The following is a 72,089-nucleotide window of genomic DNA, read 5'->3' as shown; positions in this document are numbered from 1 at the left end:
CAAGATACTGAATATTACATTTCAGAGTTTCATAAAAGCGGATTCGGCTGAATTGACACGCCCCTTCATTTTATAGCAGAAACATCACGTGTTCTATGAATATAACTCATAGATGTATTTATGATTTATCCGAAATAACTTCTGTATATGATATCGAGATCTCTACAAAAATCAGTGTCTTAAAATCTCATAATATGAATACTACCACGAAAAGTATGCCGAGAGTTATTAGCTACCTCGGATTATCGAGTATGTCTGTGATCGACTGGATAAATTACGCATGTTCTATTTTATCTTTCATAGTTAATACTGTTGCCTTGTGCGTATTTCTTAAGTCGAAATATTTCCGTTCAAATCTGTTTTATCAGTTAGTGTTTTGTATAACCGGATTCAATGAGTTGTATGCATTCCAATTTACCTTACATTACACTCTTACAATAACGATGACAGATAAACTCAAATACGGATGTCCTATAATGTCGATGGTTGCCTCCATTTGTTTTGGGGCTACATCCACACAGCTAGCTGTTGTTGCTGTTGACAGATTTCAAGCTTCATTTCCGAAACCAACAACTGTTTTACAAAGACGGCGTGTGTTATTAGGATACTTTGCATTTGTCATTGATGTTTGTATTATCGTATTCTATGTCACAGTTGCGGCGTTATATGGTGAACCGGATGTAGCGGATTGCCAAGAGAATGTGAAATTATATGGAAATATGTCCTATTCTGTAACAGTAGCGGAAGGTCTTTGGACATTGTGTTGTGTGATGCTAGTAGAGATACCTTTCTGTCTTGCAACAATCTATAGAATAAAACAAACAGCAGTTAAAGTGCAGCCAGTAAATAATGATGGTATTGTATCAACCAACATTCCCACACTTTCACTTCAAAAGAAAATGAAGAAAAAGATGAAAGCGTGCACGATTATGTGCTTCCTTGTTGTCATTCACGTAACTACACATATCTCATTACTGTGTTTGTTAACTGTACTAACTTACAAATCAGACCAGTATAAAACGTTATATCAACTGTCCTGGACAGTCACGTTAGTTCAGTCTATTTTGGACCCGGTCTTACTGCTTCGTATGATTCCATCCTGACTGCAGTTCGGTTAGTGATGGTCTTCATACTATTTCATGCAATCTACAATTCGGTTGGCAATTAATGGCATACTGTTCGATCCAGCATACAGTTCAACTGGTGATTATTTTCATACGATTTCATCAAATCTACAGTTCGATATGTGATTATCTTCAAATGGTTCTATTCAGTCTACAGATCGGTTGGTAATTTGTTTTATATAATTCCATTCACACAGGGGGAAATATAGAATCAAAATGTATCCTACCCTGTAAACACAGAAAACTTAATCTGTTCAATGCTTGTTCCTCTGTAGCAAAAACGATATTGTTTATAAACTCACAAGAAAACTTTCAAGTAAATAGTAACAATAAAAATTAATTGAAATGAAAATATAATTTCCATATAATGTTATCATTTTCCTCCTCAAATAGCAAACGACGAGTACAGCAGGCTATAGGTGCTTTGTGCAAAATTGATTTAAAATGTTGCTATGCGAATAAATTCCTGAAGTTAAAACTTTTTTTTTTCTTTTTAACTTGCTGTCTACCTTTCTGGAGCATGCCAATTATGCGTGTAAGTATGCATCTAGATCAGAGACGTTCAGGAAGTAATACCAAAGGAATCGATTTATATGCATTAACGATTAATATTTTTGAAATTAAGTTACTATGCAAATTCAAACGGACCTTATCCCGATGTAAATATTGGATGTGACTAGCTCTAGAAGACCACAAATACATGCAGAAATCGAGACAACATTCCTAAAATTGTACAAAAATACTAAAAATCTTTTTGCTGATAACCTCCTTTGTAAAAATATTAATCTTTTTCTAACATTTTTTTTAAAATCTTAACTTTTGAATCTGCACAGACTCAACTTGTAAATTGTTAAATAAACGAAAAGACAATATTTCTTTTTTGAAAGATCAAGTGACAAGATTACATACAAAGATTTGGTTTGGAGGTTTGGCTGTACAAATATGATAGCACATACTAATATTTATGGAGATGTTGTTTATCAATTTAATACTGTAATTAGATCTTTGAATATTGTTTTCTCTGTATAAATGTTGTTTTGTTATAAATAGATTAAACCCGAACTATGTGTTATTGCTATATACACATAAACATGCAAAGTCCTATATTCTGTCGATACCTATATTTGACATTGCACAGGATCATGTTTTCTCCGACGTCTTTACACTAAATCCGTGCATTGGATGTTTGATGTGTGTCTGATTTATATGTTAGTCTTAAAAACATGATTTGTTTATTGGTTGCTATTGGCTTTGTACGAGCTTACATTAGCTAGAGATATAGGGGAAGGGTTGAGATCTCACAAAACATGTTTAACCCCAACGCATTTTTGCGCCTTTCCCAAGTCAGGAGCCTCTGGCCTTTGTTAGTCTTGTATGTTTTTTAATTTTTGTTCATTTATATGTTTTGGAGTTTAGTGTGACGTCCATTTTCACTGAACTAGTACACTATTTTATTTAGGGGCCAGCTGCGTTGAAGACCCATTGGTGGCCTTCGGATGCTTTCTGCTCTTTGGTCGGGTTGTTGTCTCTTTGACATATTCCCCATTTCCATTCTCAATTTTATTTCAGTAACTACGAGAACTCTCATATCTGTACTTCGTTTCTCCAGTGTTTATTTTATTAGTTGTTTTAGTGCTTTGTGTCGTTCTGATGAGTTAAGCACTTTTCAGTTGTCTTTTATAGTTTGTTCTTATGTTATTATGTCAAAACTCTGTCCCAGGTTAGGGGAGGGTTGGGCGCACGCAAATATTTGTAACCCAGCCACATTATGTGTGTGCCTGTTCGTCTCTTGTCAGGAGCCTGTAATTCAGTGGTTGTCGTTTGCTGGCGTATATCATATTTGTTTTTCGTTTATTGATGAGATCAGTTATCATGCTGTTCGTTTTCTTGTTTGAAAGGTTTCATATTTGTCATTTCGGGGCCTGTTAAAGCTGTATGGCGGTATGGATTTTGTTCATTGTCGAAGGCTGTACAGTTTTTTATAGCTACTAACTTCTACGTCATTGTCTCATTGGCAATCATACCACATCTTCTTTTTTATATAGCAGGGTGGCTCATCCGTTTTAAGTTCTTTCGAGTTTTCTGCATTCTAAATTGATTTACTTGATTTAAATATTGATAAAAGTTAAATCACAAAAATACTGAACTCCGAGGAAAATGCAAAACGGAAAGTCACTAATTAAATGGCAAAATCAAAAGCACAAACTTGATAAACCACTGTTTCCTTCTTATTAACTTATAAAAAGTAAAATAACAAAAATACCGAACTCCAAGGAAAATTCAAATCGGAAAGACCTTATAAAATGTCAAAATCAAAAGCTCAAATACATCAAACGAATGGAAAACCTCTGTCATATTCCTGACTTGGTACAGGCATTTCCTTATGTAGAAAGTGATGGATTAAACCTGGTTTTATAGCTAGCTAAACCTCTCACTTGTATGACAGTCGCATAAAACTCCATCATATTTAAAACAAACAGACATAATAGGTAAATAAAGGCAACAGTAGTATACCGCTATTCGAAATTCATAAACCGATTGAGAAAAAAACAAATCAGGGTTACAAACTAAAACTGAGGGAAACACATCAAATATAAGAGGAGAACAACGACACAACAGAAAATGTCAAAAATGTCAAAAATAGGGGTACAGCAGTCAACATTGTGTTATAATTTTAATCACTATAAAAACAAACAAATATGTCAACAAAGAAAAACAAAATGGTATATAGACATAGCACATAAGCAAAAATGAAAGACAAGAATACAAAAATTACCACAGCACAACAACACATTGGCGGGATGCATAAGTACCGAGCCACGCCAAAAGGATATTACCAAAATAGGCTAAACAATAGAGGTTAATAATTTACAAAGACAAATGAAAGAACACTATAACACGTAATTAAGATGATAAACAATGTCAGTACCTAGAATCTATCCTTCAAGACCATCATATATTAATTGTGAAGTTGATACAGAATATTTATCAACAAGGTCTTGGTATTTTTCGTACCTGTTACTGAAAACCATTTGGTAAAATAATACTGAATGACTACATCAAGCAGTAAATCAAAACTTTAATGATCAATTCGTCTTCTTTTACATCTAATTTTGATTTTTTTTAGGAGCGGATATTTTTTCAATCATTTAAACACGAATACTCATTTACGATTCTAAACCAGATATGGTGTATTCTTTTGAGAAAAAAGATCAGCAATTAGTGCATAGACAGGTGGTAATATATCTATTAACATTAACGGCACCAATTTTACTGCACCAGATGCGCATTTCGACAGTCAATGTCTCTTCAGTGGTGCTCGAGGCCAAAATATCTAAGGAAATAGTCTTTTAGTTTGGAATGGGGAATACTTGTGTAAAGGGTAGGAAATATATCTCGCCAGTTTGGAAATTATTTTATATGGCAGCTTAGGACAGTCAGTCATCGACAAATAATCAAATAATTGATTAAATGAAACAGTAACAAAACCCATAAAAACGAAATGCAAACGGTCGTTAATATTCATGCAATTGATATGTATTCTACCAAAATTTAGAAAGTAATGATTTTGGTTTTAAATAAACAGATGATTTCGTGGATTTAAAAAGAACAATGATGCAAATTTTAGAAATTTTAGTACATGATGATATATATTTCTATTAAAAAAAATTAGTTGACATGAAAAAATTGTATCTTTGATGTTTGCATGGTAACAAGCTGGAGAAATCCTAATTTCAACATAGGTGAATATTCATTTCTATTTATGTATTCCTTTGCAAGGAAAGATGAGTAATGTCGCATTCCATTCATATAACAACATGAGAAAACTGTATTATTAATTATTTAATGTATAATTAAAAATTCAACTTTCATTTCTTTGAGATGAAAATCAATTTGGCGTGACTTGTATCTATGCATAGCAGGAGACACTTACTCTGACGACGCAAACGATCGCTCTCCTTTTTGAGTACATTTGGTTGCCTCAGTTTTTGTTGCAACCTTGATTTGTATTCTCTCAATGAATTAATGAGATTTGACTATCGGTACTACTGTTGTCCCTAATCTTAATTATCGTAAAAAAAGTTTTGAATTCGTGTTTTATTGTAACTTCATTATGCAGAATATCTTACTTTTAAATCAGCGCTATAAGAAAGCCGTCGATCAATAAACTAAAGGAGTAAACTGTATCATACAATCATGTAAAAAATCAAATTTAACTGATCGATGATTATAAAATAACTTACCGGGTTTTTGGTGGGGTTTGTGTTGCTCATTCTTTAGTTTTTTTGTGTTTTCTATATCGTTGTTTGTCTTTTGTTTGGTCCTTTTCTTCTTTTTTTTTTGCCATGGCGTTTGCAGTTTATTTTCGACTTATGTGTTTTAATGTCCCTTTCGTATCTTTCGACTCTTTTATCCAAGAATTCAAATATAGAAACATATTCAACGACTGACCGATCAACATATTAATTTGAATTCAGCTGGATAGGTACACCTTACAATGATTATATTGTCCAAATATATAGCTCTTTTAACTGTTTCGGTTTTTATTTAAGAACTGAATGCTTCTTTTTATGGTATTATTGGGGCATAAAAGCGTTGACAGAAGCACATTTTGTATGACGCACGGAAGCGCTTTATTCTAAAAATGTGAGCACGATCAACGCTTTTACAACCCTATAAAATTATAAAAGAAGCATTCAATTCTTATAATTACATTTTTATGCTACGACCATGTAATTATAATAATCACGGATAGCACGTGCATTCATAGCTGTTGTATTCAATACAAAAATAAAATTTGATATTGAAGTGCCTCAATCAAATTTGCTGATTCTAATGAAACATACATGCAATGTAATTATACATCCTTGTTGTTCAATTATTCGGCTTTCAGGTTTCCTGATAAAGGTAAATCCAGAAAAGCGTTTCCGGCGCATGAAATAGATAAAGTGTTGATTTCATTTTTTACAGAACTGGGTCGATGCCGCTACTGGTGGACTATCTGACCCTGAGGATATCATTACCTCCCTTATTCCCGTCGTGTTGCTCATGTAAGAACAAATCTGGTAATAAGTCTTATTCGGGAGGTCACATTCGGGAAAAGAAGGCTGGATTGTGGTTACGACAATTGGAAGATGTCCGTCGTCATCTGTGAAACAGATATTCCATAACGGTCAACCTACTCGTGATTGCGTCCATAAAATTTTCGAAGGGATGATTTCATCTTAACCACTTGAAACTCTTGGTTTAATAGCTTTCATGTGAGCAGCAACCCTCTATCAAGAAAATCATGATAGGACATACAAATCCTGGAATATCTATCAACTGGGAGATATATACTCCGTATGCAGGTGCTGCTAGAATGTTACTACATAGAAATGGAAAGTTCACAATTGGGGAAGCTTAAACCATCTATTTTGTCGTAAATTTTTGTTTTCAACAGACCCTCATTGTCAATTTCTAGATGTAAGTCAAGACATGAGGCATACTTAACTGAATTTGTTGTAAACTATTTTTCAAGTTCGATGGGATAGATGCGTTCAACATAGTCACCAAACTTTGAATTATTTAGTGAGAGGACATCATCTATATAGTGGAAAGTAAAAGGATAATGCTAGCTTCCTTCCAAATCCCTAAGAAGCTTTTGTATGAAGTCAGTCTCATATGAATAAAGAAACAAGTCGGCAAGAAGAGGAGCACAGTTGATTTCCGTTGGATTGTTTGTTGAAAAACACGTCCTCCAAACGTAACAAATAAGTTGTAAATCAAGAAATTAAGCATCTTGATAATGTCAGTTTCAGTGATTTGTTTGTTTGAATCAGAATCATTTTTTCACAAAGTACGATTTATCCCTCCCTAGGACAAGATACTTGTATCTACGTTGGGCATTCTTTTTTATGAAACAAAGTAAGACCAACTCTTTTAATTTGTCTTTTAGTTTGGAATGGAGAATACTTGTGTAAAGGGTAGAAAAGTCAAATGTGTTAATAGTACTGCAAGATGATAAGTCTTAGATTGTGTGTACTCTAACAGATATTTTGATTATTTTTTTAGTATCGAAATTTGATTCAAACCGCCTCTAGAATATGTAGTTTCACAACTACTTTGAACCCCGGCTTTAACTGCTGATAAAAATTATGTTAATAATTTAGAAAGAGCTTTTGTGGAGCACTTGGAATACCCAGCAAGATAACGTTGTTTGTATGGAAACTTATGTAAGTGAGGTATCCGATACAGTGAAGGAAGATCCAGTTCTTCATCTTTGTTTGAAATTCTTAAGGAAATAATAACAGACCTATAATTATCCAGGATTTACCTCCTGGGCATGTGTCATAAGGGGTATAATTATGTTGAGTTTCCAAGTGAATTGGTAATACCTAATTTACTTATCTAGCAGTTTATGTAATGTGATTTACACACAAAAAGATGTTGTTTGGGGCTTTATCTGCAGGGACAACATTTATACTGACATGATTTATAACAAATCTGTTTTAAATTGTCCGTTTATAAATTTATAAATTAATAAGAAACTAAGGTTTTCAACTTCCTCTGGCAAAGTTGACCTTAGATTGATTTGGCTATAATTTATAGGTCCTTTTTGGTCATATAACTCTTCAACTGTTACGGGTCTTAGATATCATTGATATGGTCATAATTATAAATTAACTGTTTACTAAACTGTTAATTTTTCAAAATACTAAGGATTTTCTTAGCTTTATTTGGCAAAACCTTTCCAAATTTTGGGTCCCCGATTCTCTTCAACTTTGTTCTTTGTTTACCCTTTTCACTTCTTTGATTTGAGCGGCACTGGTGAGTTTTTGGTAAACGAAACGCGCATCTGGCGTAGAAAGTTCTAATCCTAGACTCTATTAGTTTACTTATACACTCTTTGCTTTCAAAAAATCGGCTTTGAGCGTTCCTGATGGAAGGTACTTTTGTTTTAATTTTTTTGGATTGGTTCTTCTCGTTATCAAATTGACATGTTTTGTGGAAATAAAGAAGAATATACATAGTAACTATATTTTTTATGCCCATTCTCAATTTGTTTTGGTGTAACGTCACCTACAGTCTTGACAATACCCATTGCTGTACGATGCCAGAGTAGTGAAATTATCGAATTAGTTTCATATGTGAAATTATCGAATTTGTTTCTTAAAAAAATTATGTGAAATTATCGAATTTGTTTCATAAAAAAAATATGTGAAATTATCGAATTTTTTTTTATGGGAAATTATCGAATTTGTTTCATATGTGAAATAAAGAAACAGTACCAATTTTACGCACCAGATGCGCATTTCGACAATTGATGTCTCTTCAATGATGATCCAGGCCGAAATATTTGAAAATCCAAAACCTAATAAAAACGTTGGTATAGCTGATTAACATATCCGTGGTCATCTGATATGTTTCATTCCCGAAGTTCTTGTATGAAGTCAGCCTCATATGAATATAAGAACATGTCAACTAAAGAAGCACACATATTTCCCTATTGAATGCCGATTGTCTGTTGAAAAACACGTCCTCAAAATGTATCAAATATATTGTCAATGAAAAGATCAAACTTTTCATGTTATCCGTTTCATTGAATTTTTTGTTTGAGAAGAGAGGTTTTTTTTACGAAGTTTTATTTATCTAGCACCTGGAATATTCTTAATGCAGTCAATTTTTGTAAATATACTGTTTACTAAATGTTAAATCATTAATAAGGTCAGGTTACAATGACAGTCCAAGCGGATCACATCAGTATATCTACGGTTGATGCCATCTTTGCCTGGGAAAGGAAAAACTTAGTGTTTCAAGTACTTCAAAATGTTATGAACAGAAATTAATACAAATTGATCATTTCAGTTATATTTCATTATCACACAGAGTGCTGACTACTTGGTTGATGATATCCAGCAGTGTTATCGACCCAGTAGGTGTTACGGTATTTGCTATTGAAAGCAATATCATTACTGCTGATATAAAAATTAATAGCTGTCTAAACTACTGTAATGGAAAGAGGCAGAAGATTCTTAGGAGTCCTTCAAAACTTTTACAAAAATAAAACAAACAAATAAAATTTTGACACAGAGATATGTCTCGCCTCATAGTAATGCAACTTTAAAGAAAATACCATTGATCAATCACTAGTAGCTCTTATTAAACCGACTTTTTTGGACGGAGATGTTCCTTTGGCACCGTCTTACGGTGTTTATATATCACAACTCGTTCGCTATGCACGTGTCTGTTGTGACGTTTTGGATTTCAATGAACGTAATCTATGTTTTACTAGTAAATTATTGAGTCAGGGATTTCGTTACCATAAATTACTTAAAACCTTTACGAAATTCTTCCATAGATATAAAAATTTGGTTTGGAAGTTTGGTTGTACCTGTAAAAAAATATTATTTTTATATACTTATTCATGGCTCTGCAATCTGTATATACCTGTATATTGGCATTGCACAAGGTCGTATTTTTCTCTGAGAGTTAATGACGTCTTTACACTAAATCCATTAGATTTTGGATGTGCACTGATTGATATTTTAGTCTTAGATGCATAATTTTTTGTATTAGTTGTTATTGGCTTTGGACTAGCTGTCAGTAACTGCGAGTACTCTCATATCTGTACTTAGTGTCTTTTTGTTGTGGGGATGTATAAGTACCCTGCCACGTCCACTCTGTGTTTTTGTTAGATGTCTTTCTGCTTTGTATCCATCTGATGAGTTAAGCCATTTTCAACTGATTTTTATAGTTTGTTCTTATGTTGTACTGTTACACGACTGTCCCATGTTAGGGGGGTTCGTTGGTGCCTTCAAACTAGTTTAACCCCGCCACATTCTATATGTGCCTGTCCCAAGTCAGAAGCCTGTAATTGAGGGGTTGTCGTTTTTTCTGTTTCTCGTATTTGTTTTTCGTTTATTGTTGTGAATAGTTTGTTCTTATGTTGTGCCGTTACACCACTGTCCCAGGTTAGGGGGGTTGGCGCCAATAAACTAGTTTAACCCCGTCACATTCTGTATGTGCCTGTCCCAAGTCATTAGCCTGTAATTCAGTGGTTGTCGTTTGTTGCTGTATATCATATTGGTATTTCGTTCATTATTTTGTACATAAATCAGGCCGTAAGTTTCCTCATTTGAATTGTTTTACATATGTTATTTAGGGGCCTTTTATAGCTGGCAATGCGGTTTGAGTTTTACTCATTGTTGAAAGCCGTACACTGACCTATAGTTGTTAATTTCTGTGTCATTTGGTCTCTTGTGAAAAGTTGTCTCATTGGCAATCATACAACATCTTTTTATTTCTATATTTTTATATATAAAGCAGAAAACTTAACATTGAAAATTGATAATTAATCAAAGTTACTGTACCATGACTTTGGGGCACAGCATCGAGATAGTGTCAAACTGATATGTTCTGATAGTAATGCAACTGTAAAGAAAAGTTCATTGATCTTTCACAAGAAGTTCCTATCAAACTAAGTAAAGCAGAAAACTTAAAAATTGTTGACGCCATCGCCGTCATCGTCGTCACCGAAGGAAAAGCAACATCTTGGTCTCGCCTTCCGCCACTTTCGTTGCAAGTGGGACAAAAACGAAAGTCGATTTCAGCAATCTTGGCTATGTCATAATAAAAATATATAGTCAGATTTTATTGATGAAGGGAAGCTGGAATTCAGGTCAGAACAACTGACATTTGGTAGGAATCCTTCCTTTAGCATTAAGATCTACATCAAATACACATAGCTACAAGAAATTAATTAAAACCTTAAGAGTTTCCAGGCTAGTGATCACTGTACGTGAACTACTTAGGCCACTCGGCCATCGATACCCCATGGACATCTGATTATTCTTATCTTAAATTTTGGATGCTGGAACATACTTTTGAGTTGAGGGGAAGTTTCCAGGAAAAGCAAAACTATTTTATAAAATAATTTGTGAAATGCAAAAGTTTTAAACTATACTAACTAGTCCATGAGGAGTATTTAATGCCAGTGCATAGCTTTTTTTTATGTTTTTTAACCTGCTTTAGAAAATTATTAACTAAAAATAGAAAGGGGCTACATAAGGCAATATCAACTTCTTCCTAAGAATTGTCCAAGACAAACATTATCAGGGGCCTTGGTGGTCGACAAACATTATCAAGGGCCTTGGTGGTCGACAAACATTATCAGGGGCCTTGGTAGTCGAGTGATCTGAGAAGTTCATCTTCAGCCAAAACTATCCTGTCAACACTGAGATTGTGAGTTCAGACCCCACTTGTGGCAGGTGCCTTCCACTTCTATCTTAATCGACAAGGACAGTTCATGGTTCTCTCTGGGCACTCCTGCTTCCTCCAATAATACAAACCAGCCCCCACAATATAGACAAGAGTGCTTAAAGTGGTGTTAAACACAAACAATCATTTAATCAATCAAATATTATCAACATGGAAGACAAAACTAAGAGGAAAATATATATGAGTAGAATATCTGATCTCTTGGAAACTAGGTTGATGCTTCATAACATATCAGTATTTATCTTGAATTTTATTGGTCAATTATACAACAAAATAACTTAATACAAAATAAAAATATTTAAATCTTCAGAGAAATGCACATTCAACAATTTTATTTCAATCAATGTAAACAGAATGATTTCTTAACAAATTTTTCGCAATATAAAATCTTACATATAATATAAAAGATTTCAACCTTAAAAATGGTTTTAACTCAATTCTTATTAATCAGATACATTTTAAATGCAATTTATGATTATGTCTGAACTGTAACTTTGTTACCTAACAAACCAACTCATATAGAGTAGACAAGCAGTGCCTTCTTATTATTTCCAATCTTTCTGTAAAATCAAAGATTATACAAAATAAACTTTAGTACAGTGAAGAACCAAGAAGGTAGACATGGAAATTTTGTCTCAACCAAGGCTGTGTCCAATGTTTTAATGATAGTGAAACAAAATAGAATTTTGATAAGAGTCATTAAATACTGCCTTCCATGTCTATGTTTTCTTTCCAAGAAGAAGGGAACTGGACAAAGGAAAAGAGACCAAGGGGTGTGTCCTCTCAGGGCTTGATGTCACAATTTTTTGTAACTAATTACGTTATATTTCTTTTATCAAGATGTTACAGTATACGATCTTAAATTAATAAAAGTCAAAATATCTAGAAAACCAAATTAGACATCCAGAGGTCACCAGAGGGATACAAAAGTCATAATATTACTGTTGTTTCATTATGATTAATTGTGTGCTAATTTTTCCTATTAAAAAATACAAATTTTCTATAGAGTTCTGCTGCTAAGAATTTTATTCAAATCAAGTATTCAAGAATCTATAAAATTTGTTCCAATGACAATATATGAATCCCAATTACTTTGACCTAGAATCCTTGGTTTGTGGGGGATCATGTAGTAATTCTGGTAAAATAATTCTTATATATAAAGGATAACATCAATATTTCTTCAAAAATCATACAATGCAAATAAATATATACCTGTACTTGATTATTTTCAGAAAAAAGACAAAACCTTGTTTTACTCTATGTGAAAAACTTGAGTAACTTCTTCGTCATTTGGTCTCTGGTGAAGAGTTGTCTTATTTGGCAATCATACCACATCTTACTTCAATTTGAAATAAAAGGGAAAAATTCAGCAATTTCCAGGATGTGATTAGCAATAGTCAATTACCTCTAGATGTATGTTTTGGTCTACTAGTATTTTTCGGTTGCTATATCATTGATTCTTTAATCATACCCAAATATTTTATTTTTTGTTGAATTTATTCATGACAGTTTCATCTATATCTAGTACATATATATAAAATATATTTCAGTAAAACGGCTCCAATATTTTAAAACATAAAACATAAAATGGTACAATTTATTCAGAACAAAAAAAAAACATATCTGACAATTGATTGTTTTTTCAGTCTTTAAAAAAAATTTCTATGAAAAATAGAAAAAGATAAATTATAAGCATAATTATTATAATTGATTTTGTTGCTAAAGCATGACACATCTTTCATGCTTTCAAAATGAAAAAGGAATGAAGCAATAACAATTACATATACCAAAATCTATATTAGCCTTTTCCCCATGAATCAATACAAACCCATTTTATCAGGATGAACACTGTAATTCAAACTATGTCGATGTAAAAAATTACAACACTATCACAGTTTTATCTATTAAATTAAAGGACATTAAAGGTAAAATTTCATATTTGCAAAAAGTTCAGACATAAATAATCTTAAAAATATATTTTATTAAAAAATAAGTATCACAGAAATGCTTCTTTAGCTGAATGTCTGCATACATTTCTTGTCGGCAGCAGTTGGTCCACTTCCTTATGTTAAAGCTCAAGTTGCAGTGATTAACTGGGAACAGTTGAACATAGACTTATTTGATTTGAGTTTAATTGAGAACATATGATATTTATAATAATTGGTTCGTTTCTTTTACAAAGTTACATTGGCGATCATTTCTGATAAATAAATCATAGAAAACCATGGTTAACCATGATTTTTATTTTACTTTCTGAAGAAACAAAATTTGGGATGTCACTGCGACTTTTAAATTAGCGAATATTAAGCCATGCTTCAAGTACTTCAAGAAAGAAAAAACACAAGTACCCATAAATATATTTCTTATTGTTTGTTTGTCTCTGCAAGACTTATCATCATTTAAATATGACCCATTGGCATTGAATTACTAAACCTTGGTTCACATAAAATATTCAAATAAAGTTCAATTCCCAAAACAACAGTAGGAACAGTTCTTCCTAAGCATTTGCTGGATCTTTACTTGTATCCACAATATTTCATCAGATTTTGGTTCCTGTACGGCTATTAACATAAGTATAACCAATTACTTGTCTCTGTCAAGAACAATGCACACTAGTGTCTGTGTCAGAGGGACAAACCAAGTCATGTGATCGTCATGCAGTGTCATCTATCAAACAATCATCGTGCTGGAGGGATTGCTGTCTCAAACATGTCTGCCACAATTGACTGGGCTGGTACAAAGTATTTCTGTGCAGATTTCAGTGTAATGAGTATTGGTTCTTGGAATCGAGTGTCATACATATCTACCTCACATGGGAATGGATTAATGTATACTGGTTTCATTGGTAAGTTTATGCTAGGTGCAAATCCTGACAGGGATCCAGGTGGAGGTTGATAACCTCTGTTTGTTGTTGAAGGATATCGGTAATCTAAAAAAAGAAAATTAATTTTCACAAACAATTTATTGTAGAAAAGAATCTGTTTTATCTACCATAGATTTCTTTTCGTGATTGACTTGAGATGAACGTCTAACTTTGTAAATACTAAATCCACTATAAAGAAACATCTTTATTCAACTCAGTAGATTATCCTCTTTAAGGTTCTGACAAAGTCAACTATCAATATATAGTTTAAAACTACATTAAATGGATATAGACAAAGTTAACTATCAGCTCTTTACTCTGTTCACTTTGACTGAACTGTTTAACATTTAGTCTATTTTTAGAAAACAATTTTAGTCTCTCTTTACTTTATAAGTTTAGGCCTTCAAATACAGTTTAAGGATGTTCGCTACTCTGTTTCAAAATAACAAGCTTTTTAAAAGACTGTTATAAATTGATAGCATTTGGCAGGAAATAACTCTCTCTAGACTTTTCATATATTTAACATTAGCACCCTTTTTCTTTAAAAAAATATAAAAAAATAACAAAGATTTTATAGCATTTTCAAATATGGCTTTTTAAACTATATGTAATAAAATTATGAAAAGAAAAGTAGGGGTTAGGGGGGAAATTTTTTTAATGGCAGTACATGGATAAAAACAGAGGATTCCTAATATCTGGCAAAAATTCAGAAACAAGAGGAGCGACATCCTTAAGACTGTATTTTGTATGTTCCTACTTACCTATACAAAACATTGATTCCCTATGTCGTCTTTACTTAACTACATATGTTAAATATATAAACTAGATCAAATTGACCTATGTATTGATCAGTTCCTCTACGTCGTCTTTACTTAACTACATATGTTAAATATATAAACTTGATCAAATTGACCTATGTATTGATCAGTTCCTCTACGTCGTCTTTACTTAACTACATATGTTAAATAAATAAACTAGATCAAATTGACCTATGTATTGATCAGTTCCACATTGTTGTCTTTACTTAACTACATATGTTAAATATATAAACTAGATCAAATTGACCTATGTATTGATCAGTTCCTCTATGTGGTCTTTACTTAACTACATATGTTAAATAAATAAACTAGATCAAATTGACCTATGTATTGATCAGTTCCACATTGTTGTCTTTACTTAACTACATATCTTAAATAAATAAACTAGATCAAATTGACCTATGTATTGATCAGTTCCACAGTGTTGTCTTTACTTAACTACATATGTTAAATAAATAAACTAGATCAAATTGACCTATGTATTAATCAGTTCCTCTATGTTGTCTTTACTTAACTACATATGTTAAATAAATAAACTAGATCAAATTGACCTATGTATTAATCAGTTCCTCTATGTTGTCTTTACTTAACTACATATGTTAAATAAATAAACTAGATCAAATTGACCTATGTATTAATCAGTTCCTCTATGTCGTCTTTACTTAACTACATATGTTAAATATATAAACTAGATCAAATTGACCTATGTATTGATCAGTTCCTCTACGTCGTCTTTACTTAACTACATATGTTAAATAAATAAACTAGATCAAATTGACCTATGTATTGATCAGTTCCACAATGTTGTCTTTACTTAACTACATATGTTAAATAAATAAACTAGATCAAATTGACCTATGTATTAATCAGTTCCTCTATGTTGTCTTTACTTAACTACATATGTTAAATAAATAAACTAGATCAAATTGACCTATGTATTGATCAGTTCCACAGTGTTGTCTTTACTTAACTACATATGTTAAATAAATAAACTAGATCAAATTGACCTATGTATTAATCAGTTCCTCTATGTGGTCTTTACTTAACTACATATGTTAAATAAATAAACTAGATCAAATTGACCTATGTATTGATCAGTTCCACAATGTTGTCTTTACTTAACTACATATGTTTTAAAAATAAATAAACTAGATCAAATTGACCTATGTATTGATCAGTTCCACAATGTTGTCTTCATTGATGGCTATGGGTATGCAAATTAGTTTCTCTGTGTGGTCTGCACTAACTTGTATGTGTTTCTCTATTGGTAGATAAAACTTACCTATATTTAAATTAGTTTCTCTGTGTGGTCTGCACTGACTTGTATGTGTTTCTCTATTGGTAGATAAAACTTACCTATATGCAAATTAGTTTCTCTGTGTGATCTGCACTGACTTGTATGTGTTTCTCTATTGGTAGATAAAACTTACCTATATTTAAATTAGTTTCTCTGTGTGGTCTGCACTGACTTGTATGTGTTTCTCTATTGGTAGATAAAACTTACCTATATTTAAATTAGTTTCTCTGTGTGGTCTGCACTGACTTGTATGTGTTTCTCTATTGGTAGATAAAACTTACCTATATTTAAATTAGTTTCTCTGTGTGGTCTGCACTGACTTGTATGTGTTTCTCTATTGGTAGATAAAACTTACCTATATGCAAATTAGTTTCTCTGTGTGGTCTGCACTGACTTGTATGTGTCTCACCCAGTCTAACTAAAGCTGGTTTGCTGCAATAATTAAATATCAATAAAACATATTATTCAATTAGACACTTTGAAATTTAATTCATTTCCATTAAAATCTTGTTCATTCAGTTTTAAAGAAGTTGTCCTGGTGTAATTTTTAGTGCTTTTTTTTCAATAAAGGAATAATTGGGGTTGCTGTCCTCTGGTCAAGATTTTATCAAGGTTTTATGTATAAACAAACATGCATGTCCAACATTGAAGACCTAAATTTGACCTCCTGATTACCATTTTTGTTGGGCTGCTGTCTCATTGAGGTATACCACAAATTTCCCTTAAATCACAAATACAAATACAAGCCAAATACCATTACTAAAGTATTACAAAATCTGTTCATAATTGAATCATTATATCATTTTGGTGAAAATATTGTAACTAAGGAGGAAAACATGCATTCAATCAAAACAAACTGAATGTTTCTTGTTATCAAAATTGTGCTAGATTTCTTTATCAATATATATTTGACATTAGTACTAGTGCTATGACCTGGTTGGGTTTCTTTTAAGTGTAAGATTTTTTACACTTCTAAAAAACAGAAAATAAGAGAAAAGATTACAGTACATACTGAGGTAATTTAGGTAGCACCAGTACTGTATTTTTAGCCTGTACAACATTTTCTTGAGCTCCAGGGGGCCTCTTTCCTCCTTTTCTGAGTCCATCTAAAGCCTTATCCATCATCATTTCCACAAAGTAGTTAATACAATCTATATAGGTAGCACTATCTACTATGGACTGATCTGGGGGCTGATCAAATGTTACTGAAATAGAATAAGATTATGTGTTAAGATATACAGTATAAAATATCCAATGTGAACCCAATGTGTAGCCAGTTTATAAACAAAACAATTCCTTATTTTGTTTGGTTCAAAACTTTGAATTGAGGTTCATAATGCATTAATTTTACTACAATGGGATAAGAGAGGTTTTTGATGAATATAGGTGACCTTTATAGCAGGTTTGACTGTAATGACAATATTGCTTTTAAATCCCAAAAAAATTTCATTTTACTATAAAACAGGTATAATTGAACTTTTATGAAATGCAGTTTATAAAGACTCCATTTTATTAGATTGAAAGTGGTATTTAATGATATATAATTACATCACATGTATGTTTCATTAGAATTGATAATCTTGTTTGGCTGACAACAATCACGAGGCAGTCCAATATCATATTTTATTTCCATAAAAAATTCAACAGCTATAACTGCACATGTTATCCATGAAATTTTAAAATAATGCATCGAAAAACAAACGAAAAGTTTGACATAACTCTTAATTTCATAGTTGTAGCATAAAAAAATGTAATTATAGGAATTGAATTCTTCTTTTTAAAATTTTATAGGGTTGTTAAAGTGTTCATTGTGCACACAATTTTAATATGATATGAATTGTTAATAATGAAGTAATTGACCTACCAGTTATGCTTGCCCTGTCTGGTATTGTAGTGACAGTATCTGTACTACCCTGTAACACAAACAATTTAGTATCAGTACATATAACAATTAAGTAAGTCATTTGCATGAACAAATCCTACAAATTTAATTTGTTATTTGACTTTTGGGTAGGCATCATGAAATGGGTAATGGTTCATCTCATACTGATTATCCAAGGAATAAAATTGACTCCAAAGTCACAGAGAAATGCACTGCATTCATTGAATTATCAAAGACCAGAACTAATAAACATACTATTCCAGAATTATCAGAATCTGAACATTGATTTGATCGAAGGACTGTGTACATTTATATTGTCCATCATTAGTAACTTCATCCACTTGTTATATAACTGACCATATATGTATAAACTATTAAAAGTACTTTTGCAGTATGTAAAATAAGGGCTTTTCCATTAACATGTATGTGGGAGGGTAGGAAGGGACTTTCAAAATATCCCTACAACCAAGAACCATTTTTTAGATAATTTTGCATAACGGTAATAGACGCATACTGAAAAAAGATCCATGACCCACTTTCAATAATTAAACTTCCCTTCCTACCCTCCCACATACATTTTTATGGAATAGCCCTAAGCATACCTTTCTTAGAATACCCTTACTACCACGATTTAACTTTCCGTGAATATTTTGTCCTTTCTTCATTCTCTCTATTGTATCTTCCAAGTGAAGTTTGTACGATGTCATCCACCTAAAATATCAATTATCTTACATTAGGAAAAAGTTTATAACAGAAAAACTTGAGGAAACAGCAATGACTATGGGTCAGATACTGGATTTCAGATTAACCTAGGAAATAATTTTTTTGTTAAAATCATGGTTAAGTTGTATAAATACTTTTATCAGTTTATAGACTACACTGATTTTTAAACTTCATATTTTTTTTTATAAAGTTTCTATATAGATTTTCTTATCATGACTTTTTGGTATAAAACAAATGTGAATTCACTTCTAATTTGAATGCTCTCACCTGTCTAGCCAAGAATGTACCATTTTCCGTAAGTCTGCTTTCCGATCAGCCTCTTCCACATTCCAGATATCCCAGGAATCTAATTCCTTGATAAAATATTTGTGTTGATCCTGTAAGCCACAAGAATTTAACATGTCCATTGTTGTTGCCCTGGAAACAAAAAAATGAATGTAACAATTTCTGACAATGGAACAAAATATGTTGGCCTCCAGATATCTTTTATTTTTTGGTGTTGGCTCATTGATGTTTACCTTAATCACCTTTTTTTATTTAATAGAAAAACAAAGGATATGGGGTATCCATCCATGACGCAAAATCTGAACATGCACAGCAAAAAACACATAAAAAGCAAAGGAACAGTGCTTTTATTGGTTTTTGATGACTTTATCAGTGACAGGTGGACAGACTAAAGAATCAGGAGGAAAATAAAGGATTCTTTTTTGAAAAAAAGCAAATCTATTTAGATAAAACATGTATGAAGGCAAATGATTTTCATATTTCATATATCAATGCTCCTATATCAAAATATCATACAACCCTATGTATAGACTTCTGCTATAAAATTCTAATTTTAAAAGCAGCATAGAAATGGCTAAACTCCTATAAAATTCCCATATACAAATTTTAATTTGAAACAAAAAGCTCCCACCACTATTTAACAGTTAATTCAAGATTGTGGCAAATGATGCAGTAAGTCCCTATAGTAAATCTTTAGTAAAAAGTTATCTTTCTCATTTTAACTTTGAAAATGGAATTATTCTACTTCTATGCTTGTTCTGAAATGTGGTTTTAAAAATGTGGTATTGAGGTAAAAAAAATATGGATCCATAAAATAATAAGTATTTCATGTCAATTTCTTTATTGTTTTCTGTATAAGCCCTCATCCCATCTTTCACTGTCAAACTTTGCTTCTCTCTGAGGCTTGATATGGTATAAACACTTTAACCAATATGGAATAATCTATAAATATCACAATACCTGACTTCTTTATCCCCATCCAGGAATTGCACCATCATTTCCGTGATAAAATCCTTATCCCTGATACCAAGTTTACTGAGAGCCTGTAAAGCTGCCACTATAAATGACTTCTGATCGTCTACGAGACAAGTTGGTGGATCCTTAGGACTATTTAACACTGAGATAATTGTCTTACTAACAGAATGTGCCGTAGGATCAGAAATATTCTCCTGTGTGTATAACATGGATAGAGAATCGGTGATCTTTGTTTTAAATACATACTCTGCCACTCGTAACAGTCTACTTAACATTGTCATGAAGGTGTCAGCATTCCAAGGTTTAGGGAAAGTCTGTAAAGTAAAGTACATCTTTTAAAACCTAAATCGATCTTTTATTATATCCAACTTAATACATAACATAATAATTTAATTTTAGATGTAACACATCTTCTGATTGGCTGAAAGTTTTTTGTCTATCAGCTTATAGACATATTTTTGATTTACTCCTTAAACATGGAATTTAGAATTAAATCATAAGGAATGACTGTAATATTTTTACTGTATATGCTAATTAATTAAAAGTAGCATGGACTTGTGCTTTCTGTTCCTATTATGTAATTGGCATAACATTAAAAAATGAAAGAACCTTAGTGAGCGCGCTCACATACCCCACGTCCCCACATTGTCATTAGAGAAATAAAATAAGTGTAAGAAAAAAAAATTGAATCATGATTTCCTGTCAATATGCACATCTACATAGTATGTCCTTATTATCTGAAAAGGTTTCATGAAATTCTGTTGTGTGGTTTGAGAGGAGTTGCGATGACAAGAAACAGGACTGACGGCCTGACGGACAGACAGACGGACGGACAGACGGGTCAAAAACATTATACCCTCCGCAACTCGTTGCGTGGGGTATAATAATTATTGCAATGAAATAATATAAACATATGAAACTTACATTTTCATTACAATTAGGGAAGTATTTATCAAACCAATCAGAGCCCTGGAATTGAGTGACATAATTTGGTAGTGGTGTTTCTGGTCTGGGTGGTGTTGGTGTGCGTTGTCGTGGAGCTGTTGGTTTGACCATCGGTGTTGGAGATTTAGCCCTTTCAACCTTTGGTTGTGGTGGTGGTAGCGTCAATGGTTTAAGTGGTTTAACTTCCCTTCTTGACGGTGGTTTAACTACTGGTTTAGGATCTTTTGGTGGTGATGGAGGTTTAGCAAAGGATGATTCTTTAGATCTGATAGCCTCTGCCATTTCTGTTGGAGATCTTGGTGTAAGTGTGACAGTAGAGGCATCATCGTCATCGTCCTGTAAATTAAAAGATAACAAACATTATGGTTGTGCACAATAATATTGTTTCTAACTTCTAAATCTATGTATTCATCTTTATTTATTTTGTTATTTTGTACTTTCTTTCACTTTAATAGATAATGACTTCAAATAACCTGTGGCCAATGGCGTACAGGGCAGTAAGTAAAGTAGGTAAGTCAAAAAACCTGGTCACTGCTATCTACTATCTCTGAAATCATTCTGTAAAGCTCAACTTTAAACCAAATTCACTTTATTTCCAACTAGCACATCTGTAGGAGTATTGAATATAAAAATAAGAAGATGTGGTATGAATGCCAATGAGACAAATCTCCACAAGAGACCAAATGACACAGACATTAACAACTATGGGTCACTGTACAGCCTTCAACAATGAGCAAAACCCATACTGCATAGTTAGCTATAAAGGACCCGAAAAGACAAATGTAAAACAATTCAAACGAGAAAACTAACTGGCTGATTTATGTACAAATTATTGAACGAATTAATGTATGAAAAGGAAAGAAATTAACTCAGATCCTGCTGCACAAAAGTTAAGTTTATATGAAAATCTTTTACAAACTGTATCCGGAAAGTACTAAAAATAATACCTGTTGAGATGGTGGTTTAGACATAATGTCCTTGAACTTCGACATCAATCCAGATGATTGACGACTGCCAGTGGTAGGTGTGGCTAGTTCTTTGTCTTTATCAAACTCATGAACTGTGTCCTTCTTACTAAATGTCACTTCACGTTTGGCGGGAGACTTCGGTGAAATGATCGGACTGTCTGATTTAATACTTTCTTTCTCTCCCCAGTCATCTATAACAAATTCTAAATGATTGTCTTCTGTTTCTTCCTCTTCTACAGGTTGTTCTTCTACTTCCTGTCGGACAAATAGAGAATAGAATATGTATATTATTGAATAGAGAATAGAATATGTATATTATTGAATAGAATATGTATATTATTGAATAGAGAATAGAATATGTATATTATTGAATAGAGAAAAGAATATGTATATTATTGAATAGAGAATAGAATATGTATATTATTGAATAGAGAATAGAATATGTATATTATTGAATAGAGAAAAGAATATGTATATTATTGAATAGAGAATAGAATATGTATATTATTGAATAGAGAAAAGAATATGTATATTATTGAATAGAGAATAGAATATGTATATTATTGAATAGAGAAAAGAATATGTATATTATTGAATAGAGAAAAGAATATGTATATTATTGAATAGAGAATAGAATATGTATATTATTGAATAGAGAAAAGAATATGTATATTATTGAATAGAGGATAGAATATGTATATTATTGAATAGAGAAAAGAATATGTATATTATTGAATAGAGAATAGAATATGTATATTATTGAATAGAATATGTATATTATTGAATAGAGAATAGAATATGTATATTATTGAATAGAATATGTATATTATTGAATAGAGAATAGAATATGTATATTATTGAATAGAATATGTATATTATTGAATAGAGAATAGAATATGTATATTATTGAATAGAGAAAAGAATATGTATATTATTGAATAGAGAATAGAATATGTATATTATTGAATAGAGAAAAGAATGTGTATATTATTGAATAGAGAAAAGAATATGTATATTATTGAATAGAGAATAGAATATGTATATTATTGAATAGAGAAAAGAATATGTATATTATTGAATAGAGAACAGAATATGTATATTATTGAATAGAGGATAGAATATGTATATTATTGAATAGAGAAAAGAATATGTATATTATTGAATAGAGAATAGAATATGTATACTATTGAGGCTAAGTGTGAAAAACATAAAATTAACAGTTTATTTAGAAAAAAATAGGAGTTTTGGATGCTAGCCAACCACAAAACACCTGAAATAACTGGATTTTCCGTAGAAATAGTCTAACAAACACGAGATTTTTAAGTATCGATAGATGAAATGTTCTGCTGGACATTTGGATTAAATAAAGACTTATAAGATATATATCTTGTGGAGGATTAATAAGAAGACAATTTAAACTGAATTTTGTAAAATGATACCAAGGTCATCAGTCTAATATAATGTAAATTCAGAAATTATTGCCTGCATTTATGATTGCGATTTTTGAAGGATGGACAAAAATGTGAGATTAATAATTGTAATTTAAGGAAAATCTGCATCAGATATCAGAATGAGAGTTCTTTAAGTATTGCTATCTCAACTAGCCACATTATTTGTATTAATCTAAACCTCACAATAATCTGATAATTTCTTAATTTACAGTAATTCAAACAAAATTTTTCTACTTTATGAACACAGTACCTCTTCCTCAGGTTCAGGAACAACCATCTTGCCGTCCTCAAATGTGGGGAGTTTCCATGTATCCTTGGGAGGTGGGGGAGGTGGTGGAGGCCATAGTATTTTGGTTAATACAGAGTTAGGTACCAGACCACTCTTTGCAGCACTACTTGTAGCACTCTCATAGGCAGCATGCAGTGGCTCTGGTGGCGTGCCCTGTGATTTTCTGAATGTACTGGATCTTGACAATGGTGGGAAGAAACCTGATGGTTCTCTTTCTGGTTTCCACGGTTCATCTTCTACAAAATGATGTTCATATGATGAAGATGATGAAAGATGAAAGAAGTTCTTCCTTATAACACTATACAATCTTAGAATAAGAAATTCAATTAGTGCTACTCACATAACAGTAAAGAGAACATATAATACAATCTTATGATCTTATGGCCACACAATACCTGGTCATTAATATTAAGGAGATTCTGTGACTGAAGTATGTATCAGATTTGTGTCTAAAAATGAAATTTTCTGTGTTTGGTGTATGGCAGATATCTATTGAAAACATTTTACTTTTGTAATTTTAATACTTTAAATTCAGAAACTGTTGATATGCTAATTAATTAATGCGAAGTGAAACACATTGTTCAGGGACGCAATACAAATTTTACAATTATTACCTTTCAAAGTCACTTGAGTTCAACACCAGTATTTGTTGAGGTTTATGTTGCTCAATCTTTAGTTTTCTGTGTAGTGTTTGGTTTTATTGGTATTTTGTTGTTTCTTTTGGACATGGAGTTGTCTGTTTTATTGTCAACTTACTAGTTTTTTATTGACACTTTGGTATCTTTTCCCAAATTCATAAAGGAATATTCATTAAATTTTAGTGTTAAAAAAGTGTTTAACACAGTAATCTGTGGGATAAATTATATCTTCTACAGTACTGCTGAAAACAAAACTCTACAAGGGTGTTTTTTTCTTAGAAATTAAATGAAAGAGCTAACTTCATCCACTTCAACTAAATCTAAGAAATATTACTAATTTTGAGTCATTTTCCTTTAAGTCACTTTAACCACTTGTATCTCAGAAATTGTGAGAGCTTGGTTAAATTTAATTTGAAAAGATAGGTAAAAAATCTAAAAAAAAAATCTTCAACAAAAACTACCTAAAATGAACATAATTAAACAAAAATAAGTAAATTCTGTATTCTATTGTTATCCTGGTTTTGAACAATTTTTCTCATTAAATTTATTTGTATTCAAGGAAATTTACACCTTATCTAATTGTGAAAATTTCAGCATTATTGGTCCATTATATAACAACATTTATTACACAGAAACCAAATTGACAATTAATAAAACTGTACCGTACCACGTTACTGCAATTATTTTGCAGATATAACAATGTATCTGCGTTACTGAATATATAAATAATATAAATCGAAACAATACCCATACAATATAGTCATGAAAGAGGTAGGACTAAAGAGACATAAGCCTCCCTAAGAAGTAAAATAATAAGATAGAAATAGGATCTATCTAAAAGCCAGGAATACATACATATATACGTGTGTACATACACAAATATGTGTTATTACTTACTGATCTGTTTAGCAGCTATAGAAATTAAATATTTTTGTTATTATGATAATAAGTTTAAAAATCTTCATTAAATATATTAAAATGAAAGATTTTGTAAATCACTACTTATTTACTGAAAACCAAATTTTATGCAAATATTTTTTTAATGTCTTAAGCCCTTTAGCCAACTTTTAGCCAACTTAACATAGATTAATTTTGAGATTTGCTGATTTAAGTTGATGAACTTTAATAAGTGAACATCAGAACTTGACTCATTCACAACAATATCTAAAGTTATTTTCTTCATTTTCAAAGCTGAATAAATAACTGACTCATGATAATTAGCAGGTTTACAATATAAGTTGTAACATTCTTCAGAATAGTCAGCATGTAAGCTTATTGTTAAGTGTTAGACTGAAGATGGTATTCATATTTCTATGTATGTATTTATAATAAAGATCATACATAAACAAAACTTCTTTCCTGGTCTGATCAGATTAAAAAGGTTTCTGGTTTCCACAGGTTAATTCACTTAGGGCTATTCCATTAAAATGTATGTGGGAGGGTAGGGAGGGAAGTTTAATTATTGAATGTGGGTCATGGGTCTTTTTTCAGTATGCGTCTATTACCATTATGCAAAATTATCTAAAAAATGGTTCTTGGTTGTAGGGATATTTTGAAAGTCCCTTCCTACCCTCCCACATACATTTTAATGGAATAGCCCTTAAGATGAAGTATCACAATGCAGATATAGGCTTAAAAAGGGTTCAGTTTGGACAGATAACAAATATCCAGAAACTCTATCAAATTCCATATTCTACAATTTCATGCTTTCATCATTAGCTTCAAGCAAAGTCACTAAAAATTTGAATATCAATAAGTCTTTAAATTTAAGGTTTCCCCTCTACCCACAAGTTCCTTGAAAACTAATACCCAAACTGGTACCCAAAAAGTATTTATGAATTCAGATTATTAAATTGATTTTGATGAGAATCAAGAAAGCAAAGATAATTTCTATGATATCATAAAGCTTAAAAGTTTTAGAATTTTTATCCGATGCATTTGTAGGATAGAAATAGAATTAGAATTAATATATAACTAATGTAGTAATGTAATATTATTAAAATATCACCGTAAACATTTACCTTCGTCTATTTCACCTCTCCTCATGTAATCACTAGCAGTATCACTGGGAAATGGGTCATCTGGTGGAATCTGTAAATTACAAAACAAATATATAATATGCTGTTCTTAATACAATTATAAAAAAAAAATCATCAGAATGCATTCCAATCAAAATAGTTGGAAATCAATAATAAAGTTGAAGAGAACTAAATGCCAATTCTTCCTACAAGTTGTGAAAAATCTGGCTATGGTCATTTGTGCCAATAGTACAAAAACCTTAGTGTCTGCAAGGATTTAACTAAGCTACTTTTTAAAGTGATATATTGATCATCACAGAATTTAAAGGCTTTTCAACTTTGTAATTGATTTCCACTGTTTTGATTGGAGTGCATTCTGATGAAAAAAATATTTAAACTTTAAGATATAAAAACCTGAGAAATATAACAATATATATTTAAAACCCAAGCCATGTGTATAATTGGGAAACTATCTTAATTTCTTTCCCAAAAAATATACATCCAAAACCTTTAAATATTTGTAATAGAAATAATGTCAATAAAAAAAGAAATAAACCACCTCTTGCTTATTTGAAATGGCCACCTGCAGAGAACAGCTAAATGAAGAAAATTTAATCAGATCAACTTACTGTTAACCTAGGTTTGTCATAAAACATCTTCATGTAGTTCTTAAATGCTCTATCTTGTTCTTCCTGTGTCATCAGCTTTGGTTTCTTGGCAGCAAATTCACCTTCCCTTATTTTCTGTAGTTCATAATCTCTCTTTGATAACACAGCAAAAGCTGCTTCTTTTATTTTCTTTTCTCTAGTTACCTCTTCCTCCTCCTCTGGAGTGAGTTTGTCCTCAAAATGATCATATCTACAGTGGAAATAATCAATATGCTGAACTGATTGGCCAAAAATTTTGATTCAAGAAACATTTTGTAAATTCTGAATTACAAGAAGACTACACACATCGTACAACTATTAATTCTGAATATCTGTTGACAGAAAGTTCGTTTCTGACAAATGACAACTCATCATTGCCAAGCTGATGACAAAATTTCAAGTAATTCTGTTCAGTAGTACATGTAATTGAGAATAAAGTGACGAAAATTTTTAAGTTCATTCAACATATTTAAAACCTCAAAATATCAAGACAGGAAGTAGGTGTCCAACAGTTCCAAAAAGTGGTCTTAGGTTACAACTCATCATTGTCAAGCTTCTGATTAAATATAAAGTTATTCTGTACAGCTGTACTTAAGAAAAGTATTACAGAATTATTTGTTAGACAAATGGATGGACAAACAGATGGACAGACCAGGTAAATGCAAAATAGCCCCCACTATATAGTTGGGGTATAATAAAATAATTCAACTTAAATGATGCTCCATGAAGAGGTATTCAGGCTTGTCATACTTAGCATTAAGCAACTTGAAATTTTGACTATTTCTTTCAATAATATAACCAATGGCTAATCTTTTAAGGGCCCTTTTATTAATTAAAGTACTTATATCATATCCCAAGCTTTAGGAATGTCTGGGTTTGAGCATTCCTGATGAAGGCAAATTTATAAAAACATTTGAGACACATCAAATTTATTTAAGGAATGACTGTAATATTTTTTCTGTCTATGAAGAAATAACATCAAAAATGTGGTGCACACTGAATAACCCTTGTAGCGTGTTATTTTAAAGTGTGCACCACATTTTTTTATGTTATTTCAAATAGACAGAAAAAATATTAAAGTTTTTTCTTATAATTTAATTCTAAATTCCATTTTAAACCGTAGTAAACCATGATGACGTCACGGTCACATGACAAAACTATATGTCTATGAGCTGATAAATAAAACAACATCAGTCAATCGGAAGACGCGTTACATCCAAAATTAAATTATAAAGTTTTATATTCATTTTATTAGAATATACTTACTTGAATGATGAATGTGATTTCTTTATTCTAGTAAAGTCTCTCTTTGACAGTGTCTTTAGTTTCAATGCATCAAAGGGTAAAGGCTGTTCTTTCTTTGGTTGGACAAACTTCATAGAAACCATCTTCAATCTGTATCCTTTTGGAAGGTCTTAAAGGAAGCAATATTTCTGTGTTTTAACATTGCTAAATATTTTTATATTCTATGTATAAGTCCTTTTGTTAGAGAAAAATCCTTACTTGTTACTCCATGAAGCAATTGTTCATCATCTGATTAAATTTGACCTTCTGAATAAATGGGCATTATGTTGGTTTTTTCCCCATACAGACATAAGTGCATTTGAACAATTTCTTGAATACATATTGAAATTAACCAATAGTAAGAAAAGTTAAAAAAAAAAAGAGAGAAAAGAGAACTAAAATGAGGCCAAAGCAATATGACATATGTCAGACATATGCTTGTTATAACGAATATTGCAAACACTTTCAGCCAATCAGAAGACATTTTACATCCAAAATTAAATTATTGAGTGACACACCTAATCCTAACAAGAGTGCACAAGCTGAAATGTCTCGCCTTCTTTACTAACCATTGATTTTATGTTGATAGTCCTAAATATAACGCTTTACTACAAATAACACATAAACTTAACATGATCCAAGAAAATGAGGTCAAGGTCAGATAAACCAAACGAGAAATACATGTACACCTTACAATCATTCAATAAACCAAACATAGTTGACCTATTGCTTATAGTTTCTAAGAAACAGTCTTAACCAAGAAAACTTAACATTGACCAATGAACCATGAAAATGAGGTCAAGGTCAGATGAACCTTGCCAGACAGACATGTACACCTTACAATCAATTTATGCATTAAATATAGTTGACCTATTGCTTATAGTATCTAAGAAACAAACTTAACCATGAAAACTTAACATTGACCAATGAACCATGAAAATGAGGTCAAGGTCAGATGATACTTGCCAGACAGACATATACACCTTACAATCCTTCCATACAACAAATATAGTTGATCTATTGCTTATAGTTGAAGAAAAACAGACCAAAACACAAAAACTTAACACTGAGAAATGAATCGTGAAAATGAGGTCAAGGTCAAATAAAACCTACGAGACTGACATGTACATCATAAAATATTTCCATACACCAAATATAGTTGACCTATTGCATATAGTATTAGAAAAAAAGACCAAAACTCAAAAACTTAACTTTGACCACTGAACCATGAAAATGAGGTCAAGGTCAGATGACACCTACCAGTTGGACATGTACACCTTACAATCATTCCATATACCAAATATAGTAGACCTACTGCTAATAGTATCTGCTATATGGACTTGACCACAAAAACTTAACATTGTTCACTGATCCATGAAATGAGGTCGAGGTCAAATGAAAATTGTCTGACGGGCATGAGAACCTTGCAAGGTACGCACATACTAAATATAGTTATCCTATTACTCATAATAAGAAAGAAATTAACATTACAAAAAAAGTAGACTTTTTTTTCAAGTAGTCACTGAACCATGAAAATGAGGTCAAGGACAATGGACATATGACAGACGGAAACTTCGTAACATAAGGCATCTATATACAAAGTATGAAGCATCCAAGTCTTCTAGCATCTAAAATATAAAGCTTTTAAGAAGTTAGCTAACGCCCCCGCCGGATCACTATCCCTATGTCGAGCTTTCTGCGACAAAAGTCGCAGGCTCGACAAAAACTTTACTAGACCACTGGAGCATGAAAAATAGGTCAAATCAGGTGACACTGACTGTGAATATAACTAAGCAATAAATTCAAAAGTTAAATAATAGAAAAATTATAAGCCATCCAGCACAAGAAACTTCTTTACGTTAATCTTTGAGACAATCCAATGTTTACCTTCACATCATTAAAGGGGCACTAGCTGTCAAATTCATGTTCACCGATTTGACTCAAATTCTCATATTTGATTAATATCAATGTAAAACATTTATCCAAATCATTAAAAGTCTAAAATAAACAATTTACAGAGCATGGGCTCAATAATATGTAGCTTTGTTTCCTGTGTATTTTAGTCTAGACGCCATCTAATTAACTATCGGGTTGACCTCCGAAAACCACCAATGGCCATATAAGGTATATAAACATAAATATAGATATAAATAGATTAAGCTAACTCGTGCAATTGGATTTTTCTAGGTCTATTCAATTTCATATTATAGATTAAAAATATATGTTAATCATCGTTTTTACCTGTATAAGCATGATTTTTTGTCGATCGAATCAGTCAATCAAATGATTTACCTTTGTTTCACTTTCAATGTTGACATTCTTTTCCTTTAAATGACTGATCACACACGATTCATGCGTTATCCATCTCTAGCCAAGGGGTTAAATTGAAGTTCACATGAATACGGATTCAATGAGGTCGAATTATTCACTTGCAAGTGAATAACTAATCTTCAATGTTTCTTAGCTCATTTTGTCAAAATTGAACCATACTTGCTGCTAAAAGCGAATTATTATCTCACTATTTCACTTTCATTAATGATTGAACAAAAAAAATCCTATTTTAGATTTTTGTTGAGCCTTCGACTTTAGTCGAAAAAGTGAGACATAGCGATCCTACATTCCGTTGGCGTCTTCCACAAATATTCACTCTGTGGTTAAAGTTTTTGAAATTTTAATAACTTTCTTAAACTATCCTGGATTTCTACCAAACTTGGACAGAAGCTTGTTTATGATCATAAGATAGTATCCAGAAGTAAATTTTGTAAAAAAAAATTCCATTTTTTCCGTATTTTACTTATAAATGGACTTAGTTTTTCTGCCGGGAAATATTACATTCACTCTGTGGTTAAAGTTTTTACAATTTTAATAACTTTCTTAAACTATCCTGGGTTTGTTCCAAACTTGGACAGAAGCTTGTTTATGATCATAAGATAGTATATAGAAGTAAATTTTGTAAAAAAATAAATCCATTTTTTCCTTATTTTACTTTTAAATGGACTTAGATTTTCTGCCAGGAAACAACACATTCACTCTGTGGTTAAAGTTTTTAAAATTTTAATAAGTTTCTTATACTATTTTGGATTTGTACCAAACTTGGACAGAAGCTGAGCTTGTTTATGATCAAAAGCTAGTCTAGAAGGAAATTTTGTAAAAAAATAAATCCATTTTTTCCGTATTTCACTTTTAAATGGACTTAGATTTTCTGCCAGGAAACAACATATTCACTCTGTGGTTAAAGTTTTAAAAATTTTAATAACTTTCTTATACTATTTTGGATTTGTACCAAACTTGGACAGAAGCTTGTTTATGATCAAATGCTAGTATCTAGAAGGAAATTTTGTTTTCTTCCAGTTAACATTACATTCAGTCTGCAGTTAAAGTTTTTAAACATTTATTTGATTCATAAACTATCCTGGATTTTTACCAAACTTGGACAGATGCTTCTTACAATCAAAAGATAGTATCAAGAGGAATATTTTTATTGATTTACTTCCTCATTTTTGTTGAGCCTGTGATTAACAGAAAAAGTAGGCGAGACACTGGGTTCCGTGGAACCCTTACGAATTTTTTATATATCTCGTAGCTAGTGCCCCTTTAACATAAAGGAAATTTGGCATTTCAATGTACTTTAATATCTAAAAAGGGCATTTTAATTTTAAACTTACAATGTTGATGAGGGATAAGGTACAAGTGGTTTCCAATGCCAACCAATAAATCTCCCTTCTCACTACAGAACCCTAGACTGTATGGCATAGTCTTCAACTTTAGTAACCTATAAATAGATAAATACATTGGTGAGACTATAACAATAAATCTCCCTTCTCACTACAGAACCCTAGACTGTATGGCATAGTCTTTAACTTTAGTAACCTATAAATAGATAAGTACATTGGTGAGACTATAACAATAATTCTCCCTTCTCACAACAGAACCCTAAACTGTAAGGCATAGTCTTTAACCTCAGTAACCTGTAAATAATTAATAAATCTTTGGTGAGCTTAAGACATTAACTGTCATGAATCTGATACATCATGTTACAAACACAATTAACCTGAACTGGATTTTACTACTTCCTGATACAAATTGTACCATCTATATCAAAATAGGCTTTAGTCTGAGGACACTATCACACTACTAGAATAATCAGTTGATTTTAATCCTTTCAGATAGTTATAGTTCTGTTTATACCAAAAGAAGCTTCCTTTTGAGACACCATGACACTACTAACTGGTACCTGGTCAGCTGATTTTCCTCATTCGAGATATGTAAGGTTCAAAACATACCACCAGAGTCTTTAGTCTGAGGTCACAGTGTCACTACTAGTTTGGTCAGCTGATTTTCCTCATTCGAGATATGTTAAATTCAAAACATACCACCAGAGACTTAATTCTGAGGTCACAGTGTCACTACTAACTTGGTCAGCTGATTTTCCTCATTCAAGATATGTCAAATTCAAAACATACCACTAGAGACTTTAGTCTGAGGTCACAGTGTCACTACTAACCTGATCAGTTGATTTTCATCATTCCAGATACGTATGGTTCCATCCATACCACCAGAAGCATACAACTTAAGCCTTGGACAGCTAGTTAGGCCTGTTATAGAGTCATTATGGTCTTCATCTGGGGAATGGTCAAATCGATCTGCAAATAACAATTCATTACTGTTACTTAATATGTCATATTATAATGATAGTATATTAATCCTGAATATAATACATGTTTGAGTTATTTTTCTGTAAATGAATATGTTATGTTCATTAGGTTGTCTTTCCATGTAATATCAAGTTCTAGCATCAAAATATTTCTGTATATTTTTTTTTCCATTACAGATTGTCTCTCAATTATTGATATTCAAATTCAATAATTCCTGGCAAATTTGTGAACACAAAAATACAAATAACAATAATATTCATTCCTTGACACTTCTATGAATCTTCAAAACACTTTTTTTTTATTATTTAAAGAAAATTTAATATCATCGATTATCAATGTAAATAAATCATTATTGCTGATAGGATTACAGAAACTTATAATGCTTTAATATATTATTAAGCAAAACACATAAAACAACAAAACTATACATATAGATCACAACTGGTTAATTTTCAAAATCAATCATTTTATATATAAAGCATTATGTACAAACAGTATGCAATATCAACATTTTATCACATATTTCAGTGGAAATCATATGATTTAAACTATGTGATAACTGAACTTATCCATGATCCGTACCAATGCCTGGATCAAATATCCAATAACTTTGCCCTGTTCACAATGACACCATAGTGTTCCTAACAACAATAACAGACCTGTAGGGAAGATAATTGTCAACATGGAGCAAAATGATGCAGAACAATTTGATAAACAAGAGAATAATACTAATACTAACAGAAAATTGATGCTGACATTAGATTATTCAAGGACCTGCTATGAACTGTTGGAGAACTTCATAATCCTAAAGGTATTTCACTTGAGGAAATGAACATGTAGCTAAATGCCAAACTGTTCCTGTCAAAGCATTACCTTACCATATAAAAAACTAAGTAGATATTTTATCCATGGGCAGACATTTCTAACTTAAAAATGTTTTGTATTGTCTCCTGTTCCTGTTGTAGCTAATTAGTCAAAAGTACTAAATCAATTTTATTCCCTTTTTATGGGGGGTTTGGTGGACTGTGGGAGGGGTTGTCAGTAAAATAAAAAAAAAAAATATATGTCTGGGATGATGATGGATTATTTCCTGTAACATGAGCAAGACAATAAATATCAATGAACTTTCTTATATTCTATCAAATATGTAGACACACTTCAAAACATTGCTAAAAACATAATATATTTGAGAATATAAGAAAGATTTTGATAACACCTAAAAATGTACCAACCACCAGCAACACAACCTTCTAAGAATGAAAACACACTGACAGACAATAATCCATAATATTGAGACAATGAGAAATGGTTTGACAAGATTTGAAAGAGAGTTTACTATAAATTATGAATATTCATATCATGTTCCCTTGCCATATTTATTATTTAGTTTGCATAATTACTGTTAAATTCTGGCTGTTTTAACGCAAAGTCAGAACTTCCAATGAAAAGGATTGGAAACACACATATTACATATTCCATGCTCCCAAAACAGTGTAATCCAACCTATACATTAGGCCACATCAATCTAATTTTGAGTTTCTTTGGATATTTGCATTACAAATTGAGTTTGATATAGCATTTCCTCAATTCCAGTCTTTTGTCAAAACTATATAACAAAAGTAAATGTCAGACTTCAGTATTTAAAAGAAAGCTTCTTCTTTTTATGCCAATGTTCTTACTCATTAGATCTTGATAAGCAGTTGATGTGTAGCTGTATTTTAGAATTTCTGAAATTGATGCAGGAAATAAATTGCAATTTTCACAAAGCTTAAAACCCAAAGAATGAGAAATGAATTTGATGTGGCCTCAGTAAATACTTACTTTCTTCCTTCTCTGATAGGAGAGTTTCTACAGGATATTAAAGTTAGAAATGAGACATAACCCTATTGTTATACAGAACCCTATTGTTTAATGTTCTACAGAACCCTATTGTTATACAGAACCCTATTGTTATAGAGAACCCTATTGTCATACAGAACCCTATTGTTATACAGAACCCTATTGTTATACAGAACCCTATTGTCATACAGAACCCTATTGTTATACAGAACCCTATTGTTATACAGAACCATATTGTTATACAGAACCCTATTGTTATACAGAACCCTATTGTTATACAGAATGTTATACAGAACCCTATTGTTATACAGAACCTATACAGAACCCTATTGTTATACAGAACCCTATTGTTATACAGAACCTATACAGAACCCTATTGTTATACAGAACCTATACAGAACCCTATTGTTATACAGAACCCTATTGTTATACAGAACCCTATTGTTATACAGAACCTATACAGAACCCTATTGTTATACAGAACCTATACAGAACCCTATTGTTATACAGAACCTATACAGAACCCTATTGTTATACAGAACCCTATTGTTATACAGAACCCTATTGTTATACAGAACCTATACAGAACCCTATTGTTATACAGAACACTATTGTTATACAGAACCCTATTGTTATACAGAACCCTGTTGTTATACAGAACCCTATTGTTATACAGAACCCTATTGTTATACAGAACCTATACAGAACCCTATTGTTATACAGAACCCTATTGTTATACAGAACCCTATTGTTATACAGAACCTATACAGAACCCTATTGTTATACAGAACCTATACAGAACCCTATTGTTATACAGAACCTATACAGAACCCTATTGTTATACAGAACCTATACAGAACCCTATTGTTATGCAGAACCCTATTGTTATACAGAACCTATACAGAACCCTATTGTTATACAGAACCCTATTGTTATACAGAACCCTATTGTTATACAGAACCCTATTGTTATACAGAACCTATACAGAACCCTATTGTTATACAGAACCCTATTGTTATACAGAACCCTATTGTTATACAGAACCTATACAGAACCCTATTGTTATACAGAACCTATACAGAACCCTATTGTTATACAGAACCTATACAGAACCCTACTGTTATACAGAACCCTATTGTTATACAGAACCTATACAGAACCCTATTGTTATACAGAACCTATACAGAACCCTATTGTTATACAGAACCCTATTGTTATACAGAACCCTATTGTTATACAGAACCTATACAGAACCCTATTGTTATACAGAACCCTATTGTTATACAGAACCTATACAGAACCCTATTGTTATACAGAACCTATACAGAACCCTATTGTTATACAGAACCCTATTGTTATACAGAACCCTATTGTTATATACAGAACCCTATTGTTATACAGAACCCTATTGTTATACAGAACCCTATTGTTATATAGAACCCTATTGTTATACAGAACCCTATTGTTATACAGAACCCTATTGTTATATAGAACCCTATTGTTATACAGAACCCTATTGTTATACAGAACCCTATTGTTATACAGAACCTATACAGAACCCTATTGTTATACAGAACCCTATTGTTATACAGAACCTATACAGAACCCTATTGTTATACAGAACCTATACAGAACCCTATTGTTATACAGAACCCTATTGTTATACAGAACCCTATTGTTATACAGAACCCTATTGTTATACAGAACCTATATAGAACCCTATTGTTATACAGAACCTATACAGAACCCTATTGTTATACAGAACCCTATTGTTATACAGAACCCTATTGTTATACAGAACCCTATTGTTATATAGAACCCTATTGTTATACAGAACCCTATTGTTATACAGAACCCTATTGTTATATAGAACCCTATTGTTATATAGAACCCTATTGTTATACAGAACCCTATTGTCATACAGAACCTATATAGAACCCTATTGTTATACAGAACCCTATTGTTATACAGAACCCTATTGTTATACAGAACCCTATTGTTATATAGAACCCTATTGTTATACAGAACCCTATTGTTATACAGAACCCTATTGTTATATAGAACCCTATTGTTATACAGAACCCTATTGTCATACAGAACCTATATAGAACCCTATTGTTATACAGAACCTATACAGAACCCTATTGTTATACAGAACCCTATTGTTATACAGAACCCTATTGTCATACAGAACCTATATAGAACCCTATTGTTATACAGAACCCTATTGTTATACAGAACCCTATTGTCATACAGAACCTATATAGAACCCTATTGTTATACAGAACCTATACAGAACCCTATTGTTATACAGAACCCTATTGTTATACAGAACCCTATTGTTATACAGAACCCTATTGTTATACAGAACCCTATTGTTATACAGAACCCTATTGTTATACAGAACCCTATTGTTATACAGAACCCTATTGTCATACAGAACCCTATTGTTATACAGAACCTATACAGAACCCTATTGTTATACAGAACCCTATTGTTATACAGAACCCTATTGTCATACAGAACCCTATTGTTATACAGAACCCTATTGTCATACAGAACCCTATTGTTATACAGAACCCTATTGTCATACAGAACCCTATTGTTATACAGAACCCTATTGTTATACAGAACCCTATTGTTATACAGAACCCTATTGTTATACAGAACCCTATTGTTATACAGAACCCTATTGTTATACAGAACAGACAGATGCTATCTAGATTATCCTTTATTTGATTAAAAGTTTCATCTTATTTCAAAGCATTTTTGTGACAGTAAAACTGACAATTGATACAACCAAATATTCAAATTAAATCTATGAATTTTCTTTCAAAACTATGTTTGTGATAGTAAAACCGACAATTCAAACAACCAAGTATTCAAATTAAATCTTTCTTCTTCATTTCTAGATTAATCTGTTTTCCATATCCTGTTTTTTTTTTTTGGTAGTATGGTCCATGAATCTGCTTGACAGGATAACACTAAGAAAGTAGTACTTATGCAAGTGATTTTCCAGCCTAAAAATCCACCAGTAAAAATAAGATTCTACCTTGTATGAAAAAAGGTGCAAATTCACAATGCAACTTAAAATAAATTAAGCAAGCAATATATCTGCCACAGACAACTTATACTACCACACAGGTAAAAAGTAAAATTCTATTTTTTGAATCACACAAGCCACACGAGTCTTATTTTTAACAATCCTTTATATTAACTTGCTGTAACCGAGTCATCAATATAATAATACTACAAGAAAATTTATATATCTACAAAGGTTCAGAAAGAATAAAGGCAGAACACAGATAGGTAAACATTCAAAGGAAAACTTTATGATGTAGAATAAAAAACAAAAATTTTAATGTTCTTTGATAAAAATGCATGTTTGTCTATCGTACTTTTCCTATGTCATGAATAATCATTTAGAAAAAGCTTTTCATTAAATAGTCAAACAAGACTTCTGTAAATTTAGAATTAGCTTTTAGTAAATCTATATAAAATTCTATATATACAAAAACATGGCCTACTAAAGACGTACAATTTTAATGTACTACAATATCCTTTGAATGTTTACTATATATAGTTTAGGTAAAATAAATTGGCAAGTGCAAAAAGGTAACCTGTTTGATCTTTGGGCATGTTAAAAACTGAAAAGTGGAATAAAATATATTAAATTCAATGGACATGTAAATATGTGTAATTAACATATACTGGATTAAGTACAAACAAAAAACATTCAATTCTCAGTTTGTCTGACATAACATGTATAGGTCATTAAATATAGCACTGACCAGACTGTAACTATGTTTTTGTTTGTAGATTATCCAGTTAATGTGCATTGGAATGACACAAGGATCAAGTGTATGTGTATATTATTGTGTACGGGACCAATAACAAGTGTAAACAAATTCTTTTTTGAACAAAACAATGCATTCCTGTCATAAAAACAAATGTGTAACATTCTTCTGTGGTAAATGCTTGAAAGGTTAAGTCTTAAAACAATCTTTGAATACCCTCAATTCAATAAGATGTATCACATGACGCTGTCATTCTCTCTTTCAGTCATTATATTATAATGCAAAGTATAAAGAAAATGCAATTGATAAAGAAACATTTACTATTAAAATAAAATGATTTCAGAGCAAAGGATTTTTACTGCAATCTTCAAAATTTTGTAAAAGTGTTAAAATCTAAAATTAACTTTTTTCGGAATACCATTATATAAATTGAACAATACTATTGGCAATGACCTTTAATTAAAAAAGGTCTTACTAAGATTTAAAAATTCCTAATGGTTCTAAACTAAACATGGAATTTTAACATTATGTAATTGAAAAATTGTAATACCATTATAAGCTTTTTCATATCTTAAGGGTGTTGTAGTCATGAACCATAGACAAATCGACCAATTCACTGGAAATTCAATAGATGCTAAGGTTTTACTTTTCAAGCAAATACTCTTCAAAATACAGACAGGTTTTCAAAAGTCGAATATGAATGGTCAAGAATCATTTTTGGAATAAAATAATTATTAGTCAATACTTCTGTAGATCATTCAAAAGAATACCGATACTAATGTAGAATTAAAATTGAAAAGTTTCTCAAAACAATTCAGCAAATAATTATTCAGAATATTTACAACAGATAAGGTCTTTTTTCTTTTCAACTTTTCAAAACCATGGTGAAACAAAATTATCTCCTCTTTCTGACTTACTATTTAAAACCTCAGCGGTTGCTTTTAAGTCAGCTTTGCCTTGCTGGTGAGCTAAATTTACATTACAATATGTTTATTTTTAGTTAGGTTTTCTATACATTATACATATCAAATAATTTTAATATTGAAGGAAAACATTTGATGCTAACCAACTTCATATGTTTTTAAAATACTGTGAAACAACTTAAAACATTCATGTGCGTCAACAATTATTGTGGTTTGCTGAATATAACCTAGTTCATGGGATCTTTAATTTCTGGTATAACAAAACACATCTTTGAAAATTTGTATTATGTAGAAAAATATCATTTCAAGGTTTGAGTCAACCATGAAAAATACTAATACCAGTTATACCAGAACAGTATTACTTCATTAAAAATCTATCTAACATTTCTCTGACAACAGTATGAAGATGGTTAACAAGGTAGTTACATCTACTTATATACAGACACCACAAGTGGGTATATCATTTTTGTCGAGCCTTCGACTTTAGTCGAAAAAGCGAGACATAGCAATCCTACATTCCGTCGGCTTTGTCGGCGACGGCGGCGGCGTCCACAAATATTCACTCTGTGGTTAGAGTTTTTGAAATTTTAATAACTTTCTTAAACTATCCTGGATTTCTACCAAACTTGGACAGAAGCTTGTTTATGATCATAAGATAGTATCCAGAAGTAAATTTTGTAAAAATAAAATTCCATTTTTTCCGTATTTTACTTATAAATGGACTTAGTTTTTCTGCCGGGAAATATTACATTCACTCTGTGGTTAAAGTTTTTAAAATTTTAATAACTTTCTTAAACTATCCTGGGTTTGTACCAAACTTGGACAGAAGCTTGTTTATGATCATAAGATAGTATCTAGAAGTAAATTTTGTAAAAAAATAAATCCATTTTTTTCCGTATTTTACTTTTAAATGGACTTAGATTTTCTGCCAGGAAACAACACATTCACTCTGTGGTTAAAGTTTTTAAAATTTTAATAACTTTCTTATACTATTTTGGATTTGTACCAAACTTGGACAGAAGCTTGTTTATGATCAAAAGCTAGTATCTAGAAGTAAATTTTGTAAAAAAATAAATCCATTTTTTCCGTATTTTACTTTAAAATGGACTTAGATTTTCTGCCAGGAAACAACATATTCACTCTGTGGTTAAAGTTTTTAAAATTTTAATAACTTTCTTATACTATTTTGGATTTGTACCAAACTTGGACAGAAGTTTGTTTATGATCAAATGCTAGTATCTAGAAGGAAATTTTGTTTTCTTCCAGTTAACATTACATTCAGTCTGCAGTTAAAGTTTTTAAACATTTATTAGATTCATAAACTATCCTGGATTTTTACCAAACTTGGACAGATGCTTCTTACAATCAAAAGATAGTATCAAGAGGAATATTTTTATTGATTTACTTCCTCATTTTTGTTGAGCCTGCGATTAACAGAAAAAGTAGGCGAGACACTGGGTTCCGCGGAACCCTTACAAAATGTAAAATGCACAAGATTAAATATGGAATACAGTAGTTTTCATATATGGATATTATTTTTTGTTAAATTTTCATTTTTGGCTGTGTCTTTTCTTTTTATATACTTGCACAGCAAAATTTTCAAATTCCCAACAAATACCTTTTTCTCACTCCGCAAAGAAAATTGTTAGCCACAAATTTTTTATCATATAACTATTCCAAATTATACTGTTAGAAATTTATTAGAATGTAAACTTTTTATGGCCTTAAATGAAATTAATTTCTTACTCAGAAACATGAACCATAAATTTCTGTCCAGAGGGAAAAGTTACATTAAATATAATATATGTAAGACTTACTTCTGTCCTTCAAGTTGTATATAACTATACAGTAAGTAGCTGTGGTCTGTTGTTGTAATGCTACACACAGATTGGTCTTCAGCATGGTCATATGGATTGGAGTCTGAGCACAAAACAGAGGCTCCATTAAGGGAGCTAATGCTTCCTCTGCAAATGGATATAACCTCCAAACTTTGATGAAGTTATCTGAAAAATAAATCAATCTTTGAAATGATGCAATAACATTTGGAGGAATGAAACAAGCATTCAGTTGCATTATAAACCTATTTATTTCCATACTTTCAGCTGGTTTAATGCATTTTGCAGTATTTTATTCGTACTTCTTAAAACTTATTCCAATTTTACTTTTTTATCTTAATTAATGAAGCATCCTTGCATCTTCGGATAAATATAATGAAAGCAATAAACACATATTCATTTGATCAATATTAATATAAAATATTAAAAGCTTATCTTTTATTTATATTTTTTATTTTTTTGTTAAGAGTACTCCTACAAAACAAACAAATAATTCCAAAGTTAAACATTTTACCCATGCCAGCAGAGATAACCAGATCTTGTTTAGAGTTGGCAATCATACTCAATACTCCTTTAGATCCATGAGCCTAAAATTTAAAAAAAGTAATAATTAAAATAGCTTTTGAGATTTAAGGTAGTATGGCATGTATAAATATAAAAGGACACAATTTTTTATATATTTCAAAATGTTATTTATATCCTGCTATCTTAAAAAAAATACCAATACCATGTCTGGACCTGTGTTGCAAGGTTCATTTTTTAAAGTTTGTTAAAGGATAAAGTTACCTTCTATAGCATTCAATTGCAACTCATGACCTGATATTTTTATTTTTAAATGAAGATGAAATGAATGGAGAATGTGTCCATCGGACACAGATGATGGCCCTGCTTGCATGTAACGTTATAAAGGGGCATAACGGTAAAAGTGAAGCCACCCAAATTCGAACTTGATCTGAGTTTTGTGGTATTAAGTATTTTATATAAGTTTCATAACATTAAGTTCAGGCAAAACTAAAGTTAGAGAACAGAAATAAATCGGGAAGTATGTATGGACGTACAGACGTACAGACAGACAAGGGTAAGCCTTAATGCCTCCTCTGCTATGGTGGGGGCATAAAAATTAATTCTTCTTTCAGCTGGACTGAAATCTATTGATCACAGATCCCCTAACCTTCCCACACCAACTGAGAGATCATTTTATCCAGAAACTACAAAAAATTGAATTTTTTCAACAGTCAAGTACCATAACTATGAAACAGTAGAGGTGAAAACGACAAAAAAATGAATTTCACCCGTGTTTAGTGGTCCAAAACAGTGTAATTAACTTCAATCAATTTCAAAAAGTGTTTCTCCATTTTTGCTCCAGAAACAACAAAATTTTGAATTTTCAAACAATCATGTGCCATAACTCGGGTTGCAGTACGATGAAAACAACGAAAATCAAGTTTAACCTGTCTTTAGTGGTCCAAAATATTCCATTCCTTTAAAATCTCAACTAATCTAAAAAAAACAAAAGTGTGACAGACAGATGGATGGACAGACAGACAGACAGATGGATGGACAGACAGACAGACAGACATGAGGATTCTTATATACCCAGACTCTGTTGAGCAGGAGTATAAAAGTACAACTAACATACAATGTTTGCAATGTAAATACACATCTGGATGCAAGCTGTTTGATGCTGTACGCAACTTTCATGAACGAAATGTTTTTTCTTGATGAATTTATATAACATGTAGCTGATCTAACGAACTAGATATTGACTACTTGGATGGAGAGTTGTCCCTTTGCACTCATACCACATCTTCTTATATCTATAGACCTGATTTTACAATAATTGAAAAATATCTTACATCAACTTTAAATGTTACTTTTCCTGTAATCCAATCAAAAACACAAATGTAGCCATCTTTTCTTCCTCCAAGCAAGAGAGTTTTATTGTGACTTTTCTTGGATTTTTTCTTTTTTTCTTCTTCTTCATCGTCTTCATCATCACTAGTATCTTTCTTGATACTTTTTGTTGCCAAACCTCGTTTAAATGCAGCCCATGCATCAGTATCAAAGTCAGGGACATATTCATACACAAGTAAATAGTTACAGGCCTCTGAAAAAGACATATCAAATAAACAAAAAGCAAATATATCAAAATATCATATTCACACTCTTGTTTAACCGTGCATGCTACATTCTTTAAGTACCTGTCCTAAGTCAGTGGTTGTCTTTGGTTCTTGTTTGTCATATTTGCTTTCATAATTTGTTTTGTCTTTAATTATGCCATTAGTTCTCTGGTATGAATTGTTTTTCATTTTTCATGTCGTGGCCTTTAATAGCCAACTATATACAGTCAAACCTCGTTGTGTCGAAGTCGAAGGGACCGGACCAAAGTATTCGACTCATCTGAGGTCGACGGTGTCGTCATAAATTTGAAATGCATGAAATACGGCATGAGATTTGTGTAAACTATATACAATGAACAGTGTGCCTTTTTTTCGATATAACACTTTATGATTGTGTAATCAATCTCCATTTTTGGTCCTTCGTATTAATTAATTACAGAAGTACAGATACAAATCTTGCACAAATAAAATCAATAGTCTACACAAATATTTACAAAGGTCAGTCACTATAAATTACGAAATCACTCGCGACACGAAAATAAGTTCTGAACGGTCTCTGATGAGGTGTGCTTTACATTAAATTATCCTGAATTTATTATAATTGTCTTAATTCTTTTATTTTTTGTAATTAATGAGTTTTAAATCTAATGATTCATTTAATCTCGGATTGGGTCATTTAAATTCGTTTCGTTTTTATCTCAGGTGAAAAATGTTCAACACACTAACATTCCGCTTGAACGATCAACAAAGGTGTTAATTAGCGGTCACCATAAACATGTCATTTTAACTGTTATACAAACAAGTATGTTTACTCAGCTTTAATCTCTTTTGAAAATGATTAGGTGACATAAGAAATACATCCGATTTGAATTTTCAACATTAGACCTGAATCTTTCGAAAATTCTTGGTTTGTACTTCGAGACATCGGGGTCAATTTACATTAATTTCACTTCGACGGGACTATAAAATGTACTCGACTTAACCAAGTATTCGAATCAACTGAGTTCGACTCATCAGAGGTAATTATGCATTGATCAAACAGGAATTTTACCGGGACCGAGAAATTACTTCGACTCATCCGAGTTCGACACAACGAGGTTCGACTGTAGTATGGGTTTTTCTCATTGTTGAAGGCCTTAGGGTTTTAAGAGTTTATTATATATTTGATGACTCTTCCAAGTTTAATTTGATTTTTTATTTTCACACTTATTGATCTTGAGCATCTATGAAAACATATTGACGAAATGCACATCTGGTGCAGTAAAATTGATGCATTTAATGTTAACCATTTGTGTTTACATTGTGTAATAAAAATCTATGATAATGATAACAGCATATTTTAGGCCAGTACATATCCACCCTGCAGGGTTATCTGACCTTGACCTCATCTTCATGATTCATCAGTCAAGGTTAAGTTTTCATGGTTAGGTCCCTTTCTCCAATACTATTACTATATACAAATCGTCAATGCCATTACTGATTATGGGTGACTATCTCTGTCTCTTGCACTCTGAGATATTCTTTCCAGGCAAGATAAAATGAGTATTGATATGACAGCTCTCCAAACTTATTAAGATGATCATTTTCTACCAACCTTTTGGATTCTCACATTTCCATGTGTTGATAATTCTGCAAGGATTTGTGTCTGTTTTACTCTTTATAATGTCTCCATTGTTTGTAACAACAAACAAATCATCTGTAAAAAATATATAAATCATTTTCAATAACTTTCAAAATTTGTTTACGCTTTAAGTGACAAAACATATTACTGTGTTTTTATCACATAGCTGTAGGTGTTTATAGTTTAACATAGATGATTAATAACTGTATATATATATATATTTTTGTGACTGCATTTTACGATCCTCTACAATAGATAATTTAGCTAATCTGCAATCAATTCCATCTTCATGTCTAATATATCATGTACTGTGTTACAACTCTAGATTCTACTGACGAGGAAAGGTAACACTAGGTCACCGAAAGCTGAACTTTTGTTCAGTCTATGTGGCCAAGTGGTCTAGAGCGCTGGACACAGTGCAGACGCTGTTGTCTAGATATCTCAATAGCATGAGTTCGAATCCCGGCAAGGGAAGAACAAAAATTTGCTTCCGCAAATTTGCAGATTTAACATTGTTGTGCTGATATTTAGAGTAATTATGTATATATATATATATATATATATATATATATATATAGAGATTACTAATAAATCTAAGTAATTATGTATATATATACCATCTTTTCTGCAAGTTTATTGTTTTCTGTTTGGTATTAAATTAATAATAAAGATCCATTTTGTTACATCTTGTGATCCATTTATTTGGCAATCGCCAATGGCAGTCAGCAGGGTTTAAGAACATACGTTGTTCGACCTGTTAGTCAAATGTGTTTTGTTTAAATATACTTTTTCACTTTTTTGGTCTTTTGGAAAATGTTGTTTGTGCTGTATTTAGACCCCTCTACCAAGAAATTTGTTTTGCATGCACACGTATAAAAATTGTGGTTTTTATCCAACGCAATCATAGGTTTGAACGTTGTTTTCATTTTAGACTTATATATATATAGTGTATGATTATCTCTCTTGAAAGAATACAATACAACATGATGTATCAATAAATTTAAATCTATAATCAATCAGCGTTTCTTCTAAGAAGTATAAAAATCTGAAACATGCCTATTTTTGTTTTTTTTTTCTTTTGATTTGAAGCTGTTAAACATGTTAAATGGCAAATGTTATGTAGCCATTGGTAAATTCATTGTTTATGACTTGTCAATGCTCAGGGTGATTCAAAGCTTGTATTTATTTATTATTTATAACTTGTCAATACTCAGGGTGATTCAAAGCTTGTATTTATATTATTTATAACTTGTCAATACTCAGAGTGATTCAAAGCTTGTATTTATTTATTATCTATAACTTGTCAATACTCAGGGTCATTCAAAGCTTGTATCTATTTATTATCTATAACTTGTCAATACTCAGGGTGATTCAAAGCTTGTATTTATTTATTATCTATAACTTGTCAATACTCAGGGTGATTCAAAGCTTGTATTTATTTATTATTTATAACTTGTCAATACTCAGGGTCATTCAAAGCTTGTATTTATTTATTATTTATAACTTGTCAATACTAAGGGTGATTCAAAGCTTGTATTTATTTATTATTTATAACTTGTCAATACTCAGCGTGATTCAAAGCTTGTATCTATTTATTATCTATAACTTGTCAATATTCAGGGTGATTCAAAGCTTGTATTTATTTATTATCTATAACTTGTCAATACTCAGGGTGATTCAAAGCTTGTATTTATTTATCACTGAAAACTGTATGTTGACCTCTAGATGTCTAATTTTGGTTCAATGGCTACGTAATTTTCGTAAAATTTCTTCTCACTTAGATACTATTGTTTAATTTTACTACAAAAATACAGGCAAGAAACCATACCATATTCTATAGCATAAGCAGCATCAACCACTCCAACTTTAGAGTCCAGTAACAAAGTAGTTATCACATCTCCAGTAGGTGGCGACACAATCCTAATACTACAGTCATGGCTCACTATTACAGATCTGACTGGATGAAATGGATGGGAGGTGTGTTTGATTCCCATCACTCTTTGTCTAAAAAAATAAAAACAAGAAAAAATAATAAATCTGTATGACATGCATGATCTGTCTCACCAAATCAATACCATGTGACGCACTTCCATTTATCTGATTAGACAAATTACATACAAGATGTGTAGGTTTAAGTTTATAATTCTTTTTCACTGAAAAAGTTTTTGAAAAATCCAGTGATACCGGTACCTCTTCTAGTTTTATCCTCCAATGCTCACCATATACAGTGTGAAATTAAATAATTCCAATCAGATCAATAATATATTATTATATAGCAGCATTTGTAATATATATACAAGCCAAAATGTATCTTAACCTTTTGCATCCATTTTTTACATTGTAAAAAGGTTTGTTGAAAAAAAGGTGTTCAGATAAAACAACTAGAACCAAAAATCTCTGTTGGTCAGTTAAGCCATCTTTAACCAAGAAACATTGTTGGTTATTTAAGCCACCTTTAAACAAGAAAAAATGTCAGTTAAACTTTAACTAAGAACATTGGTGGTTTGTCAAGCCATTTTAAACAAAGACCACTACATGTAACTTAAGCCATCTATGAAAGAGCTATTTTAGGTAAGTCAAGCAAACTTTAAATAAAACCCATGTTTGTTAGTTAAGCCACCAGTAACCAAGAAATATTTTTGATCAGTATATCCACTTTATCACAGAAAGCAGTTAATCATTAAAGCCAATTTTTAACCTTTAGACAAAAAGACAGTTGGTCTGTAAAACAACTTTTAACCATACTATCTAGTATAGTCAGTTAAAATCAAGAACCACTGTTGTTCAGTTAAGCAACCTTTTAGAGAGAAGATCTTTTTGTCATAAAGCAATATTTAACCCAGAAACTTATTTTGTCAGAAAGCAACATTTAACCCAGAAACTTATTTTGTCAGAATGCAACATTTTACCCTGAAGATTTATTGTCAGTAAAGCCAACTTTAAACAAAATATACTGCAAGCTACTTCATCCAATGTTAATTAAGGTTCCATGTTGGTCAGTTGGGAAACTTTTATCCAATAACATTTTTGCTGTGAATTTAACTTTCAATGGTGATCCTTACAAAATTTCAGTACATTTATATGACCAATCGTCACAATGTTTATATACTCTCTTGCAGTGTGTAAGTTATACAGATTGTTGCTTGTTGGATTCATCCAACCATTGGTCATTATGTAAACAGATTTTATATTTACTAGAGCAATGGTCCCTCAGTTTTACTTACCCTATAGCAGTGTGTATGTTATACAGATGTTGTATTTTCCACATATCTACATGTGTCCCCGACCAGGTTAGAAACTTATCATAGTTTAGTTCTGTAGCCATACCCTCTGGTGTCTCATCCACCTTGGCTCTAAAGACAAACAAATCAAACATCATTAAATGGTCACATTCTTCATATTATATTAGTTTCTTCACTAGAAAAAAACATAAATCAGAAATTATATAAATTATATTTGTGTACAGCTTTTTTTTTTAGATGTTTTTTCTGCAATTTCTGATACCTTTTTTCATATTTCAATATCCCATTAATCAGTTAATTATTTTTCCTTTTCAGTTCTAAGATCTACACAACTTTATGTGAGTCATTGAATTTTAGCTGCCATTCATTCATAGTTATTAATTGTTAATTCATTTGACACTTGCTTTACATGTCATTTTTGCCTCACTTTTCAGTTTTCTCTCTGAAAATTAGAAATTACCTATCCATTTCATCGCAGGAATCTAAGTTCCAGACTCGAACAGTCCTATCTTTACTGGAAGACATGATTGCAGGGCCTTCTGGGTAAACAGCTAATGATGTCACTGATTGAGTATGACCCACAAACACCATCTGTAGAAACCATTCTTTACTGTCCCATACTTTTACTATAACAAAATAAAAGGCTTTCCACTAATTCTACATTTCTTCAACACAAGAGATATTTAAATTTCTTAAAAGATATTTATAAAATAAGTGTAACAAAATATGAAGTTATCAAATGTTTGCAGCAAAGTGTTGAATTTCCAGAGAATTTCAATTTATGAAAATTTGTATTTTTCACTTAGAGAAGCAGTATTAAAGAGAGTAATGCAGGTTTCCCTTAACAGAGAAATATTTATCTCATATCATATCCAAATTTAAAATGACTAAAGTGAAAATGTCTGACAGCTTTGAAATGAGCCATCATACAATGTACATATCCAAGTTTACAATATACACAAGGAATTGAAGAAAATGTTTCTATTACTGTTCACCTGAAACAAATCGTGCATATGATTGATTGATTGATTGGTGTTTAAGGCCATTTTCAGCACTATTGTGCTATTTCATGGCAGTCAGTTTTTATTGGTGGAGGAAGCCAGAGTGCCCTGAGAGAACCACTGACCTTCACTAGGAAAACTGACAATCCTAGTCAATTATGATTGGAGTCAAATGCACCTGCCATGTGTGGGATTCGAACTCACAACCTCAGTGTTGACAGGCTAGTGATACAGTAGTTTGACTACTTAGACCACTCGGTCACTGAGGCTACTATATTGTGCATATAACCTCAATTACTGGATTAAAGAATCCAATTATTCTTCAAGAGTTTGCTAGATTTTGTGCTGTGAAAAGTGTGGATTAGAGACTATTAAAATTAACTTACTTGACCCATCAATAGCAGCTGTTATAAGATATTTTAGAGGATTGAAGTATGTTAAAGCTGATATGGCTCTTTCATGTAGGTTGGGTCTTTGGTCAACTTCTTTTCCTTCAAACACATTAAAGATCTGAAAAAAAATAATAGTAAAAAAGTATTAACAAAAATACTGATTTCCAAGGTAAATTCAAAAAGGGGAAGTCCAAAAAACTGACAAAATCAAATGTTAGACTTTATGAACAAACTGAACAAATGGACAACAATAGACATATTCCTGACTTGGTACATACATTTTCCAAAGAAAATGGTGGGTTAAACCTAGTTTTATCGCTAGCTAAACCTCCCACTTGTATGACATTTGTTTATAGTTCCGTTATATGGACAAAATTGGGTGAGAATCCAAAACAGACATAATATGTTAATGTGACAATAATTGGGATCCACCAGTCAAAGCTTAACAATACATCACAGACAGTTACAGTAATATAGGTCTGATAATTGGTGAATAATGATTTCATATATTTTATGTATAATTTTGTTTAAGTATAACTTTTGTTGATTTGTTGTTCTAATTATTTTCATGTTATTCAAAAGGAAAAATAAACTTTAATCAAACATAATGAAGACATACATGACAATAGAAAAAAAATTTCCTGCATATATTTACTATCACTGTATTGTCAAAACCAGCACATGTATATCGAATGCTGTGATATCTTTACACAAAAACTATTTTAGTATAGACACCTGTCTTTTAATAGAGATTGGTATGATGACCTTGGGATGTATTTTGGTTTTTTATGTCATTATACGAGTTAGGTTGCTGTCTTATTAATGTATACCCCAAATGTCCTTTTATTCATAAATTAAGACTTGGAACTAAAAAATTCCAAAGATGGGAGATTATTTGAAGCTTTTAAGAAAAAGAAAATTCAGTTTATATGAAACTATATTATTGAAACTCCATTTAGGGTTATATTCAATTCAAAGATTGCAATGCGAGTAATGGGTCATGCAAATAATTACGTTTGTCTTTTGACAGTTTTAACTGATGAGCTAATTATTACAGCATAATTGGTATGCAACTCTTAAATACTTTATTTTAATTTAACATATAATAGCCTGTATCACTGTATATCAATATTTTAGGTGTATTATATGAATGTCATGTAAAATACTGTATGTTGTAAAGATTATATTTGTTATGTGTGTATGCCCACTGGGGACCTAATTTGGAAAATAAAATATCTTGTATCTTGGTATGCTTACATTACTTTGAATGAAAAAAAAGAGGATAGGTAACTGGTAAGGGATGAGATTTTAGTTAAGTAAATATTGATATTCTCTACTCTAGGAAAAGTAATTACCACAACACTATTGACAAATGACACATAACACTTCTGTGCTCTACTGGCTGTTTCCTCAAGTATCATATGTTTAAACGGAATGTATTTTCTTGTTTCTTTGTCCTCTTTAAATCTTGTCTTGGTCATTTTTCTTGGTATCAGATGTCTGGCTCCATACCTAAATGCCCAACCCTCAAATAATAAAACAATGCAATTCAAATTTCTAGTAAAAAAAGAGTTACTGAGTATCCCAGCAGTATTAAACTTAATTAAGCCTGAAAAAGGTCCAAAATTATTGAACTATTTTTTTAGTGAGCTGACATGTTTTCCTTTTATCTTTTACTGGTTCTGATATAAACTGGTTCCAGGTTTGTATAATTTTTTTTTTTCAAATGGTGACAACTTGAAACATGAAAAAAATAAAGTTGTAAGTGTTGGCGTGTGCAGTGGAAGAAAATCAAGGATAATTTTTAATATGGTTTTATCAAATGTAGACATTCCTCTTCCAAGTTGAAAATGCAGTTAATTTAATTGCTTTTAATCTTTTACTCACATCAAATCTTTTTTTGTGCTTTTTTTGCTCATCTTGATTATATATATCTTGTGACTTTTTGTCACCACGATTTATATCCTGAACCAAATTGCCTAGATATTTAGACTTCAAGGTTAAGGGGACCCAATAACAACAAAAAATGTCTTTAATCACCATTTTCATTCCATCAAAACAAAGTGAGAAATTTTTAAGATAGACCATCTGTACATCTTTTTAGTTAAGATGTAAAAAAAAACATTTAAACCCCAAATAAATCTATTGCTTAATTGGTTTGGAGCCATTTTAAATACTTTCTAATCTTCAATGGTTATATATGTTTCATAAAGTTTAGAATTATGGTTCAGAATAGAAAGTAGATAAAACTTATACTTATTATAATTTATAAATATGTACCACACAAAATCCAGGACTAAATGTGATTATCTCCCCTGTACTGTTGTTGTAGGTGGCCAAATCAATCTTAGAGGGAACTCTGGCTTGTGAAATAATCTCAAACTCATCATTCATCAACTGAAAAATAAAATATAAATGTGATTATCTCCCTTGTATTGTTTTTGTAGGTATCCGAGGAACTCTAAAACAGAGTGGTGTTTTTTTATTAAATATGTATAACAAAAAGTAATAAAAAAATGTGAATGAAAACATTTTGGTGATTAACGGAGGATAACAATAAGATTATGAATAAACATAGTGTCCACATAGTTTTTATCAGACTTTTTATCAATTCTTATACTACAGAATAAAAACTTACAAATAGTTCATCTTCTCCCTTCTTCCAACCAACAAACTGTTTAGTCTCACTACAGTACATTATGTTATCCATTGGTTCTTCAGGGGCAAACATATTCTTTTCTGGTTTACGGCGTCCATCCTCTAAAAAAAACTCTACCACTTTCCCATCAGTAGTCAAGTACTCCTATAAAAGAAGAAGATTAGTATAAAATTAAACATGTTGTACCACTGACATCTATAAACAGAATTATATAATCAGTGTCAAATGTAAGCATATATTTTGGTAAAATTCAATCTGATACAAAACATCAACAAGATGTAATGGTATGAAATATAAAGTTTAAGGTAATGCAAGTTTTCTCCACAGTATTTTCAAATAGCACCTTTGGATTTGTAATAGCAGTTATAGCACTGTTTCTCTGAAAATTATAGCACCACATTTATAACACATTCTGTATAAAATTAATTCAGATATTATCATAATGTAAGGTTCTTTAAATTCTTAGAGAGAATAATGTGATGAATCATGAAATTAATTATATACACATTAAACATGGCAGTTCACAGCAAAAGAAATGTTATTCAGTATTCACCACATTATATTTGGTTTTTACATTTTGGTAGTTTGACACTTTAATGTTATGTATGTTTTGTACTATTACTGCAATGTTTAATGGTCTTATTTGTCACACATTTATAGATACAGTGAAAAAGATGATGAATTAGTTTGTCAAAAATAGTCTTCCAATATTACAAAAGATGTCTTAGAAATGTAAAAAATTTTAGGATCTCCACCAAAAACTGGAGTACGTTTTAATCTATTTCCTGTTTTGGCTAAAAAACTAACAATTGATGTACTGATAAAGAAAACTTGGCAGACAATTCATACACATACTTATGATGAATTTTTAAATGATAAAAATTTCATTAAATTAAACATGAAGCTATTTATCCTTCCTGTGCTATAAACATACCTTTCTTTCTTTTATGAAAAGGACGCATTTTAATTTTGTCTGGTGATTAATTTTTCTATGGTGGTGCATTCCATGTGAAATATTGACTTGTTTAATATCAGATTCCACAGCAGCTTGTGTGGCCTTACGAATGGTGTTACGTAAAAGTTTCCAGTAATTAACAGCCTTTTGTTTCTCCTCCTGTCTGGCTCGTTCTCTGAGAAGGAGTATGTTCTTGCTGAGGTTTCCTTCACTCTCGACATCTTCAGAAAAGTTGTTAATAAAACGAGTTAAAGAGGACGTCATATTCTGCTGTTATATTTCAACCTGTAAGATATAAATGACAGATTTAGTGTAAAAAAGATGGTTCAGTGATAAAAGTTCAAGATTCCATTCTAAAATCCTTTTCAAATCCTCATAGGGCTGTTCATTCTTCAAAATCTTGAGAATATATATAATATCTAAAACAATTAGAATTGTCCAATAAGCAAAAAATAATAAGTGGTAGTTATTAAAGAAACCTTTCAAGTTATGAAATAATGTCTATTTCTTCAATATGATATTGATAATGATCACTTTCCTTTAGAAAATAATGTTTGAGATATCCAAGTGAAATTTTATCAAAATTATTAAATGATGGAACAGTGAGTACTATAATTATTCTTGTCTACCAAAATTACAAATTACTTAATATTTTTTGGCTATTTATAATAAAATTGTCCTTACAAGTGAGAACATAAGGGAATTTTCATTCATTTGTTGTTGGATTTTTCTGTATCTATTAATCATTTATTTGGTTTTATTTGTGTATTTTATAATACAAAGCCTTGTAATTTGCTTTGGTATCAATGAATATATTTTCTACTGTAGAAAGAAGAAAAGATAGACAACTCTCTTATACATGTACATGTTATAATAATGATGATAGAACTGAAAGTAATGTTAGAACGTTCATTTCCAATTTAAATTAGCTAAATATTTTTCAAATTAACACTGCAAGGTAACTCATCATCATGTTCACAAATGCTATCAGTGCTATAGTAATGAATAAGGTATGACCATAATTGTGTTTTAGAAATAAAATGCATAATTTATATACAGACCCAACCCATATAAAGCTATTTTCATTTACTTTATGAGATCCAACCCATATAGGGCTTTCTTCATTAACTTTATGAGACCCAACCCATATATGACTATACATGTACTAGATTAAACCTATCCCTTACCAAACCCTAAATACAACCTGAACCCTAAACCTAAATAAAATAGAGGGTTACACACTATATGTTCCTGAAGGGAGCATAAATGTTAGAAGGGTCAATTAGGGTCTTACTTCTAAGGTATGAGACCTTCAACAGGCATGAAATTTGCTTGTGATAATTTTAAATGATTTTTGTTATTTATATGTGTCAAGCTTGGTGTAAACTGGCAGTCTCTGGTAGGACCCCACTGGAAATAAGTTTCCTGATCTTTTGTGGGTCATCCTAAGGTATTAGGTTGCAGTGAAATTCTAGTCCATTTAAAAATATTACAGTCTAGTCAAATATCAAAATAATGAAAATTTCCATAATTTTATCTTTTTTAAAAGTTACAATTCTTAGTGCTCATAACTGTAAATCATTTTTTAGTGTCTGTAACTGTAAGATCCTAATTATGTCTAGTGCTATATTTGTATGTCATTTTACTTTATTGTGTCTGTCAATTTTATGCCTTTTATCTTGAATAAATATTATTATTATGAACATGACAGACAATAACACCCTAAATCCATGTTTTTGTTCCTTTTCAGTATTCTTTGTAAAACATCATAAAGGGGCAGTTCCTTTGCTTTGGGGTTATATGGACTAATGGTTCATTATGGTTAGGGTTAGGTTTAGAGTAAAGCATAAAGGATAATTTAGTATAGCTCTATATCGGTTGGAACCCCCAAGTAAAGTAAAGTATATAGTTATCCTAACTTAACCTAACAGCCTAATCCTTAACCTGACCCTAACTGAAGCTCAAACCCTGGTCTTCTTAAAATTTACCTTAGTGGTCATGATTCTTTAGGGTTCATTTATGGTTATGTTAGATGATGTTCTAAGCTAGGTGTATGTTTAAAGGATAGGGTTAGTGTTCAGTTAACTGACCCTTAACCATAAAGTACAAGTTCTACGAAAGTCAAAGGAATGAGCCTTTTGGCTTTTACTTTAGCAGTTTGGAATTATGCTCTCCAATTTTACATTGAATCTGCACAAAAGCTGAACCAAAACATAAGAGTATTTCAAACAATTTCTTTTACAATAGACCTACTGCTTAGGATGCTAATCAATAAAACATTGTTGCATGTGTAAAGACGTCAGGGAACTTAATTTGGTGAAAGTGTAAAAATTGTTGTTTATCCGCCATTTTATCACTAAGGACGAATTCTCGTTATAGTCTCGTAAAAGGCGAGAAAGACGATCTGAAAAATAAGACTTAAAACCGCTAAGATATGCCACCTAACAATGACCAAGAATACAATTCGCTAAAACCTGAGACATATATGATAATTGTATTATATGTCTCTGATTATACTGACTATATATCATGTCCCAGTTTGTACCAAGACTAAATGATATATTTATAAGAAATCTTTTCATTATTTATTCTACAAAGATATGGAATCAATGAATATTACCATTCAAAATAAAAATGTGTTTATAACGTACGTAGAACCAGAGACATAAAAATATATAAATACATTGTATATGTCGTTGGTAGAATTATTAAAAAAAACCATAATTGTCTTGGAAATACTTAACCTGCATAATTCAGTCGGGGAGAGACTGAATTATTCGGGTTAGGAAATACTACTGTATATATGTAAGTAAAATGAAATCTAACGATTTTACGATTTTCGGTTAGAATTTGAAAACTTTCATTATTATTGCTATCAGAGACATATAATACATGTCTCTGTTGCTATGTTGACGTTTGAATGATTTCATATGAATGCTGTTTAATGTGTACTGTATGCATGTATTTTTGTTTGAGGGCGCCAATGAAAGTTAAACAAGTTCTATTTGAGTTACAGTCTCTTTAACTAAGAATTTATTATTATTATTATTATTATTATTATTATTATTATTATTATTATTATTTTACCAGGGATTTTAAGACCTTTCAATATTAATCCTTCTGAAATTTCCCAAAATCAAAGCCGTTTTGATATGTATATCTTTATTCTAATCACAAAATCAAATACATAATCATAAATGCAATATCTACAAACAAAAAACAATTCAGGCAATTTATTCAGGAGGACACACTCGCTTGTTTATGATTCTTGATTCTTATAATCGTACATAAATCACTGGTGTCAACGTGATGATCGTAACTGCAATTACGATCTCCCAATATGGCGGACAAATTCAGGTAAATTTTAAAGGGCCGATTTCTCCACTTTAACAGCTTATTTTCAGATTTGTATTATGTCAAGAAACATCTTTACAAGCATTGCCATTGAATGTTTTTTTCCTTAATGATGGAAAAGCAAGCAGAAGAACGAAAATCGAGATACAAAAAAAAAACGATGATGATCGTAACTTCGTCTATGGATGATCGTAACTTCGTCTATGGATGATCGTAACTTGGACTTGTTTTTATATAAAGATGATAGTAACTCAAAATTTACGATGTGTTTCTTCTTTAAATGAACATCCTATTTAGCAGTCACGATATATTGGTATCACTGAAAATAGTAAGATTTTAAAACTGAACAAAATGAGCGTTAATGAACACCGCAATTTGTCAAAAAGAAATGACATACTGAGGGGGAATTAGCCGGCTTATTTGCAAATGTTATCAATATTATTTTTCTAATGAGTAATTTAGTTAAAATTCAAAATGGAATACGTTTATATGAAGTAAATATAAATATCATCTTCATGATACAGTTTAAGATTGCAGGGCAAATATTTCAGAAATAAGTAGTGGTAGGCTTAAAGTTACATTATATTGATGTGTTTCCCTCGGTTTAAGCTTGTTGCCTGGTTTTGTCTTTTCTTAATCGAACTATGACTATTAAACATTGGTAGACTACTGTTGCCTATATTTACGGTTATATGACACATATTATTGAAGTTAGTCGAAGAAGCTGTTTTAGCCAAAAAGCTCAATAAATTATTTTATAGGTGGTTTCAATTTTTTTTTTTTTTTCATTCAACAGATATGATTACACTTCTTAATGCTATATTTTTCACCTCTCCTTTAAAAATCCTGTATCTGTTAATGAAAACTATAAAATCCGAATTCCCCAAAATTAGCAGGTTCTCGAAAGGTACTATTGTCCCTACAAAGTGTATGTGTGTGTTGGTGAAAAAGGGGTGGGGGTGGTACTTCGATTGTTTTTGTAGGGATGTGCCACTTCTGCCTTACAAACGTACCAATTTTTATATAGCATTCACTGAAATTTGGTATCAATACTTAAATAAATTATTTTATAGGTGGTTTCAATTTTTTTTTTCATTCAACAGATATGATTACACTTCTTAATGCTATATTTTTCACCTCTCCTTTCAAATTCCTGAAGGACGCCTCCGGGTGCGGGAGTTTCTCGCTGCATTGAAGACCCATTGGTGGCCTTCGGCTGTTGTCTGCTCTATGGTCGGGTTGTTGTCTCTTTGACACATTCCCCATTTCCATTCTCAATTTTATGTATATAAAAAGAATGACCTTTACGTATAATTATAGAATATTGTGATTTAATACTCACACCCAAAAACTGGCCATTAATATGAAATATTCAATATCTATTTATATAAGACATATGAAATCAATATAAAGTTGTTAACCCCAATGCATTTTAATATATTTAACTAGATTAAAAAGGTACAAAATCTCGCAAAATCATAAACCCATATTTGTGCACTTACCCGTATACCAATCAATAGGACATTACCCTCCCCCAGTGATCGTCTCTCATTATTATCACAATGTAGCTGATTGCGTACCCTTTTTCGCATACCAGACAGCTAAAATAGCCTATATTTATCAGAAAATGCTTCGTTGGAACAGACAGCTACGATCATCGTTGATAAAAATAAATAAAAGTTACAACCATCATCGTGTTTTTTTGTATCTCGATTTTCGTTCTTCTGGATGCTTTTCCATCATTTAGGGGGGGAAATCAATGGCAATGCTTATAAAGATGTTTCTTGACATAATACAAATCTGAAAATAAGCTGTTAAAGTGGAGAAATCGGACTTATAAAATTTACCTGAATTTGTGTCCGCCATATTGGGATGATCGTAATTGCAGTTACGATCATCACGTTGAAACCAGTGAAAAATGTATCAGATTTGCCCTGTTTTGAGAAGACGTCATTTCAGTAAAGCGTACAATATTTTGTCTTATATTGAAACATTTTTATATATATGTACATAACTCTCTTCTATAAATTGTGAACAATTTATAATATAATTGGATTTATACCCCCCCAATGTCTAGATTACATACATTATACTTTCTTTTCTAGTTTAAACAATATTCATTCAAATAATTCATCACATAACAGTACAATACACTTGAGAGAAATATCTAGGATCGAGAAACAAGCAAAGTAGCTTTTACAAATCGTCTCCTTTCTATTTTTCCCTTCTTTATTGAACCATCTTCTAAGTTCAACGGGAATTTTATGGTTACATGTTCTAAATTTACAAAACGTAAGTGACCTAGCCTCTAGGAACAAGCGAAAAACAAACAGCCTGATATAATAATTAAAGCACACATAATAAACAACTTAGTTCATTAAAGCACACATATGACAAGGAGAGCAGATACTATAATGCATACAACACAGAATGTATAACAATTAATATAGTACATATAATACATAAGTACTACAATTTGCAACAAATTTAGTCCAAGTGTAACAAATAACAGGCAATGTTAGCATACTGTAGTAACTTCACTATTCTGAGGATAATCTTTGGGTTCCCGTAGGCGTTGTTTGAGTTGTGTATAAGAAAAAAGGAAGATGTGGTATAATTGCCAACGAGACAACTTTCCACAAGAGACCAAATGACACAGAAATTAACAACTATAGGTCACCGTACGGCCTTCAACAATGAGCAAAACACATACCGCATTGTCAGCTATAAAAGGCCCCGAAATGACAACTGTTAAACAATTCAAACGAGAAAACTAACGGCCTAATTTATTTACAAAATAATGAACGAAAAACAAATATGATACACAGAAACAAACGACAACCACTGAATTACAGGCTCCTGACTTGGGACAGGCACATACAGTATATGGCGGGGTTAAACATGCTTGGATGGCGCCCAACCCTCTCCTAACCTGGGACAGTGGTGCCACAACACAACACAAGAACAAACTGTACAAAACAATAAACGAACAATGAATATAATATACAGAAACGAAAAAACAACTACTGAATTACAGGTTCATGACTTGGGACAGGCACATTCAGAAAGTGGCGGGGTTAAACATGTTAGCGGGCGCCCAACCCTCCCCTAACCTGAGACAGTGGTGTAACAGAACAACATAAGAACAAACTATAACAATCAGTTGAACTCAGATGGATACAGACAGAAATACATAAAAGAAAAACACATAGTGGACGTGGCAGGGTACCTATACATCCTGTGTATTTTCTTCTATTTGTTGATCGTAATATCCCGGTTTGGTACTGGATGGTTGTCACTTTGTTTGCTGCCTGCTCTTCTATAAGGTATAGTTCAGTAGCTTGTATATGTTTGGGTGTGGTATTTAGATCATATTCTTCAAGCTGCTGTGCCATCCTTCGAGGTGGTTTGTCGTCCTTGGTCCTTCTGTTTGGTAATGGTTCCATAGCTGCCTGGGTTGCGTTCAATATCGTAGCGGCTACGTAGTGCTACGTAGATTGTTGTCTACTGAACGAGTAGCTTGCCTAGCTGCTATCAATATCTATGTAGCAGCTAGGCTAGCTACACGTTAAATAGTCATAAATCTACGTATCCCTAAGTAGCCGCTACGATATTGAACGCAACCCTGTTGTTTTCAACACAGTATGTTGTGACGTAGTCCGTAAACGAAGTGGTATTTGCTGTTGAGTCCGAATAATCCAGGTCTTCAAGTGCATGGAACCAGACGTCTTCTATTTCTGGTACCAGAGGAAAAACTGCTGCCCCAGGTATAAGTTCATAAATGTCTGGTTCTCCTTTATAGTTGGCGACAAGTCCTGTTGACGGCACTATACTCCAAATATACTGAGTATAGTGAAAACAAATCCTAAAATAGTGATTCCCGGAAAAGATGTTGAATTCTGAACAGCAACTTCGTAATCAATGCAGAAAGTTGTTTGGTTTAGGCTAATCTGACGTTGGATGCAAGCAGTCTTCAGTAGTGTAAAGACTTTGGTTTTTTTTTGTATATAAATAAATGTAACATTATAGATATATTTTATAACTCAGAAATTTTATACTTTTTAATCAAAAGTGCATTAATCAGACGATCTAAAAAAAAAAAATCATATTTTATACAGATATAGAATTGATGTCAAATACTAATTTGAATATGCAATAATTAATTCTTATTAGTTTAGCAACACAAACAACAACTACCTTGTTTGTTTAAGAACATTTTACATCATAAAATAATATAGGACAATCAGAACTTTTCATGTGGGACAAACAGATCTCTTAAATGGGCTGATAGTATGAGTATTAAGCATAAGTGTGTTAAAAACTGGAATTTTTTAGTAAAGAAAACCTTTTGTGAACTAAATTTAAGTCGTTTATCGTGTCCTGAAAATATGGACACTAACTATGTTGTAAAACTTTTTATGTCAAAATTACACGAAAAACATGTCGATAATTGGCATGCAGTTTTACATTCTGATAAATCTATATCGGGTAGAGGTGGCAATAAGCTACGAACGTACAGATTGTTTAAAGAAAATTCTGAACAGGAGGAATACTCCAAAATAGCTTTACCCTTCAGTCACAGAAGTACTTTCGCCAAATTTAGATGTGGTGTTGCTCCCCTAAGGATTGAACCAGGGAGATATGAAAATATTGTTTTAGAAAACAGAGTGTGCCATAAATGTGACGTTTTTATTGAAGAATAATTTAATTTTGGATGTAACACGTCTTCTGATTGGCTGGAAGTGTTTTGTCTATCAGCTCATAGACATAATTTTGTCATGTGACCGCGACGTCATCAACGTTTTTATCATGATTTACTCCTTTTTAGAATTAAATTATAAGAAATGACTTTAATATTTTTTCTGTCTATTCGAAATAACATAAATAATGTGGTGCACACTTTTAAATAACCCGCTACGCGGGTTATTCAGTGTGCACCATATTTTTTATGTTATTTCTTCATAGACAGAAAAAATATTACAGTCATTCCTTAATGAAGCGCATGTTTTATTAAGATGACCTCTTTATGACGATTTTAGAAACCATTTATATTATGTTGCTGAAACTTTTAATGAAAATTTTAATACTTTAGATGATAACCAAAAGTTAGTGTTTTTATTCTCAGATGTAAATATGATACGTGTGTGTGCCAAAACCTGTCATTTAATTTTAAAAAGGCGTAGAAATTTTATATATTGTAAATAGTATTTTATTTCATATTGTTTAATGTATTATATCTATGCATTTTAATAGTCTCTTATAATTCTGTATAGAATGGCTCTCATTTTATTTGGTGTTATTTTACAATGTTTAAAGATTGATTGTACTTGTTGAGAGATGAGACTTTAATAAAATATTGAATTGAATAAATTTTTAAAAGTGGGACAAATGGGAATAAACCGTCTCAGGCCATGTCTGATTGCATTGATCACATAATCTTGCTTCCCGATATTATATTTCAACTAGATATCATTTGAAAAGTACTTTGAGTTCCAGATATAAGAAAATTCCCATTCATCAAATATACGTTTGACCAATCTTAACCATTCAAAATCTATGTTTTTAATACAATACAAGTTGTACAGTAGTTTATATATGATACAAGAATACTTTGACTGTTTTCCCATAATTAATTTAGACCAGTAGGATACCATCCTTAATTATACATCAATATAAAGTGGAAAGCATCCTAGCTCACCATATATCGTACAGTTGGGAGATAATGATTTCAGATTCAGGAGCAACTTACAGAATTTTAGATGAAATTTTTCAATAATATCTTAATTACTGAATGCCTGTTTTTTCGGTTGGAGTGTTGATGTTCTAACAGTTTAGTTTAGTTCAGTTTCTTGTATTATCCTCCAATACAATCCATAGTATGGCTTATTTCCAAACACATTATCTAATTATAAACACTTCCTATATGTGGACTGATTTTGGCAAATTTTGACTTTTTATAAAAACAAAATACGAGGGTATTTTAATTTTTGTTATGAAATTAAGTAAAGAACAACACTCTTAACCAAAACCAAAATTAAGTTTGATTTAAGGCTTTATATTCTTTTTCGGATACAAATTAAATCTTATTGGCTACAAATCCAGTAAAATTATGATTTCAGAATATAAAAAAAAAAACGTCAACAACAACACGATTGTGTAGCGTTAATAAAAAGATATACAGTGTATGATGAAAAAAAAAAACCAAATATGATATCGACTCTTCAATATTTAAATTCAAGTAGGATTTGAAAACTTTACATTTCGCCCCTTAAGAGAGGACATGGAACTTGTGCACTTTTAATTCTTTCAGTGTACTTTTGAAGTTCCATGCGAAGACCGACTACTAAGATAGTCACATACAAGTCAACACCTTATTTATTGTTGTTATTGGAACCATACTAATCCAGTTCAATGTGCGTATCTAAGGACAGGTAAAACATGGACGCTCTTTCCTAACTCTAATTTGACAGCTCTTATGAACTGCATAACCTTGTCCGAATACTTCTTATAACTAATGGAATATGACATAGTGTCACTTCTTGATTACTATGTCTAACATAAAAAAACACTGTTTGTTTACAGCAATAGCATATACGCAATTAGGAAAAAAAGATGTCAAGAAGTTTAGTGCTACCACATACTTAGAGAAATGAGAAATGACAAACATTAATTCCCAGTGGACACAAAACATTGCCTTCAATTAACGAATAATCCCAGTGGCATTGAATACTGAATGAACGTACACTTCATGTTTTATATTTATCATTGTCAAAACACAGATGCTACGCTGTGGTTAAAATTTATATGACAAGAATTAACAACTTGGCCTATGCTACTGATAAAAAAAAGTTTGAAGTTAAAGTGTATGAATTATTTGTCAAACCTCCACGGTTCACCTAATTAATACCTTCTACCACTTTGAAGAGGAGCTCGATGAGAACGGTATGTTTAGATCTATGTTCTAACCTCCACGGGTCACCTAATACCTTCTACCACTTTGAAGAGGAGCTCGATGAGTACGGTATGTTTAGATCTATTTTCTAACCTCCACTGGTCACCTAATACCTTCTACCACTTTGAAGAGGAGCTCGATGAGTACGGTATGTTTAGATCTATGTTCTTTCGTATAGGCCATGACATAGTGAATTAAATGAGAGTTGGGTTGGCGTCAATGAGATAGCAACCCAACTACAAAAAACCAACAAATCTTAAGACTAACTCTATATGTACAACTGTATCACGTTATTGGCTATGTACTAGTCACAACTAATCATACAGCCAAAAATACCTGTTGTAGGCAGTTTCTTTGGTTTTTATCTAGATTTGTATGTTTTTTTTAAACCTCTAATCATACTATTTTAGCCCTCACGACACGTATAATTACAAGTAATCATTTTCAGTTAAATAACTTCAATATTTTGGAATGAATTTATCATCAGCGAATTTTTGCTGAATATCCTAGAATAGTTTATGTTGAGTTATGCAAAGAAAAAAATCACGTTCCACTAACAAAGTACATGGGTAACATTCTACCATTGGTTTAGAGGATATATGACAGTTATGATAATCCAAACAATAATCGGTACATGCATAAACAACACATGTACTGATTGTTATAGTACACTGATGTGTATTAAAGTAAGTCAAATATGTTCTCAACGCATTGGTATTTAGGAGTTAGTTCTGAAAAGGTAAGTTAATTCAATGCTGTTTGGGGTTAGGATAACGGGAGAAGTTTAAGGATAAGATCCTTTTCTGTTCGTTTGAGATTTCAACCCAAATTTAGATTTAAACACCATACTACCGACTTCCATCATCATTTCTCATGGATGTAATTAGATACATGTTCAAATACGTAAATACGCTTTTTGGTGATATGCAAACATTGAGAAATCAAATGTCAAACTATTTATGAACAATCAAAGTAAAAAACAAAATGTTTCTCTTTACGTTATATGAGAATATCACATATATACCAAAGTAACATATCTGTTCAACGTTTTAGAGCAACCAATATGAATGAGCATTGGCTAGGGGTTTATTTATTTCAGTGTACAGATATATTTCAATGCCATAAATGCTCTTAATTTTCAAATTCAATTAGTTTCACACTTTTTTCCACACGAATTATTAAGTAGATTGATTTTTTTTAATGTAAAATATTATAAATATCAGGAGTAGTTTAATAGTATATCACTTTTTATTGTATCATGTCTATTATTATATTATTTGCAATATGTCCTAACCATTAATTGTTTGTGTGAATTTATAAATATGAATTGAAAAAAAGTGGTTTTACAGTTACTTTTTTTTGTTGTATATTCTTTTCAGTATAACACTCATTTTGATCTGTTCAATTTTTCGCCGGTCTCCCGGCTGCAGTCATTTAGCACCAATTCACAATGCTATTTGAAATTGAGTCGATATCGCTACTGGTGGACTATAAGTCTCCGCGAGAATCATCTGCGCCGCTCAGTAGTCAGTGCTTCGGTACTGACATGATTTGTAGCACATCTTTCGTGAATTTTCCGTTTATAGATTTATAAATTATAAGGAAAATAAGGTTCCATCTCTCTCAGGTAAAGTTGACCTTAATAAGTCAGGATCGCGCTTGTAATAGTATACACCTATTGACTGGTTATGAGGGTAATAGCAAGTTTGTTGTCCCTGAGATACAAATTATTGCTCGAGGCGAAGCCGAGGGCAATAGTTAGTATCAAAGGGATAACAAACTTGCTATTACACTCATAACCAGTCATTAAGTGTTTTATTATACCGAACAAAACAACTTTCTAAAAAGACTATGTTTACACCACTTGGAAAAACACCAAATAGTCACATAGACATGCACAAGATGAACTACTAGGTTTTTTTTTTGCCCGTGTGGTATTTGTCAACATTTTAATTACTGTAATCAAGACCAGGAATCCTTGTGTAAAAATTCCCGTGCATATAATAAACGCTAGCTAAAATATTTTACCATACACCAAAGCAATCCCAGATTATGAAGACGATGACATACCCATACCATAAATTTGTTATGTTTTAGTTCTTAAAAGATGTCGCGTAGATTTTCTTTTTCTTTTTTAATTGCTTCTAGTAAGTAATATATAAATTTAAAATTACGACAGATTATACCATTTACGATATTTAATTCAGAGTTTAACATGTAACGTTGCCAAGCGCACAAATCCAAGCAGAATAGTCTATGACGTCATTGTTGTCCAATGAAAAATTAGTATGAAAAAGTACGGGAAATATGTTTATAAAACTATTGACCGGGGTAATATTCTTTGAAACTATTGACTGACAAATAGTCTGTGGAATAAAATAGCACAAATATTTCATTCCTTTTTATATAGAAAAAACATACTGAAGTATAATAATATACACCTATTGACTGGTTATGAGGGTAATAGCAAGTTTGTTGTCCCTGAGATACCAACTATTGCTCGAGGCGAAGCCGAGGGCAATAGTTAGTATCAAAGGGACAACAAACTTGCTATTACACTCATAACCAGTCATTAAGTGTTTTATTATACCGAACAAAACAACTTTCTAAAAAGTTTATATACACCACTTTGAAAAAAAAACCAAATAGTCACTTGAACGATGATGTACAAGATGAACTATTTGGTTCCTTTATTCCCGTGTGTATTTGTAAATATCTTATTTACTGTAATCAAGACCAGGAATCCTTGTGTAATAATTCCCGTGCATATAATAAACGCTAGCTAAAATACGTTACTTTTTACCAAAGCAATCATAGATTATGAAGACGACGACAGTCCCATACCATACATTTGTTTTGTTTTAGATCTTAAAATATGTAGTTTTTCTTTTTTAATTGCTTCTGGTAGGTAATATATTTTAAAATTTGAAATTACGACGACAGACACATACAGATTATACCATTTACGATAATTCAGGGTTGAACGCGTTGCCAAGCGCTCAAATCCAAGCAAAATAGTCAATGACGTCATCGTTGTCTAATGAAAAATTAGTATGAAAAAATCCGGGAAATATGTTGATAAAACTATTAACCGGGGTAATAGTCTTTGAAACTATTGACTGGCAAATAGTCTGTGGAATGAAATAGCACAAATATTTAATTCTTTTTTATATAGAAAAAACATACTGAGGTATAATAACAGTGGTTGTCGTTTGTTGTTGTGTATCATATTTGTTTTCGTTTGAATTGTTTTACATTTGTCATTCCGGGGCATTTTATAGCTTTCTATGTGGTATGGGTTTTGCTCATTTGTGAATGCCGTCCGATGACCTATAGTTGCTAACATTCTACGTCATTTGGTCTCTGGTGAAGAGTTGTCTGGCGATCATGCCATATCATCTCATTTTCATAGTAAGGTGAATTAAATACCGTTAAAGAAAATCAGCTACAGGCATCTTGGATGGTAAAATAGCAGAACACAGTCGGTCTAGGTCTTTAATGAAAATGCAAATTAAATACATTAGTGCAAAACATTTGTAAGTCTATTTATGTAAATGAAGAAAATTATGTGATTTAATTACGACAGTTTTTATTAATGCAGAATTTTTTTTCCTTGATCGAGTTTTTTAAAACTTTTTTATATAAAGGGAAATAACTTCAGGTTGTATGTGAGCATAAACGAAAGATGATAGATTTTTTTCATATTTTGCCAAAATGTAGAATATATTGTGATATGTTCAAAAATATTATAAAAATGATAGGTCATCGAGCTTTTTTTCAAGCTACATGTGAACAATTGACGTATTTTGTTTTGGTTATACACTGAAAAACTTCATTATGTGAGAAGATAGCTCTTAGAAAAATTGCTTTCAGAATATAAAAAGAAAAATGGATTTAATAAACGCTTTTTCCTGAGGTACAACATAAAATAGAAAAAAATCATATTTCTTTAGAAATTACACTATTTCTGAGTTACTTCCCCTTAATACCCTAATTTAAAAAAAATCAAAATGAAGCTAAAACAATATACCTTTGTAAAATAATTTGTTATTATAAGTTGAAATCACATATATTTGTTCATTTAAATGAAAATTCACATTACTTAATTGCATTTCTGCATCAAATTTTGCTGACTTGATTGAAAACTGCCAGTGCAGTCTGGAGTCTTACAAGATAGAGTACTTGGTCCGCTGATGTTTCTTGTTGTTATAAATGATCTCCCAGAGTATGTGTCATATCATCAAATGTAAGACTCTTCGCAGACAACTTTGTTCTCTACCGTCAAATAAGAAACGAAAGAGATGCGAACACCCTTCAAAAAGACCTGAATGGATTGCAATAATGGGAAGCAGACTGGCAGATGGAATTCCACCCCCAAAAATATCAACTCCTTAGAGTAATTACAAAGCGGAATACAGTTAAGGTAAACTACAACATCCTCGGCCATATCCTAGAGGTTGACTCGGCGAGATATCTTGGCGTCACCATACACAAGTCATTAAGTTGGAACAAGCATATTGATAACATCACGAAGTAAGCTAACTCCATCCGAGCTTTTCTTCAAAGAAACATAAAAAAATGTCCTAGTAAAACTAAAGCCTTATGTTATCAAACGCTTGTATGACCACTTGTGGAATACTCGAGCACCACCTGGGATCCTGCCACCAAGGACAACATAAACAAATTGGAAGCAATACAACGCCGATGCGCAAGATTTGTATTAAATGATTATAGAAGAACTTTCGGCGTAACATCAATGCTACAGGCACTAAATTGGAAGGCACTACAGGAAAGGAGAGCTCAGTGTAAAGTCATTATGTTTGATAGTAGAACACGAACTGATTGCCATAAATATACCATCAACAAATTTACCGTCAGCCAATAACATCAATAGTACGAGGACACCAAGAACGATTCCTCATTCCTTTTGCCAGGACTCAATGTATATCGTTACTCGTTTTTCCCAGACACCATCAGAATCTGGAATGGACTGCCACAACAAGTAGTTAGTTTCACAACCCTTGACTAAATCATTTAAAAGGGGGTGCAAGAAGTCCAGCTTTGATGGATGTTCAACCTTGTTTTCAACATTTTTCTAACGTTTATTAATTTGCCCATACCCGCACATTTGTTGCTCTCTCATCGAACATGTACATAAAACAGTACGATAAAAACTCCCATGGGAGGACTGTACTATAAACATATGCATATGATAAAGGAAGAAGAGTTCTATTGTGTTATGCTATTTTACAATCCAAGACGGCGAAAGACACCCGTACATCATTAAGAGGACACATTTCTCAAAGGAATGATCAGTAAAATAGTCTATTTTGTTTTGTTATAAAAAAACGAGTTTTAAAAGAATTTCATAATTTTTTTTAGTTTAGTGGGGTAAAACAAAAGAGATATTAACACTTTTTGTCGATCAGTTCGATATATTTAAAGCGTACATCAGCGAATGTGAAACCCGTCCGGTCAACTTATTTTGTAGAAAAACATTTATTTTTACTTTAAAGGTTATATTTTCATATAATATATTTATTAATCTCGCAGATTTCCTTATTTCTTGAATAAATATTGTAAAACAAAAAGAGATCTTAACACTTTTTGTCGATCAGTTCAATATATTCAAAGCGTACATCGGCGACTGTGAAACTAGTCCGGTCAACTTTTTTTGCTCAAAAATATTTTTTTCAAATTTTTTTTAGATTTTCATTAAATATAGTTTAGTATTTCAAATGTCGCCAAATATGAAAAAAATCTACCAAATAACAAAAAAGTTATGGTCACTTATATCTCATCCGGTCATTATCCTGTCAATCGTCCTGTCATTAGTGTAACCCGTTTTGTGGGGGTTACACTAATGTCCTGACAATGTCCTGACAATGTCCTGACAAAGTCCTGACGGATATGAAAATGCTAATTACGTTTTCATTATATAAAGGATTTACTTTAAATTTGGAACCAAGCAAGATGACAACATTAATCTAATAAATAAAAGAAAAAAAAGAAAAAAAAATATTTTTAAGAGTTAGAAAACTTGACCTGACCAACTTCGACTTTGAAATCACTAATGTCCTGACCGATATGAAACGGCTAAATACTTTTTTATTATTCACAGGATAGACTTCAAATTCGATATCAAGGAAGATTAAAACATTTAATCCAAAAATATAAGAAAAAAATGAAAAAAAAATAATTTTTAGAGTTAGAAAACTTGACCTGACCAATACGATTTTGCCGCGACTAATGTCCGGACCGATATAAAACTGCTAATTTCTTTTTTATCTTTGGAAGGATTAACTTCAAATTTAGTAGCAAGGAAGATTTCGACATTTAACAAAGAAATAAAAAGAAATGAAAAGAAAGCAAATATTCAAAAGACCAAAAAACTTGACCTGACCAACATAGGCTATTCACCAAAAAAAGACATGTTCGTTTAAAAAATAGAAAGACTATGTATATTTCTTAAATAAATGTCTTTAAGTTTGATAAATATCAATATTTTATTAAATATTTAAATGACAAAAAGAAAAAAATGTGAACAAGTATTGCAAGGGTAAAAATATATTGACCTGACATTGTCGAACTTGTCCTGATCAATTTTCTAACTGAAAGAAAATGTTAACCTCTTACCTTAAATTATTGAAATTGAAAATATCCGATCACAATGATATTACAACATTGAACGCAGAAAGATACTGTTGAAATGAAACGAAAGAGAAATATTAGAACCAGTTGCTGAATGTGAGTATTGTTTATGCATGTTAACTTTCTGTTATTGCTCTAATTGTTTATCTGATTAGGGGCTTGTTATGATTAGATTAATCACCTACTTGTTAATCCAATTAATTAATTATGAACGTGAACTGTGACCAGCTATTATTAAGACTGATAATTTATGATAAACAATACATTGGTATTTATGGGCTTCTACAAGCTTTGGTGATTGCTTTTTAAAAGTGAACATTAGTTACTTACAGTTATAAATATAATACATATTTTTAGTCTCTTTCAAAAGTTTTCATAGTGCTCTAATACATACAACCTCAGTGCTTTTTATTCGAATTGATATATTGCTTTAGTGCTATTTTTCTTTGTATATAAATCTCCTTGCTTTTGTTTAGTGTAATTAATTGTAGAAAATTGTAAATATATTTTTTGTGCTTTTGTTACATATTACTTGATTCTAATCATGTCTTCATTTCCAGTGCTGATTGCTGGCCATTCCCAGGCCAAGTATTTTAATCAATATTTATCTTTATCTGAAACTAATGTGCTTTCTTATTCAGGTTTTCGTATTGACCAGATGTTCAACGAACTGCAACCAACCATCGACAACTACAACACCGTGGTACTTCACGTTGGCGCCAACGACCTCTCCCGTGGTTCATCAGTAAAGACTCTACTCAGGAAATACCAACAACTGACATCAGACATTTGGCACAGCAACCCAACAGCAGACATCATCATATCTGGAGTCCTACCTAGAGCCGACAACCAATTCCCAGGGGCACTTCTGCGCACCAACTTCCTAACGGAACTCAACCAGAGAGCTCGGCTACTCAATACCAAACTACAGTTACTAGCTACCCGAGTTCCAAGACTCCACTACGTTGGTCACCCGTCATTCGCCCAGAAAGGTACTATCCAGAGACACCTACTCAGTCGAGATGGTCTTCATCTAAGCTACCGTGGTACATCAACTGTGGTGTTCTGGGCTTAAGACCGCTATGGATGTGTATAGAGATAACATTACAAATAGTGATATTCCTGGTGTGCAACAAGGTGTTTTAAATGCAAGAAATGTGAAACAAGTGGAAAACATTGTGCGAAAAGTGAATGAACAGAAGAGAATAGGCAAAGATGATATTTACAATCTTATGTTGTTGGCTTACCACATGTGTTCCCGGACTTGACTGCTATAATAGCCTTACCGGAGATGATATCGATAGTGAACCAATTGCTGGATGTTAACACTGAAGAGGATATACCGTTTCAATTTTTCTATGATACAACATTTAAACTTGGAGATTTCTATGTGTCGCCGCTAGTGTTCCGTAACATAATTTTTGAAGACCGCCCAATCATGCCAGTAGCATTTCTTATACATGGAAGGAAGAAAGAAAAAATGCATTCAAAATTTTTCGAATTTGTGTCATCAGTGTTTCCGAAGCTAAACAGAAAGTGTGTGCCATTTATTACAGATCGTGAACCAGGATTAGTGAATGCAATAGAAAAGAATTTTCCGAATAGCGATGTTATAATGTGTTGGAA

At 31.6% G+C, this 72,089-nt stretch overlaps 1 protein-coding gene and 1 long non-coding RNA gene across 7 annotated transcripts; both read right to left on the bottom strand.

Annotated features, from left to right (window-relative positions):
- Window positions 1-11,619: 11,619 nt before the first annotated feature.
- On the bottom strand, window positions 11,620-55,879 carry LOC127702967 (uncharacterized). 6 transcript variants are annotated; one of them, XM_052207322.1, is made up of 31 exons: window positions 55,760-55,879; window positions 53,486-53,791; window positions 52,531-52,695; window positions 52,173-52,289; window positions 51,248-51,418; window positions 49,887-50,010; window positions 48,960-49,125; window positions 48,482-48,610; window positions 47,086-47,261; window positions 45,231-45,332; window positions 43,373-43,623; window positions 42,031-42,103; window positions 41,499-41,684; window positions 39,676-39,726; window positions 34,944-34,970; window positions 32,972-33,110; window positions 32,133-32,239; window positions 28,450-28,597; window positions 27,166-27,394; window positions 26,540-26,609; window positions 25,416-25,430; window positions 23,842-24,116; window positions 22,120-22,395; window positions 21,152-21,508; window positions 20,213-20,541; window positions 19,235-19,384; window positions 18,847-18,955; window positions 18,227-18,275; window positions 17,375-17,567; window positions 16,718-16,794; window positions 11,620-14,313 (listed from the first exon to the last, which is right to left on the bottom strand). In XM_052207322.1, the coding sequence occupies exons 2-31, from the start codon at window positions 53,768-53,770 to the stop codon at window positions 14,063-14,065; spliced, it is 4,797 nt and encodes a 1,598-aa protein (XP_052063282.1). In that variant the 5' UTR covers window positions 53,771-53,791; window positions 55,760-55,879; the 3' UTR covers window positions 11,620-14,062. The 6 variants fall into 6 exon arrangements, with proteins under 6 accessions (XP_052063282.1, XP_052063283.1, XP_052063284.1 ...); XM_052207323.1 differs by lacking the exon at window positions 25,416-25,430; XM_052207324.1 differs by lacking the exon at window positions 34,944-34,970.
- Window positions 36,822-38,575, bottom strand: LOC127702968 (uncharacterized). Its single transcript, XR_007982606.1, has 3 exons — window positions 37,470-38,575; window positions 37,232-37,422; window positions 36,822-37,155 (listed from the first exon to the last, which is right to left on the bottom strand). It is a non-coding gene; the product is annotated as an uncharacterized LOC127702968 (long non-coding RNA).
- Window positions 55,880-72,089: the final 16,210 nt, after the last annotated feature.

This window comes from Mytilus californianus, unplaced genomic scaffold (genome assembly GCF_021869535.1).
Source record: "Mytilus californianus isolate M0D057914Y unplaced genomic scaffold, xbMytCali1.0.p SCAF_5, whole genome shotgun sequence".
Taxonomy (NCBI): Eukaryota; Metazoa; Mollusca; class Bivalvia; order Mytilida; family Mytilidae; genus Mytilus; species Mytilus californianus.
Note: the sequence above shows the minus strand (reverse complement) of the source record. Positions and strands in the feature narration are given on the sequence as shown.

Bases quoted from the DNA above. Each gene is read 5' to 3' on its own strand.
- LOC127702967 (XM_052207322.1), bottom strand. From the start codon at position 53,770: ATGACGTCCTCTTTAACTCGTTTTATTAACAACTTTTCTGAAGATGTC. The intron at 39,727-41,498 runs GTAAGTCTTACA...ATGTAAATTTAG, and splicing joins ATACAACTTGAAGGACAGAA to CTCACCAGCAAGGCAAAGCT. The intron at 16,795-17,374 runs GTATGTACTGTA...TAATTATTGCAG, and splicing joins GTGCTACCTAAATTACCTCA to CAAACCAGCTTTAGTTAGAC.